This window comes from Notolepis coatsorum, assembly GCF_963971535.1.
Source record: "Notolepis coatsorum genome assembly, chromosome: 4".
NCBI lineage: Eukaryota > Metazoa > Chordata > Actinopteri > Aulopiformes > Paralepididae > Notolepis > Notolepis coatsorum.
The window spans coordinates 180,012,868-180,084,956 of NC_140168.1; the positions used below are offsets into that span (position 1 = coordinate 180,012,868).

General features: G+C 44.0%; 3 protein-coding genes across 6 annotated transcripts in view; 2 read left to right on the top strand and 1 right to left on the bottom strand.

Moving 5' to 3' along the window:
- Positions 1 to 9,542: 9,542 nt before the first annotated feature.
- On the bottom strand, positions 9,543 to 30,492 carry haus3 (HAUS augmin-like complex, subunit 3). 3 transcript variants are annotated; one of them, XM_084312694.1, is made up of 6 exons: positions 30,359 to 30,492; positions 26,625 to 27,688; positions 26,254 to 26,463; positions 15,621 to 15,856; positions 13,799 to 14,090; positions 9,543 to 9,948 (listed from the first exon to the last, which is right to left on the bottom strand). In XM_084312694.1, exons 1-6 carry the CDS (start codon positions 30,447 to 30,449, stop codon positions 9,721 to 9,723), a joined length of 2,121 nt encoding a protein of 706 aa, XP_084168820.1. In that variant the 5' UTR covers positions 30,450 to 30,492; the 3' UTR covers positions 9,543 to 9,720. The 3 variants fall into 3 exon arrangements, with proteins under 3 accessions (XP_084168820.1, XP_084168821.1, XP_084168819.1); XM_084312695.1 differs by having other exon boundaries at positions 13,847 to 14,090; positions 26,625 to 27,691; positions 30,359 to 30,453; XM_084312693.1 differs by having other exon boundaries at positions 26,625 to 27,691; positions 30,359 to 30,453.
- Positions 30,493 to 32,957: 2,465 nt separating this feature from the next.
- LOC311227346 (prostaglandin reductase 1-like) lies at positions 32,958 to 57,400 on the top strand. 2 transcript variants are annotated; one of them, XM_084312957.1, is made up of 9 exons: positions 32,958 to 33,067; positions 38,114 to 38,238; positions 39,288 to 39,333; positions 42,185 to 42,244; positions 49,071 to 49,238; positions 51,478 to 51,751; positions 54,683 to 54,788; positions 56,136 to 56,254; positions 56,905 to 57,400. In XM_084312957.1, the coding sequence occupies exons 1-9, from the start codon at positions 33,051 to 33,053 to the stop codon at positions 57,013 to 57,015; spliced, it is 1,026 nt and encodes a 341-aa protein (XP_084169083.1). In that variant the 5' UTR covers positions 32,958 to 33,050; the 3' UTR covers positions 57,016 to 57,400. The 2 variants fall into 2 exon arrangements, with proteins under 2 accessions (XP_084169083.1, XP_084169082.1); XM_084312956.1 differs by lacking the exon at positions 32,958 to 33,067 and adding an exon at positions 34,373 to 34,445.
- A 1,333-nt stretch (positions 57,401 to 58,733) lies between these two features.
- txnb (thioredoxin b) overlaps positions 58,734 to 72,089 on the top strand; it is a 14,976-nt gene continuing 1,620 nt past the window's right edge. The window contains exons 1-3 of the mRNA XM_084313484.1: positions 58,734 to 58,855; positions 65,946 to 66,050; positions 69,309 to 69,374. Of these exons, the coding sequence (XP_084169610.1) occupies positions 58,832 to 58,855; positions 65,946 to 66,050; positions 69,309 to 69,374 (195 nt within the window). The 5' untranslated portion in view covers positions 58,734 to 58,831. The remainder of the gene's footprint in view (positions 58,856 to 65,945; positions 66,051 to 69,308; positions 69,375 to 72,089) is intronic.

The following is a 72,089-nucleotide window of genomic DNA, read 5'->3' on the forward strand; positions in this document are numbered from 1 at the left end:
GGGGAACATAGGAAGGATAAGGTTTTCTCTTTGATCGTCACTTTGATCATCACACACACACACACACACACACATACACACACAATCAATGAACATGTGCTGTTGTGCTGTGTGAGAAAGTGTAAGCCCTCTGAGCACCTGTAGTTTGTTTGTGTGTGTGTGTGTGTGTGTGTGTGTGTGTGTGTGTGTGTGTGTGTGTGTGTGTGTGTGTGTGTGTGTGTGTGTGTGTGTGTGATCCCAGCAGTGTGTGAATATTAGGCCAAGGTCAGCCAATAACTGAGGTGTAATGTTTTAGTCATGATGCTACTCGCAAACATGGCCATGTGTGCGTGTGTGTGTCTGTATGCGTAGGTGTATGTGTGTCTGTGTGCGTACGTCGGGAGTGTGTGCGTGCCTTGACTCAGCATTGTTTCAGCGGAGCCTTGCTTTCTTCCTGTGTGCTGTAACGCAAGCGTGCTAACAACATCTCCTGTCAGCGCTACTCTCATCTCCTCCACCCTGCCGCTGATATAACACGCTGGCAGAAAGCCACGGATTACAGTCTCTAAGTGCTGCAGCGCCCTCTCGTGACGTCATACAGTATTACCCAAAGCATGTTACAGCACATTGGACATGTAGTGATATGAACGGCTGCATGTTTCTATAATGCTCCTCTAGTGCAAGGATCACTCAAAGCACTTCACAATAGGAAGGCCTGTCTACATTTTTCAGTATGGGTGACCCAAGTGGGAATCTAATTGAGCTAGCTAAGGAGGACCACAACAGGTACAATGAATGGATGATATGAGGGACAACTAGTTCAGCCCACGCTGGAGCAGTGCTGTCTGTTTGGCAGTGCTGGATTTGAGAATTACCATTCAGGTTCAACATTGTCATGGTATATTAGGCATCCAGATTCTGCTCTAGTACTGTTGGAAGCAGTGTTGTAGGACTCGAGTCCTGGACTGATTTTCAGGACTAGTGACTCGACTTGGACTTGAGCACTGATGACTCGGACTTGTGAATTGATAAATACAGTTATTTATTTATAAAAAGAAAATAGTAATAGGCCCTAATCATTTGGCATAAGATATTGATGGCTAGTGCATTTGTTTGGCTATTGTGTCACAAAGTAAATAAACTCCTCTTTGAAACGGTGACCACTGTGTCATTTATGTTTATGTAGACCTTTTTTTATTTGAACGTCAGCTCTTTGACTGCCAGTGGAGTGAACTCAACCTTGAAGACTTGGACTCTGACTCGGACTAGGGTAACGGGGACTCGACTCAGACTCTGGCTCTTCTTTGGTGACTTGGACTTGGACTCGGACTTGAGATTTAGTGACTCGACTACAACACTTGCTTTTGTAGTTAGATGGAGGCTACTTACTGAATTAAGTGCTCTGGCAGTTCTCTAATGGTGATCAACATCAAACTTACTCTGGTCATTTACCCACTGCTGGGGTTCTTAAATCTTTTTCAACCCCATGGGAGCCATTAGAAAAGCATTAGTGCATAAACTATTTATTTATATAGTTTAATAAATGTGCCACTTTGTTATTCTCCTCAGCAATTTTACCCCTGGAGTAGGGCTGGACGGTATGGTCTAACATTTATATCACGGTATAATTTGAAGCATAGACGGTATCTTATATCTTAAAAATGTCTATATAAATGCTTCTGAAGGGGTAAAACACTGGCAGCTATTACTGTACTCTTGTATTACTAGGACATATTTCACATAGTACAGACTGGAGTTTATTAAACTAATTCGCTTTTTGTATGTTTAATTAAATAATAAAACAATAATACAAAATTGAATTGTGAAAATCTATGAAATCTCATTTGAATAATGTATTTTCCAGCACCTCTATCTTCACCTGAATTCAGCACTGACCTACTGGTGTTTTATCCCATGGAGGTCTACAACCCAGCCCAACACTGTGTGCTGCGCTTACCTGTAGATCTACCTCCATTCTTTCTGTCTGCAGTCGTCATCCGTGGGTCTTCTCTCTCCTCTGAACGTCTGGCCCTCGGATATAGATCACAGTCCTCCTCTACCCGTCCCTGTCCCTCCCTCTGTTGGCGGACATCAGAGCTACTCTGTCCCGTCTTTATCCCTTCCTCAACCCTTGCCTTATTCTGTCCCTCCCTCTCTCTCTCCACTTCCAATCTTCCCTCCATCACATCCTCATCATCCACTTTGTCCTCATTGGCTCTCATCTGTTGGTTGGTGGTCACATCACCAAGGACTAGTTTTCTGTTGGTAGGATCTGTGTGTAGCAGTGGTGTGTCCATGTGGTGCTGGATCTCCCCTGGTTCTGCCCCCGGTTCCTCCGCTCTGTCCCGTGGCATCCCAGGTTCCTCCGCTCTGTCCCGTGGTATCCCCGGTACCTCCGCTCTGTCCCGTGGTATCCCCGGTTCCTCCGCTCTGTCCCGTGGCATCCCCGGTTCCTCCGCTCTGTCCCGTGGCATCCCCGGTTCCTCCGCTCTGTCCCGTGGCATCCCCAGTTCCTCCGCTCTGTCCCGTGGCATCCCCGGTTCCTCCGCTCTGTCCCGTGGTATCCCAGGTTCCTCCGCTCTGTCCCGTGGCATCCCCGGTTCCTCCGCTCTGTCCCGTGGCATCCCCGGTTCCTCCGCTCTGTCCCGTGGCATCCCCGGTTCCTCCGCTCTGTCCCGTGGCATCCCCGGTTCCTCAGCTCTGTCCCGTGGTATCCCCGGTTCCTCCGCTCTGTCCCGTGGTATCCCCGGTTCCTCCGCTCTGTCCCGTGGCATCCCCGGTTCCTCCGCTCTGTCCCGTGGTATCCCAGGTTCCTCCGCTCTGTCCCGTGGCATCCCAGGTTCCTCCGCTCTGTCCCGTGGCATCCCAGGTTCCTCCGCTCTGTCCCGTGGTATCCCCGGTTCCTCCGCTCTGTCCCGTGGCATCCCAGGTTCCTCCGCTCTGTCCCGTGGCATCCCCGGTTCCTCCGCTCTGTCCCGTGGCATCCCCGGTTCCTCCGCTCTGTCCCGTGGCATCCCAGGTTCCTCCGCTCTGTCCCGTGGCATCCCCGGTTCCTCCGCTCTGTCCCGTGGCATCCCCGGTTCCTCCGCTCTGTCCCGTGGCATCCCCGGTTCCTCCGCTCTGTCCCGTGGCATCCCAGGTTCCTCCGCTCTGTCCCGTGGCATCCCAGGTTCCTCCGCTCTGTCCCGTGGTATTTCAGGCTGACCGGCTGCCGCCACCCAGTCCTTCCTCTCCGCCGAGACCCGGCCGCTCTTCTGCGGGTAGACATCGTCACTCGGCTCCTCTACAGACGCTGGTTTGTACTCGTTGAACCCCTCCCTCTTGGACGCGTGCTCCTCGAGCCCAAAGTCGCTCCGCTCTCCTTGGCCGAGGTCGGCGACCCCCAACGTGGCGTCCATTTCGTCCGCTGGTGAGACGGGGAGCGGACTTCTCTCTGACCTCACGTCTCCATGGTTTCCTCCGCCTGGATCTCCTTCTGTCCCCCTGGATGATCTGTTTTCACTGTGGCCTGAGAGAAGACCTCGATCCCCAGTCTCTGGCCGCGTAACTCCGTTAGCTCCATTGTGTACGCCATGCCCTCTCTGCAGCTGCGTTGCATATCCCATCTCCTCTCTTGTCATGTCCCCTCGGTGAGGTAGTAGCAGACCTCCGGGACCAGAGCCCTGATAGACGCTGGCATCTCCCCCCATGGTGACTTCTTCAGCGAGGCTGCGTTGGTACAGCTGACCCCTGTTGTATGGAGCAACGGCATCTTCCAGCTCGTGACCCCGGCCGTCTCTCACATCAGGCCAGTCCTCACCCTGTCTGTCTGGCGCATGGTTATCTGGCGCCAGGCTAATGTTAGCCCGGGAAGGGGCTGGATCACAGCGGGCCCAAGCGGGTTCCTCTCCATGGGAACCAGGGTTCTCTGACAGGGTGAAGAACGTTTCATCTGGGCCTCTGTCCTCTGGAGAAAGTGTAAGGGTGAAATGTGCTTCGATTTCCTCAGGAGAGCTATGAGAGAGAACACAATGATGTGAGCAGGTTTGACAAGTCACTCATCTATCATTCATCAACAAGCGGTGAATTTGAATATATCAGAATATAGTCTGTAGTAATATCAGAATCAGTCTCTTGATTTTCCCTTGTCGATAATAAAGCTTGTTTTATGTGGTAAATTGACAATGACCTGCATGGTCATTGTTGCATTGATGAATATAATTTCTATGTAATATTTCTTGTTCTGCCACTAACCGTCTCCAGGGGGTGTGCTTGTGTTGAGCGTGTGAGCGGGGAGTCTGGAGGGACAGTGTGTATCCGTCTCTGGTGGTGGAGGGACCTGCCTCTGAGGAGAAGGCTGGGTTCTGGGAGAGGAGCGAGGCCTGGCTGGGCTGGTAGACGGGGTTGCGGGAGGATTCTCTCTGGGAGTAAGCTAAACTCTGAGAGCTCTCGCTCTGGGATGAGGAGTGGTTCCACTGGGAGGACGTGTAGGACTGGGGCCTGGACCAGGGTCTGAAGCATTAGGCATTATTGAATGAATGAATGAAAGAATGAATGATTTTTATTATTTATGCATAAGAAATTTTGAAAATTACCGAAAAGGTGTAGGCTGAAGCCGAGGCTTATAATTGCCTACCCTTTTTACATTACATTATTTACAAAAAAACATAATTCAGTACATAATTTAGCAAAAACAAAGGGTTACAAAAGTTTCATAGTTTTATATACAAAACGTATACACATTTATTTATTTGATTTGTATATCTTTTTTTTTGTCACGATTTTAATAGTTATGTTATAATAAAATATTATTTGGATGTTTTATATTTATGCATCACCTTATTATATTTGAATAATTCCTTAAATGTATGTATCGAACTACACATTTTTACGTCGTTGTCAGTTATTCCATAGTTTTACCCGTTTTATTGCCGTTATACGCTTGAATTAAGAACCAGTTTGATACTTGCATGTGGGAATCTATGCACTGTTGCTGAATTGTGATGTGATTGCAACTGTAACTGGCCCATGGTAGTGAACTACCACTACTTGTGGTAATGAACAAAGGTTAACGGGCACATCAACAAAAGAAGATGCTGATTTATTTTGCACATAATCTTGCACACATAAAAAACGTCTAAACAGTTTTGCACACATTCATTTAGTTTTAGTTATTGAGAGTAAATTAGTTTGAATATGGCCATCAGTGATGTCATTGGGGACATTCAATCATTGTGTTGTGTTAATTACAGCACCGTGAAAAATAGCAATACCTTGTCTGCTACCTTATCGTTTGATTGAGCTGTGATTAACACAAGGATTCGATGTCCCTGATGACATCACTGGTAACCTCAAACTCATTAATCTCAATAACTGTCAAACTAAATGAATATGCGCAAAACTTAAGAGTTTAGATGTGTGAGATTATGTGCAAAGTAAAGCAGCAATGCAAATATGCAAATATGCAACATAACAAATATGCAACATAACAAACAAACATCAAGTAGATACAGGTGCAGCTCAATAAATTAGAATATCGTGGAAAAGTCTATATATTTAGCTGTGCAAAAGGAGCCCCAACCAAGTACTGAGTGAACATACATGAACATACTTTTCAGAAGGCCGACATTTCTATATACAAAAGAAAATTACATCTATTTTTTTTTATTGGTGATACAGAATTTTGGGCGTTCATGAGCTTTAAGACAATCATCAAAATTAAAACAAATAAAGGCTTGAAATATTTCACTTTGTGTGTAATGAATGTATAATCTACGAGTTTCCCTTTTTTAATTGAATTACTGAAATAAAATAACTTTTCCACGATATTCTAATTTATCGAGCTGCACCTGTATATAGCCGTAGGCCGTTAAAAAAATAAATTTATATAAAAAAAATCATCAGAACATAGTATATTTTATTTATTAATTCATACATTACTAGACTTATAAAAAAAAAGTTGAAGTCCAAGGCAGCTCTAAAAAAATTAAAAGCCTTTATTTAATGGCTCACATTATTTAGATCATTTAAAAGAAACCAACATGTTTCGGCCTACATAGGGCATTCATCTATGTAGGCCGAAACATGTTGGTTTCTTTTAAATGATCTAAATAATGTGAGCCATTAAATAAAGTTTTTTTTTTTTTTTTTTTATCTTTTTCCCCCTCCATTTTCCTCCGATTTTCTCCCATCCCAATGTTAGTCGTTATGCCAATTCCCAATCCCCTTCCTGGTCGCTGCGCACTTACCCCCCACAGTCGGTCTGGGAGAGTGGAGGCTATCACGTGCTTCCTCCGACACACGTCCAGCCAATCAACCGCTTCTTTTCACCTGGCAGCGTGGATTCTCATTGAGAGGGCGTAGCGCGCCGTAGCATGTGGAAGGATCACACTATCCAACTCAAGTCCTATCCGCGCTTAGCAGGCGCCCCAACCGAGCTGTAGGAGTCGCTGCTTACAACGACCCGGACCCACCCCGCCAGCTTCTCCCACCCTCTAATACTGCCAATTGTATTAGTGTGAACGGCCAGCCAAGCTGGTGACAACCCCGGAGCTGTGAGCTGGATTCGAACAGGCGAATCTAGCCGCTCCGGGGTTTGGTGACGAACGCAATCTCCGTTACGCCACCTGACCGCCCTTAAATAAAGGCTTTTTAACATTTGTAGAGCTGCCTTGGACTTCAACTTTTTTTATAACTATAACGGATCCTACCCCGGATTTAATCCAGAGCACCTACTGAAACACAAAACCAAGAACGCTGTAGCCCTCTCCATATCTTCTTTTGGATAAAATTACTAGACTTATATTGAAAATGAACTTAGTTTAACAATACATTTTTTAATAATACCTTATTAATATTTGCCAAACTGTATGTTACCCTGTAAGGTTCCTCTAGCCATTTTTTTTATACATATATACAACTATATACCTACATATGCACATATATATACACATACATACACACATACTGCCAGTTATCAAACCCCTTCTTCATCTCTGTACCTCTGTAAAACCATTTGACTGTATTTTATTTTAAACTGTTTTGTTTTGACAGTAAAGCTGCAATAATTACTTTGACAGTATATTTCACATTTTCAAAACTTTGTATGACCACTTGCCATCACAAGGTCTCATTGAGCCATGGTGTCCTACTCAAACAACCCACCAGTCTGTTATATAATTTTATTTTATTTGTTGACCAATGCTTTAGCTCTACGACCTCTACCCATTACATAAACCTATGCATTTAAAAAGTTTTTTTTGCTTCCAGAAAATCTCTTAATTCCATCAATATTTTGCCATCAGAACAGTATGTTTGTATTAATGTTCTGTATTGGCCATTTTCACCTTTCGACCAGGAAAGGTTGCTCAAGAGAAAGCTGTATGTATTGTAGTTTAAATATAGTGGTCCGTGCACGAAAAGAATGATCTTTTCAGCAAATCTCAAGATTACAAGATTGTGCCAGTAAGGCAGTGTTATGTTTATACGTGATGTATTACAAACGATCAAGACAAGACAAGGCTTTTGTTTTGAGAGGAGGCAAGTTTATTTATAATGGCTCCTTGCTGTCCTCTAGTGGTCAGAAAATAATTATTGCAGCACTGTAGTGGAACATAAATAGTGCATCTCAACCCGGATATTTTAGCTCAGTGGGGCCAAGGCTACTTTACTTCCTTGTAAGTGTGGTGTGAAAACCCCTTCTATTATAAGCCTAATGAATCTGTAAGCTGCATCTTCCTGATCTGACTCACCGGTCTGTCATGTCTCTGTCTTCCTGAGTCCTGCTCCACCGGTCCGTCATGTTGTCTCTCCAATCTTCCTGAGTCCTGCTCCAGCTGCCCTGAGACTGGCCCCCCCTCTGGCTGGCATAGTAACTCTCCACTATCACACACAAGCAGGGTAACCATAAGCGCTCTACAAGATCATATTATCTGATAATATCACTACTACCTACCAAGGTATTGGAGCCAGAAGGGTGTAGGGTTTGACTCATTTTACAAGGGAGACAAAATAAAGATTCCCTTCTCATTAAAGCTACAATCCAGATGCAGAGTTTATTTGACACATCTAGGCAGGTCCTACCCACAGCCCATGTTACATTGCAGCACTTCGTGTCCAAAAGTCTGGGTACCCGTTATAGACCTTTTCATTTGAATTGACCCATCTCAAGCCCTGCCCTCTTTTCATGTTCCTCCAATCACGACTGTTTCGACCAAGGGAAACGGTAAAAGGTCTATATAGCATAGCATCAGACATTTTGAAAGTGAAAAAATAAATATCTTCAATAAACAAAGCTAGTAGTGGAGTAACAGTGTTTCAACAGAGCGCCACCATACTGCAGTCATGGATTGTGCATGTACAGTAGCATCCACTGTAATTTGATATTGATTTCTTCAGATCTCATCAAGAGCTTCTATATGATATATCGAACTCTTACAGTATTCAACTCTAAGCCCCACAGGGGTGAAAAGTAACTTAGTATTATTTCACTCAAGTACTGCACTAAAAGGAATACGCAAACTTTGGCGGAAATTTGCTTATTTGCCATCTACCCTGGAGTTAGACAAGCAGATACATACCCTTTTCTTCTCTGTGCATGCATTACTAGGCTACACTGGCACACCTACTTCCAGACAGTGAATGACGCTAAGCTAGGCTAGCGGTGCGGCTGTTCCCTAAGCCTAATGCATGCACAGAGAAGAAAAGGGTATGTATCTGCTTGTCTAACTCCAGAGCAAATAAGCGAATTAGTAATTACCCAAAAAGTTGCTGTGTTCCTTTAAGTACAATTTTGAGGTACTTGCACTTTGCTTGAGTACTACCATTTTCAGGAACTTTGTACTTTTACTCTACATTTCAAAGGAACCTTTGCATTACCATAATGGGGGCTTCAGTAGTGGAACAAGTACGGTTTCTTTACTTTGAATAAAAGTAGTGCTGTACTATCCTGCAATCCATCATTTGCACTAACTGCATGAGCATGACCCACATAAGGCGTTGCCAGGATTCATGTAATTAAAAATTATTTTGCCCAAGACGGCAGGAAATACCGCTCCTAGCCACGGTTTAATCCATCTGCCGAGTGCTTCAACAACACCCTCCTTCACGCAACCGTCTCCTGACTCACTCTGCCTGTAGTCGCTCCTGGGCGAGTGATGCACACTCTGGGCTCTGAGAGCTGCCAGAATCTTCTGGGCCGACTGAGACAGAGGGCCAGAGTACAGCCTGCTGCCGCTGCCGTCCCTCTCCATCTCCTCTCCCTCTGTCCTCTCCTCCGCTAAGCCTAACACTCCTCCTTTACCACTCTATCTACGGACGTGTCTCTCTCTCTCTCTCTCTTCGTCAGTCAGTACCCTGGACACAGAATACAGGAGAGAGTAGTGTTAGTGTTAGTTGCAAGTCCTCCGTCCATATAGAGATCAGACTGATGATTCTGACTTCTGAGCCGTCTCGGCTGGAGGTGTGCTCGTCAACAGGAAGCAGAGGTTTCCTCGTCTGTAATCATACATTATTAAGCCAACTTTAAAAAGGAAAGAAAACAAATATTATTTTATTCAAGACTTTAATATTTTAGGAGATAAAAGAATAAAGAAATAAGTGAATGGGATGAACACAGATCTTCTAGCCCAAGCATTGGGTTGTTATTAACAAACTAGTATCTCTCCCGGTGTGTCCCACTCCCATCGAAGGCTCCTCCTCTTCGTGTGATGTCACAGTGATGTCACGTGCGCTGCTCCCCGTCTCTGGCACAGATACGTTCCATTAGGACCGGCCTCCCTTGGCCGCCGCCTTGGCCTCCGCCTCCTCCACCGCCCGCTGCAGCATGCGGGGGTCCATGTGGAAGTAGACGTGCAGTTTCCTCTCCAAGCGGAGCAGGGAGCTGCGCTGCAGCTGGGAGCGCTTGGCCGTCACGTCCTCCATGATGTCTTGCAGCACGCCGTACAGGCTGTTCAGCTGGGCCTCTGCCTCCGCCAGCCTCACCGTCAGCTCCTGGGGACGAGAGAGGACGAGAGCGGGTGAGAGACGAAGGAGAGACGGGGCTTCAAATTCATCCTAGCTGCCGGCCAAATGCCGGTAAACTTTAGCCGTGGGGTAGTAAGTCTGTCAATTCTGGTTGCCACCATGGAGGGTAAACAACTTGTATTCATTTAGTCTTTTGTAAGTCTAGAGTGATTTGGGTGATTTAAAAATTAAACGTGTTGGGGCATGGCGCTCAAGTTAGCCCCTGGTCTCAAATTGTCTATAACTTCTTAACGGCCGTCAGAAATGCACTTGCACCAGTGTTTACTTACTTTTTGAGACATTGGAAGCAGAAAATAGTATACTTAGTAAAGTATACCATCCTTTTAAAAAAGGAGCCCTATTGTGAAAATGGCCTTTTCCTGCATGTTGCAGTTTTTTCCAGAATGAGGGGTTATACCAACACACTAGGGCTGCACGATTCTTGCTCAAATGTGAATCACGATTTTTCTCTCTAAGGATTGAGATCACTATTCTCTCCCACGATTCTTATTTTTCTTCATCATTTAAAAAAGTAAAGTAAAAAGTAAAGTACAATTATATATATTTTTAAATAGTCATAATTTAGAAATGAGATCCATAGGTCTATGAATCGAGATCGCTATTATATATACTATTATATACTGCAGGTATACTATATGTGTGTACTGTAATGTGTACTATATGCATGTACTATGTATGTAAATGAAAAAACTAAAAGAAAAGAAACGTAAGTCTTCAGGGGTAGGGCCCGACAAGCCTAGTGCTTCTCCCTAGCCCTTTTCGAACAATTGGACAATGCTGCAATAGCAGCTGGTAAAACTTTGACGATTTATGGAATGACCGTTGTTATGTGTCCAAAGCCCGAAATAAAAAATAACTGAACTGAGATCGCGATTTTTTTTCTTCGATTAATCGTGCAGCCCTACAACACACCACACACCAACACAGAGAAAAAGTTAAATATGTGCATTGTGTCTTTTCTGTAGTTCAGCTGCAACAAGAACCCTCCCTCTTGAAACAAGCCATTTAGAATTGCTAGCCACAATCACCGTAGTTAATAACATGCGTGTATTTGCGTGTGAAGAGATGTATGTGTACAAGATGACCGCTCACTCGTAAATCTCCTCTTTTCTACCCAAAGTTGAACCTAAAATATGTTTGACAACATCTTTAACAGTAAGTTACAGTATATGCTATTGCTGGATCTTGAGTCATATTTGATCTGCAACAATCCAAATTCCGTTAGACGGTAAAGTAAGGATGCCCCGATCGATCGGCCACCGATCGTTATCGGCCGATAATCAGTATAAATATGCGATCGGTGATAATGCTTTCTTTTCGCCGATCGTCAAAACCGATCTCACTCGCTGGGTTCTGTCTCAGACACCGGGTGGTGCGGCGTCTGCTCATCCCTCCAGCCACTCCCGCACGCATGTAAACACGGGTCTAGTCTAGTGGGACGGAAGGACGGCGTCTCCCTGAGCTAACGTTAGAAAATGACCCAGTCAACTATTCACTTTTAGTTTAATACATCATGAGGCATTGTCTAACGGAACAGTATCTAGCCGGCTAGCTACAGTACTGATAGCTCCTGATATCAACAAATGCTCCAGCAATAGTCTAGTAGAGACGTGTATGATACCCGTTAGCTCACGTTAGCGCAAGTTAGTTCACTGTTCAAAACGAAATGTCCCATTGAACTAAATAATTCACTGAGGCGTTGTATTAACGTTATATATCCGGCTAGCAGTAGCTACAGATAGCTCCTGATATCAATGTCTTATAACACTGATTTGACGTGTATTCGAGCTGAGGGCTTGCTGAGCACAGTAACGTTATACCAATAGGGACCAGCTGCAGCGCAGGAGAATCCTGGCCGTAGCTCGAGGCTACTCGAGTATAGGGCCAGCTGCAGCTCCGGAGAATCCTGGCCGTAGCTGGAGGCTACTAGAGTACACACAGACAGTGGAGCTTGTTGCGTGGTGGCGATGTCTCGCAGATAATACAAGTACAAGTCAAATTATATAATATATATATTTTATTAAAAGAAAATCATATAAAATAATTTTTTTTTTTTTTTTTAATCAAAAACGATCGGTATCGGCTGATATGGCTCACGACGATCGGTGATCGGTATCGGTGGCAAAAAACGTAATCGGGGCATCCCTACGGTAAAGGCTTGTGCATCACTGCTAGATGGTACATGAGCGGCACGCTCGTTACAGGCACAGAAACAGCCCGTCGAGAACAGGACTGAAACAGAGAGGTATAGAGGCTGCTAGAATGAGAAGAGGATTGAAACAGAGAGGTATAGATGCTGCTAGAATGAGAACAGGCCCGAAACAGAGAGGTATAGAGGCTGCTAGAATGAGAACAGGACCGAAACAGAGAGGTATAGAGGCTGCTAGAATGAGAACAGGACTGAAACAGAGGAATATAGAGGCTGCTAGCAGCTAGAATGACAACAGGACCAAAACAGAGAGGTATAGAGGCTGCTAGAATGAGAACAGGACTGAGACAGAGTGGTATAGCGGCTGCTAGAATGAGAACAGGACTGAAACAGAGTGGTATAGAGGCTACTAGAATGAGAACAGGACTGAAACTGAGGGGAAGAGGCTGCTAGAATGAGAACAGGACCGAAACAGAGAGGTATAGAGGCTGCTAGAATAAGAACAGGACTGAAACAGATGGGTATAGAGGCTGCTAGAATGAGAACAGGACTGAAACAGGGGTATAGAGGCTGCTAGAATGAGAACAGGACTGAAACAGAGGGGTATAGAAGCTGCTAGAATGAGAACAGGACTGAAACAGAGGGGTATAGAGGCTGCTAGAATGAGAACAGGACCGAAACAGAGAGGTATAGAGGCTGCTAGAATGAGAACAGGACTGAAACAGAGGGGTATAGAAGCTGCTAGAATGAGAACAGGACTGAAACAGAGGGGTATAGAGGCTGCTAGAATGAGAACAGGACTGAAACAGAGGGGTATAGAGGCTACAAGCATGAGAACAGGACTGAAACATGGGTATAGAGGCTACTAGAATGAGAACAGGACTGAAACAGAGGGGTATAGAGGCTGCTAGAATGAGAACAGGACTGAAACAGAGAGGTATAGAGGCTACTAGAATGAGAACAGGACTGAAACAGAGAGGTATAGAGGCTGCTAGAATGAGAACATGCCTGAAAAAGAGGTATAGAGGCTGCTAGAATGAGAACAGGACTGAAACAGAGGGGTATAGAGGCTACTAGAATGAGAACAGGACTGAAACACAGGGGTATAGAGGCTGTTAGATCAGAGTGTTTTCTTCAGCAAAAACTTCAAAGACATGTTTAGGAGACCTCAAAGACATAATTTAACTTGAAAAGGACTTTAAATCTGCAGGTAGAAAATATCAATTAAGAGTTGTTTTTTTAAGGAAGAGAATAGAATCAGTCAATCAGGGGGAGGGGATCCCTCACACCTTTCATAAGTGCCACCCTGCCCTGCAATTTATCCATTTCAAACCCTGCCCTAGGCTGTTGCTAAGCAACTACGGTTGTGATTGGAGGATCAAGAAAAGAGGGCGGGCCTTGAGATAGGTCAATTATACACAAACCTCTAGAGACCCATTTATCATGCAGTGCATTTAAACCAAACTACGGTCTGTTGTAAATTAAACTATAAATCACTGTGGAATAACATTTGAAAACTGTGCTCTAACAAACAGTGAAATAAACTGTGCTACCAGCTTCCCCCACCAAAAGTGTTATCAAAAAGTTTTACTGACTCACGGTATGCAATACATTTCAAACGCACCCTGGTACCACTATGGTGACTAAGAGGTAGAGAATGATACATACCTGTGCATTGGGCCAAAGCTCCTGGTCACTGTGAGCCATGGGACATACCTGTGGCTCTGAGACCAGCTGCTGGAGCTCCGTGTAAGCGGCCCTGTGAAGCGCATCGTAGTCGCCATGGAGACGAGCCACCGTGTATCCCTGTTGTCGCGCCGCGCCAGCCAGCGCTTCGCGGGTCGACTTGAGGTCACTCGCCAGGTCACAGGCGGCCTGATCCAAGTCTTCGTGTCTCCGGAAGGGTTCTTCCCGACCGCGGTGCGAGGCGCATTTGGACGTTTCTAGTATCTGGAGCAGTCTAAAGGGAGAAGAGGTCGTTTTGATGTTGTTTCATTTACATGGCTGTTCCGAGTCCAAATTAGACAACAACAAATCAATCCCTGGGATGAAAGAGGGTCATTGTCGGCAGCAAAACACAAGAACTCAAAACAGCAACACGTCAAGTCTTACAACTATGTATAAAAACAACAAAAATTAAGTAAGATTAAAAAGAAATAAAAAAAAAAGAACACTAAATAAAAAGTCTATTTTACATAATGTGTCCCTGCCCAGCGATTGTGGCCACATGTCTCCATTTCCATTTTCCAGATTTTTACAGATTGTGAAAGTACAGAATGTAAGCTTACAAATTATGTGTCATACGTTGAAATCGGAATGTTTGAAGATGATGGGCTCATTTGAATCTTGTAGAACAGTTTTTTTTCTGTTTGCTGCTGTGAAAATGCCTCTCGAAGAGAAGGCTAGAATTAACACCTTTGCCTGTTTCTGCTGGGCGTTAACAATAGCCCCCCAGCCACTCCCCTCACTGAATAGCATAACATATTGTAAGCCGTCAGTAAGTTCTGCCAGTCATGGCTGTGAAAATAGCTTAACCCTGTATATTTTGCAACAGAGGGCCTCACAGAGCAAAAGTTGGAAGAATAAAATAGAATATAATAGAAGTGTATGTGCATCTTATTAGGGTGCAGTGCAGGGTGCATGTATATATTGTGTGTGTGTGTGTGTTCAAGACTGGTCTCTGAGAATGTTAAAACTGACTTTCTAGTTCTTCTTTCCATGTTCACAGAAAGGTAAAGAAACAATATACGTTGTATTTTATGGCAATAACGTTTAGGTGTGTTCGACGACCTGTGCGATATATACACGAAAAACGTCAGAAAATGTGTATATGGTAGGACTTCCGCTGTCTGTGTAGTTTCTTCCTCTCACGTCTAATTCGCCCGGTTTTCTAAATCATTGCGGAATTGTAAGAGGTTATGATGCCGTTTAAATGCGGTGACAGTAACGTTATTTGAACGCTACGTTTCACTGTTCAACAGGGCTGTACCACACACAAACATTCTAAATAAACAACTAGTCAACAACTTACCCATAAAGACGCGACACAGACCATCCGACATTGACACGATTAACAAAGTCCAATACCTTGTTCATTAAATCCGATGGAAAGTTTATCAACAGAGGCCATTTGTGTGTTAAAGTATTGTGATTTGCTGTGATTTCACTTCCGCGACTTGCTGGCGATACTGCTGGGCACGGTCACATATTGACATGTTAACAAATTTGTACAGATTATTATTAATAAAGTTCTTGCCTATTCATTCATACATTATTTGATTTACATAAGCACACTGCCTTGACTTGAAACTGTGAAGGCTGATTTTAAATCAATATATAATATTCAAAGGGACAAGGAACAAGAGCAGTACAAGAAAGTACAATACTCACTACTATAATTAAATACACTATTAGTTGTTCTACTTGTCTGGGACCTACAGTAGTCTACCCCTAGTGAGCCAGAGGGAGACACAACCCAAAATCATCCTACCTGCTAAAGGCTTTGTCCTTGGTGCCGATGATAGCACCAGGGCCGGGACATTTGAGGGCCAGGTCAGGGTGAGCCAGAGTGTGAACCCTGAGGGCCGCTTCCTGGCCCTCCTCCGCCAGCCTGCGGCTCGTCATTCCCAGGTGCCTCTCCACCGCCTTCCACCGCCGGAGGTCCATCTCCGTGGCCACCAGCAGCAGCTCGAAGCCCGCCTTCTGACGAAGCAGGTGGTCACGCACCTGGGCGGTGGATGGACGGATAAATAAATAAATAGGGAAGATGGAGACGAGGATGGACAGTAAAATGAGAAAAGGATGACAGGCAGAACTGTGCAAGTAGTGATGAATTAAATGGGAAAATGCCTTTCAGGTTAAAAAGGGATTTTGTACATTTTATGTTATGAATTCATACATGTTATTCCTCTGGTCCATGCCGGTCCAAAGACATTAGTGAACATGAGAAACTAGACCGCTAAAACTCAAACCTGTGATGTCATCAAGTATAAAGTCTGGAGCGGCTCCATAGACCGATGACTTGGTAAAGATAGTATAGAATAGATGACACGGAGAGCACCCAGGGGAATGTTCGGAGTTCATACTGGTACATTTTCTGTTTCAGAACTGAGACACTACTGTAGAATACACCTTGTTTGGATATTTAAAAAGAAAAACTGTGGCTCCACAAAATCAGTCTCCCATTCATTGTCAATGGAGCAGCTCCTTTATACCTTTTGGGCCTTACCCATATAATCATGATCAATAGGGTCCCCTCATACTTGTCCAACTATTTTATGTGCTTTAGGGACACCCACACATACGTATGCAACCAGAGGCAGTTGACATTAAACTGTGCAAATTAAAGAGCTCAATGGGGGAAAATAACTTTCAGTACTCGGCAGCTAGTGAGTGGAATAAACTGCCAGTACCAGTATCCATAAAAAGTATAGAGTCAGAAAGAATCTTCAAACAGGCCCTGAAGAAATGGCTTAGTCACTCAGGATATGGAAAGATCAATGCGGGAGGTGCGCTGTTGACTTTGTGTTTGTTTGTTTTATTGTATTTTTTTTTTTATTCAAGTGTAGTGTTTGAAGATTGAATTTGTGCATGTCATATTTGTGCCTACTCGTCATCTTGTCTCCGCCCCCCCCCTCCCCCGCTCTCTGAGGACCACAATGGAAATAAACCGTAAGATTTTATTGTGCATCAATCCTCGACAGTTTTAAATTATATGTGATGACTGTACATTTTGTGTACCAGTATTGTATGTGATTTTAGATAGTCTAATTCAATCAATCAAACCTGATGACATCACAAGTTTGAATCTTACATCTCTGGTTTCTGGCTTTGGGAGAGAGGAGCTCATATTGACTGAACTGTCCTAGGACAAAACATTCAAGTTATTAATGTCAGTGGTGTTCCCCTTTAATCTCCTGCTAAAGGCATCGTTGGTACAAAAGTAAATGAAATGTAATCGACTTATCTCAAGAAAAAAAGGGCAAGATTTCAGATACATTTAGTCATTTAGCGGACGCTTTTATCCAAAGTGACTTATAAGTTCTGTACAACAAGTCAGCAGGAAGGGTACAACTCTGGCAGCTAAGGGTAAGTGACATTGTTCGTCAAACAGTGTTGAACTTGAGTGCTACATTCTTGAGAGTGCATGGTAGAATAGACATATTAGCATAGTAGGTAGTAATATAGTCACAGTAGACTGCTCAGTATTTTAACTGAAGAAGTGGACCAACAATGGACATTGAAAAGAGTCACTAATGCTGTAGGGAAAATGTGACTATATGTTTTGGTAATAAAATTACCAAGAGAGGGATTTTGGAAAGAGAAATTAACGGGTTGCGTCTTCATTCTGTGATACATTTCCTATGTTTTTTTCAGGAGACTGTATGACATTGAACACATTAGTTGTTACTGCGGTGCCCGACAGCCTTGGGACCCTTAACAAATACATTTCCTAAAGACACGCAATGATTTGGTGGAACCTGAAATATGGCAAATGTATTCTATTTTTAATATTTAAAAAAAGGAATTGGGTTAAATGATAACCCAGTATGTTATAAGAGAGCGAGGATTTAAATAATGTAAGTACAAATAATAATAATAATAATAATAGAAAAATAATTAAAAAAAAAAGATAATAACCGTCTTACTGTCCTATACTACCATGTCTCCTACTATACTAATATGTCTTATATGCACTCAATACTGCAGCACCCAAGTCTCAGCACTGTTTGATCATTGTTACTCAGCTGTAAGAGTTGTACCCTTCCTGCTGACTTGTCATACAGAACTTGGAAGTCGCGTTGGATAAAAGCATCAGCTAAATGACAAAATGTAAATGTAAAGGTAGTAGCAGAGGGCATACTAGTAAAAGAGAGTACAAAGGTTAGTAGTAGTTTTGTTTTTTTCCCAGATATTGATTGAAGAAGTGTGTTTTTAGTCAGTGGTGGAAAAATGGGTGTGTTTCGGCTCTCTTGACTGTGGTGGGAAGTTCATTCCACCATTGTGGAGTGAGGATCGAGAATAGCCTGCTTCTCTTTGATGACCCCCTAGGACAGGGGTGGCCAACCCGCGGCTCGCGAGCCGCATGCGGCTCTTTGCCCGTCAATGTGCGGCTCTTCCATCCATAAAAAAAAATAAAAAATAAAAATATTTTTTTTAATTTTTTTTTTGTTTTTTTTTGTTTTTTTATGTCACTCATTCCATAAGGACGTAGAATAAACATTTACAATTTTTTTTTAAATGGTCCATTTGCATGTTCTTGGTATCTGAATCTAGGGACATATATGGATCAGTGTCAGAAATAGTGTGTCTGTTACTAGGCTTGAGTAAATTGTAATGAACCAAAGGAGAATATCAATTCTATTTAAAAAAAATGATCTTTGACTGTAAATAACACCATGCTAAAATTGACCAGACCTGAAAAATCTAAGCAAATGAATAAAGGGAAGATGATTAAACAGAAGGTTTTGTAGATACAGTACTGAATTCTGCCATCTTTTTTATAATGTAAATTTCTCCACAATTTTTCATCATATTGCAACACCGTTTTTTGCAAGACGTTCACAGAAAGGTAGAGAAACTAACTGCGTTCTGTTTTATGGCAATAACGTTCAGGTTTGTGGGAGATAATCCCAAAAAATAAGAGAAATTAAAAAGTAAATCCAGAAGTCAGATGATTGACAGGGGCTGGTGTGAGCTGGGTAGGGTAGTTTTTCGAAATTTGAAAGCCCTGAGTCTCTTCCTTCAAAAGACTACACTCACTTTTGGATGTGCCACTTCCTCCTGTCAATATGCGCCGGTTTCCGACTCAATGCCCTGAGATTTCTATAATCTTATATTTCACTAATAACAGTTAAAATAATTGGTAAACAAACATAATGCTGAAAATATACACTTTTACTGTATATCTCTGGCTTAAGAGGTTAACCCTGTGAGGCCCAAATTAAAAAGAAATTAGCAACTTCAGAGGCCAGAGGGTGGGACATATAAACACATTTACTATCAAATAGCATTGTGAGGCTGAACAACAGGACCAATTGACTATACATGTGCTTAAAGGGGAACTATCTTATAAATGGCTTTTTTCAGTGTTTACCATTGTTTCTTAGCTATGTGGACTTATATTAATAGGATATATGTCTCTAATTCTCATATTGGCGAATTCTTCCAATTCTCCTCTCACAATATTCACCCTCACTGAACTGAGTCATCTGAAAATGTGCATATCTGTGATGTCAGAGATTTCTCAGCTGCATAATAATGTGGCAGTTGATGTGGCAGTTGGCACCAGGCCACACAGTGGTTGGAGCCCAGCCTCAAAACGGCTTAAGATCTTGAGGTAGAAAAATGCGGTTTTTAGTACTTGATTAGAAATACAAAACAATGCATTTTTTTTGAAAAAAACCTAGGTGTTCCATAGACTCACAGGAATTGTGTAAAAGTGCCCAAATAGTGAAAGAAATAGTAAAATAGTTCCCCTTTAACATTTTTTAAATAAACATAATTTTTTTAAATGGCTAAAAGTGATTTTGTAATTTTGCAACCGTGGGTCTCACAGGGTACTTTTAACCCTGTGAGGCCCAAATAAAAAAGACATTAGCAACTTCAGAGGCCAGAGGGTGAGACCTATAAACACATGAAGGGTGCCGTGACTGAAAAAAAAGTTGAGAAACGCTGGTATATGGTGTGGCTCTTTGTGGTACCACAGTCATTTTTTTGTGGCTCTTAGTCTCTGACTGGTTGGCCACCCCTGCCCTAGGACCTCGAATAGGAGTGGGTCTGAGGTGGCCACAAATGCAGAGCATACAGGTATTGGTTGCACGGTATGCCAGGTCAAGAAACTTGAATCGGATTTGTGCGGCAATGGGAAGCCAGTGCAGCTCTCTAAGAAGTAGGTCAATAAGATAAGTAGAGATGAATCACAGATACCAAACTTTAAGTATCAGCCGAGCCAATAGAGTTTTACTGAACAGTATATTCTTAGCAGAGTTGCCGTTCTTGGGCTCCCATACTGCTGCAGTGCTAGCAACTGCATTCGACTGATATAGTTAACCCAAACAAGAGAGGATTATATCTTCTGTTGCAATCTGACATTGTTGGAGCTGTGATGCGACATGCGTTTTATGTGAAGAAGACGTTATCGTTCGTGTTGCACCTGAGGCACCAGTGTTTCCCGCCAGGATGAAGGCTGGTAGAAGCCTCGTCTCGGGCTCCAAGCACACTGGCCAGGCCCCAGGATGAAGGCTGCTACAAGCCTCGTTTCTGGCTCCAAGCACACTCTGGCCAGGATGAAGGCTGCTACAAGCCTCGTCTCTGGCTTTTCCTTACCTTCGCGTGGGGTATGTCAGGGAGTGCTTGCATTCTTTCATTTATTTGCATTTATTTAAAATTAGTTGGACCTTATGGTGTTCTTGTTCTGTTCTTGACTTAATGTTATGTTTTCTTCTTGACTTGTTTAAAGAAGACATGTACGGCCCATGGGGACATTAACGTGTGTTGTCGGGCCTTATAAATAAATTTGATTTGATTTGATTTGAATCCAAGCACACTGGCCAGGCCCCAGGATGAAGGCTGCTACAAGCCTCGTCTCGGGCTCCAAGCACACTCTGGCCAGGATGAAGGCTGCTACAAGCCTCATCTCGGGCTCCAAGCACACTGGCCAGGCCCCAGGATGAAGGCTGCTACAAGCCTCGTCTCGGGCTCCAAGCACACTGGCCAGGCCCCAGGATGAAGGCTGCTACAAGCCTCGTTTCTGGCTCCAAGCACACTCTGGCCAGGATGAAGGCTGCTACAAGCCTCATCTCGGGCTCCAAGCACACTGGCCAGGCCCCAGGATGAAGGCTGCTACAAGCCTCGTCTCGGGCTCCAAGCACACTCTGGCCAGGATGAAGGCTGCTACAAGCCTCATCTCAGGCTCCAAGCACACTCTGGCCAGGATGAAGGCTGCTACAAGCCTCGTCTCGGGCTCCAAGCATATTAGCAAGATAGGTACTAGTATAAGAATAGTAGCAGCAGGGCGGCTGGGTGGCGCAGCGGACATTGCGCTCATCACCAACGCAAGAGACACCGGTATCGAATACGGCTGTCGGCGTTGCCTCCGGCTTGGGCCGGCCGTCATACTAACTCAATTGGCAGAGTTAGCGGTGGGAAGTCGATGGGTGGTAATCTGCACGTTGTAAACAGCGACTCCTACAGGTCGGTTGGGGCGCCTGCACAGCAGAGACAGGAAAATGGCGGGGGCAGTGTGAGCCTCCTACACGTTACTCCTCGCCAAATGAGAGTCCGCGCTGGCAGGTGAAAAGATGCGACTGGCTGCCTGCACATGTATCGGAGGGATTGTGACGGGCTTCTATCCTTCCTACAACCGGCCAGTGGGGGGCACATGCGAGCAATGTCCAAGACAGGGGAGGGGAGAATTGGCACGGCTAAATTGGGATGGGAGAAAAAAATTTAAAAAGGAGGAGAAAAAGTGAATAAAAAAAATAAAGAATAGTAGCAGCATAGTATTAGGGTACTATACTAACGAGCTAGCTGGCTGGGCCACTCTACACATTGAAACATATTTTCTTCATATAGGGCTAATAGGGATTGCTTGAATAGAAAACAGAATATCAGAGGGATTTAAGAACGGTTTAGAGAATGTGATGTAACCTTAGGATAAATCATGAGTGGCAGCTAGCATCGGCCTGGTAGCTAGTTAGTTAACATTATAATCTAACCTGTTGTTGCTTGCTGGTTTGGTCTGGTGTGCTCCGACAGAGAGAGAGAGAGAGAGAGAGAGAGAGAGAGAGATTTGACTGTGACTGATGTAATTTGACATTGCACCATGTCCTTCCATTGAGCTACCTTTCGATTTGAGTAGTGTCTAGCACCAAAGCTCTGACAATGCCACGTTACAAGCCAACGTTAGCAAAATGGCTTATTTACTTGAGCATCACAGCTAGGGATGGGTACCTTTCACATTTGAACCGATACCGGTACCGGTACCTGTGAATCGATACCGGTACCCAACGGCACCTTTTTCGGTACTTTAGTCTCAAGAAATTTAATTTACCTACCTCAGTCGTAAAAAAAAATCCAAACTTCAAATAACTACAATTTCGACAGTTTTCGGCTTGTCATTGCTCCGACTGCTTTGTTGTTGAATCAAGTCAAATCCTAGGTAAGCATATATTGTGCGTGTGAACGTTGACATGAAAAGAAAAAAGAAAAAAGTAAAAAGTAAAAAGTAAAAAAATAAAAAATAAAAAATGTTTTTATTTTTTTTTCGGTTTCTCACTTGATTCGATACTCGGTAGTACCGACGTGTTTCGGTTCGGTACCTCAAAAGTACCGAATTCGGTACCCATCCCTAATCACAGCCCAGCCTGCCATCACCTGTCACTCGTGAATATTATGATATCCACCATATATTATGATTATATCCATAAAAACAATGTTATTTAAGGGCGGCTACATGGCGTAGTGGGCAAGGCGCTCGCCACAAATTTGCTTTCAGTTTAACTGGTCGTTCATACTAATACACATTGGTCGTATTAGGGGGTGGGAAACTGATGGGTGGGGATCGGGCGTTGTGGACAGCGACTCCTACAGGTCGGTTGGTGCGCCTGCGCAGTAGAATCAGGAAGTGTCGGGGGCAGCGTGAGCCTCCCATGCGTTACTCCTCGCCACTGAGAGATCGAGCTGCGCAGGTGAAAAGATGCGACTGCTGTTACCTCAAGTACCGGAGGGGACTTGTGCTATGTATGACTTAGTCCACATTGCAGCCGGCTTGTGGGAGGCAAGAAACAGCGTTCGTGACAGGGGAGGGTTGAATTGGATGATACGAAATTGGGATGGGAGAAAATATAGAAAATGGGAGAAAAAGTGGATAAAAAAAAAGAAATGTTATTTACATTTTATCAAATTAATATTGTTACAATTAATACGTTACGGCTGGACTTTTGAGATCAGCCGATACCGCTGAAAATCATGATCAGGGCCCTAATCAGTATGTTTTAACCTGGTATCAGCCAGACAAGACCATTTTTTATTGTCCATTACATCGCATGAAAAATTGCACTTGGCACTAAAGCTACATCAACAACATATCTCAATAACTTATAATATACCATCTACTTTTGTACTAACAAATGCCTTGAGAACAGGAGATAAACATTGATGTCATTATTCTCTACTTGCAGTTACTGTTGTTTGCCTTTGTAGCAGTCTGAAATTATTGTATATTATTCAGGACTGCTGACTGGTGTTTTATATTCCCTTTGTACACAAAGACATCATTGATATTCCCACGAGCAATGATATGAGTTTCTCTTCCTTCTATCGACTGAAGTATGGACTATACACAGTATCGCTGGACCATGATCAACATCCTTCCCTGTGTGACTAGTAGGCGGGACCAGCAGGGGGCGGTGTCTGACAGAGAGTGTTGGAGAGAGATGGAACGTGATATATGGGAGCGGAAGACGGAAAGAGAACCTCTTTGGCAGTGAACTTGACCACGAACAGTCGCAACGGACGGGGGCTCTGGAGAGCCCTGTTGCAGAAGTTATGCCAGAGGGCCCCGTGAGATAGCAACGGGTGATAGGAGGTACTTGCTAGTGGACACGATATCCTAGCAGTACCAGCGATAGTGTGTGAACAATTAGTGCAGAGCCAGGCACTAACAATCGGGTTATAATAGTTACTGTGTGCGGTATAAGTAACGTGCGGCTAACCAAGTATCAAAGTCCTTAACAATCGAGTTATAGTAGCTACTGTGTGCGGTATAGAGTGCGAGCCCCGAGGCGAGCGTGGGCCAACAACCGGTCTGCTCCGGCTGACTTCAACCAGATCTGCACCCGGCTGCCTGCAATCAGTCTGCTCCGGCTGACTTCAATCAGACCTGCACCCGGCTGCCTGCAGCTTACGGGAGTTCGTCCCGTCCAGCAGGGGTCGTCATCGCTCAGCACATGCTCTCAGCCGGCGCTGCCTCTCTGCCCAGCTCCGCCTGCTAACATCCTCACCGAGAGCGTTCGACGCCATCTTGCCTCCCGGACAACAGTGGCGTGGCGAGGCGGCCATTTCGGATGAGTACAAATGAGCATTGATGCTCCCGAGTTATTATACAGTATACAGTGTGGTGCAGCCTGCGGGCGAAAGTAACGTTGCTACTACCATTCCATAGGGGTACCCCAAACAATATATGCCGGCATTAAGATAGGACTTTACTGGTATTTTGTGGGCCCACTCTTTTGTTTTCTGATTATTTCTTTTGAGTGTGATACCGTGTTGGTGTAATAATATTTTCCCATTCAGTGAACCCTGTTATTCCTCCTCTATGTCCTCCCTTCTTTCCCCATAGTACGGAGTAGAGCAGTATATGTAAACCCTTAGGGAAGGTATTGATATTGTGTCTAGCCCAGACGTGGGCCGCACTTAGTCTGGGTACAACGAGAGCACTTGGTGCCTAGGGCGTAATCATCTAATGATCAGACTGTAATTATTGTGTAGCAATAACCATGGTGCAATAATCACCAGACGTAGCTATGGTGTAACTAGGCCAATGATATAATAACACTCAGACTGAACAGGGGGACGGTGTGTGTGTCTTTTATTGAGCCTAATTCTAACCCTTTGATGCGGGTAACATATCTATTATTAACCCCTTCCTATTCAACCTTCCCTTTTCCACTGTAAGGTTTCTGGTGTTAATGAGGGAGGGTACTGCTTGCGGGGGGAACCAAGTTATTTATTTACCCTTCGGTCATTAGGTGTGGGGGGGTGCTAAGGGGACAATTGGGGAGAGTGAGGGCGTGTTGGGGAGTACTGCTGACTGCCCAAGAGAGAGGGAGGAAGACCAGAGTACCGGACTAGGTTTGTAAATCCTGGGCCTCATACACCCCACTGCCAGCCTCCAGTTGACGCTCCTGACCCCAAAGACGGAGGTGCAGCTAGCCCGAGTTCTACTGTGTCTCGCTACCTAGTAGGCCTGCCACGATAACACATTTTGCTGGGCGATTAATTGCCCCCGAAAATATCGCGATAAGCGATATTATTGCGACCGGTTAGAGAATTTTTTTTGAGAAATTTATTTCCCAAAACTTTTATTTTGAAGCCCACCGCTCCGTCTTTTCCGGTGTTTGACTTTTATTTTGAAGCCCACCGACCGGACCGGAAGTATTGTTGTTATTATCCTAAGCAGAAACTATGAGCCGACAACATGTCTCGTACTCTCGTCCGGTTCTGTTTTTAAGCTAATGATAAAACAAATTGTTGGTGAACAACTACCTTTCGGTTAGTTTTAACGTTAGCTACTAACGTTAGATGCAGCTACTACAGGCAATCAACGATGAGGAGGAAGCGTCAAAGCAGTAATAGAATAGCTGTGGTGCGTAAGCACTGCAGCACGACTCGAAACTACCGGAGTGTTATAATAAATTAATTCATGTTTAACTTGTCCCCGTGTCCAGTCCTTTGACTAGCCCCACCCGTTCATTGTAAACAATGATGCATGTAATTGTATTAACGTTATTCTGTGTTGTACTTGTAGCTATGCTATACGTTGTATTTCGTTTGTTAGATATTTAGCTAATGTTGTTAGCATGGAATGAGAATCAAAGCTCTATCTTTCATCTTTATTTAGCAGTCCAGTTTCTCCGGGCAGTAGCGAGTAACTACTTGGGTCTAAAAATAGCTAACGTTACACTACAAATAATGCTACTTGGTTAAAAGGAGCAACACTATTGAGAAATGTCTATGTGGCGTTGCCCCACGGAGCTCCCGTGCTGTACTCTAGTAACGTCAGCGGCCCGCCTCCCAACACGGACAGTGACTGAAGGGGCACTGGTTCCGCCTCATTAAAACAAACGCGCAAATAGCAATTAATCGCGCCCGTCAAAATCATTGCATTCATTTTAATTATCGCAGCAATTAATCGATTTATTGCTTATCGCGGCAGGCCTACTACCTAGTGACCGTGCACCACAGTTCCCACGAAGCAGGGATAATCCACCCTGCTACACCTTCATAGGGCAACATATACCGTGGGGTCTATGCTGAAGACAAAAAGAGCAAGCAGAAGACAACTACAAAATGTGACGGTTTGCATTTCTCAGGAACGCCGTCGCTGAACGCCGACTAACCTGGTCCTGTCTGGAGGTGTAGTCGTTCCGTCTGTCCAGCTGCAGGGCCAGGTCCCCCCTCACCATGGGCACGTTGAGCATGCTGGCAGCCTCTCGGAGGGTGTCGGGCACGGGGCCTTGGAGCAGGGCCTCCAGCTCGGCCTCCACGGTCTGCAGCTCACGCCTGGACACCATCTCACGCACTTGGAGAGAATGAGAGGTGGAGATACTCTGGAGTGATGAAGGAGAAAGGAATGGGGTTGAGATTGTTCATAATTGCAGAGAGAAAATGCACAAAAGCTATCGTATTTGCATAAAGCAATTAGACAGCAGTAGTGTCTTTTCTAGGTGAATATAAATAGTAATATCAACCTAATTCTATTATGCTTCACCTTGGCATGTGAACTCTTGTCAGAGAGCCAGTCTAGTCCAGCCTTGAGACTCCCCTCCTCTGCCTTGGCCTTCAGCAGCTGGTGTGCGGCCACAATATAGGCCCACTGCATCCTGGCCATCTTTGTCCTCCTCCGCTCCACAGCTCTCTCCTCCACCTCCCCTTTCCCCCTCTTGCCTTCCTCCTCCTCCTCTTCTTCTTCATGCCCCTCTCCACAGGAGCTGAGGTCCAGGAGCTGGAAGCGTTCAGAGTGGGAGGTCTCAACGATGTCAGAGATTCCCTGGAAGAATTTCCTCTGGGCGAAGGTGGCCAAGGTTTTGGTGTTTAGCTCTTCTTGAAACAGGTAGGGTTCGAGGGACAGCTGCGAGAGGAGGACCGGGGCTCTTCTGGACCCAGAGGGGTTCAATGGGGCCAGAGCCCCCCCCTTACCCCCGTCCTGAAACTTGTCCTCTGGCTCAGTTGGGAGGTAAGACCCCAGCCTCTGCACCTCGTCCGATAGGGTCTGTAATGCCACGTTAGTGCCGGCGTTCTCCGCTCCGATGGCAGCGGTGGTGTCCTTCAGCTTGGAGGCAACGCTCTCCTGCTGCGTGGCGAGTCGCAGTGTGGTTTCGGCGCGGGCGGTGGCCAGAACCTGCAACTTGTTGCAACGCCGTTGTTTAAGCTTCTTCTCCTTCTGCAGCGCCTGGAGCTCGGCCTCCAGCTCCCCCAAGCTCACGTCCGCTGCGTACAACAAAGACGACAAAGAAGAGGGAGGCCCGAGGATGTTCGCAGAGCTCCCGTCTGCCGGTCCGGCGGTCTTGAGGACCTCGCCCAGGGCAGCCTCGTCCAGGATGGGTCTGCCAGACTCCCTGAGCCTCTGAAAGGCACGTACCTCCTCCGGCGCGAGGACGTTGCTCCGGTTGAGGGTGCGACAGACGAAACGGGTGAAGTGAAGGTTCTCTGGGGCGCAGTCGAACAGCCAGTCAAACTCTGAGCCCTTCAGCGATGATGCGCCAGGGTAACCGAGGCGACCGAGTGCCTCCACAAACTGGGCCCCGTCTAACATGGTGGTTGAAGAGCTGCTAGCTACTGTGTCAGGTAGTGGCACAGCAGTATAGTGAGTGTGGGTGATTAGGTGGAGGAAATGCATGTCGAGGGTGAGAATTGACATAGAAATCAAAGGTTAACCACGATCTATAAACAGCAAACCAAGGCAAAGTAACGTTACATGCTCCCTGACCTCTCAAAAGGTACATGCAGGAATCTGTGGGGAAAGTTATACATTCAGGAAAACTTAGTTTTACAAATGTTAATTCTGAAAAAAGTTGCATTTATTGATAATAATTACAATTTAATATGCTGAGGTTATGTGGCGTCACACCCAAGTCAAGCAATTGAATAAACCATCAGCTACATCAGCTAGTATCATATCACTGTCTAAATTACCCAGTATGGTTGTCAATATCCCAATGTACCCAACCCCCCCCACCCAAGGGGTCTGCATCCCCTTAACAATTGTGTGTATTGAGCTGTACTGTATTGTACCCATTCTGCAATCTGTTAATAAAGTTTTCAATCAATCAATCAAACTGTCTAGTGACTTCATAGGCGAGTTTAGCCCCTTTCGTGACTTCGTCACTTATTTATACAGGGCGATCATCCAGGAATCAAACAACCAAGCGTGATCGCGGGGCTCGGGGTGGGTCAAAAATATATCAGATCTGAATTTCAAAGATACCCAGCGTACAATATGGGTTTAACACAGCTTCACGATGGGTTCTGGAAGCTCGGAGTTGCTCATAAACATTTTAAATCATTTTTATAAAACGAGTGTACTCACAGAGCGAACCTTGGCAAAATGGCTGGTGCGTCCGGCAATCACTGCGCTCCCTATCGGTCCCTGTTGGTCATTACCTATAGGCCATTACAGGGTAGAATCTGCTGAGCGCGTCTCCTGTGTATTGTTGTAATGTTTTTTGAGAGTGTTTTTGAAAGTGGGTAGTGATTCACATTCCTTTACAGCTTTGGGTAGGGCGTTCCACATTGATGTGGCATAATTGCGAAACGTGTTTAATCCCTTGTTTGAGCCGAATCTGGGTTTAACATGATTTGTGGAGCTCCCTCTGGTGTTGTGATCGTGGTATTCACTGACCTTTGGGAAGTATTTTGACATGTACATGGGTACCTTGGTCGCGTAGTGTATCTTGTAGACCAGGCCCATTGCAAGTTGCTGTACTCTGTAGTCTACTCTAAGCCATCCTAGGTTGTCAAAGTGGGCAGGGGTGAGGTGGGTTCTAGGAGTCAGGTCAAGCAGTAGTCTGACCAGCTTGTTCTGAGATGTTTGTAATTTGTTTTTTAGTGCCTTTGAGGTGCTTTGGTACCATGAGGTGCAAGCATAGTCGTAGTACCTTGGTTGTTTGATTCCTGGATGATCGCCCCGTATAAATAAGTGACTGCGGTCACAAAAGCCCCAGGCTTGCAAACCGAAAGTCACGAAAGGGGCTAAGGCGAGTTAGAAGAACACAAACATAACGCTGATTGATTGATTGAAAAGTTTATTAACAGATTGCAGAATGGGTACAGTACAGTACAGCTCAATACATACAATTGTTAAGGGGATGCAGACCAGAGAAAGACTTTCGTCTTGTTTACATCAGGGTCCCCCATTTTCAATTCATCATAACATATATGACATACATGACATACAGATAGACAGTACTGCTACATCTATACATTTATGACATATCAGATTTGCAAATACAGTACTGTTTGTGATACAAAAGTGTCCAGAAAAGGAGTGTATATACATTTGGCGTAGAAACTGTACATTGGAGGAGGTTGGTTGGGTGGGTTGGGTGAGGGCTGTACATTGGAGGAGGTTGGTTGGGTGGGGTGGGGTTGGGTGGGTTGGGTGAGGGCTGTACATTGGAGGTGGGGGGGGGGTTGGGGGTAGGGGACACACACACATTGTACACTGTACATTGGAATATTGACAAAGCCTTACTTGGTCATTTACTGTACAACTAGGTTAGGACATTTGTAGGGGCCAGTTTCGAATTGCAGTCTCACGTAGGTGTTTTTTGAGAGTGTTTTTGAAGGTGGGTAGTGATTCACATTCCTTTACAGCTTTAGGCAGGGCGTTCCACATTGATGTGGCATAATTGCGAAACGTGTTTAGTCCCTTGTTTGAGCCGAATCTGGGTTTTACATGATTTGTGGAGCTCCCTCTGGTGTTGTGATCGTGGTATTCACTGACCTTTGGGAAGTATTTTGACATGTACATGGGTACCTTGGTCGCGTAGTGTATCTTGTAGACCAGGCCCATTGCAAGTTGCTGTACTCTGTCGTCTACTCTAAGCCATCCTAGGTTGTCAAAGTGGGCAGGGGTGAGGTGGGTTCTAGGAGTCAGGTCAAGTAGTAGTCTGACTAGCTTGTTTTGAGATGTTTGTAATTTAACTTAACTGACGTTAAGTTACATGTAATTTAAGCATTTTTCCTCCACGAAAGCTTCCATTTAGCTAACTTACACGACCAGCCGGGGACATGCAACCTCAGTCATTGCCGTTGGCTAGCAAAAAAAACTTGGTTTTGTTAGTATGTTAGATGGTATGTTAGCTTGGTTGACGTTAGCACAGCCACAAAGCTAACGCCATGGAGCGTTGCTGGCGAATTTAAACGTCAACCGACGAGACATAATAAATATATTATTTCTGCGAAACGTATCCTATCGGCAGTTTTTGTTATGATAATACTTACCAACAAATACGAGCTGTTGAACAACTTCTTGCCAACTTCTCACTCGTTTCTTTCGCCCTCCTCGACGTGAGTTCGATGCGCGCGCTAACATCCAAACGAACGCACGGGACGGACGGGCGACAACATTGCGTGTGACGTCTCTGACAGTAGGCGGGCTCAACTTTCTCTCGGCCAATCAAATATAACAATAGAACCCACTCTCACCGCGTGATTTTTTCCCCATAGCCTATGTGTGCGAAGACGCTCTCTGATTGGCTAGCCGCGTAGCTCTCTGATTGGTTTGGCGCCGAAGGGTCTCTTCCGCCTTGTACATAATAATATATTCTCTGCTTCAAAGTGGTTATGCTTTGGCCCTCTTTCGAAGTGGGTTATGCTTAGAGTTAGGGTTAGGTTTAGGGATAGGGTTAAGGCCTCTGCATGCTACAGAAACTTCAGAGCAACTGTAACACAACATCGGCGCGATTTCAGCGCGGTTGTTTTAGAGGGTCTTGTAGACTGTGTTGCTTGGACGTTGTGTACATGTCCCCCAAATCTAACCTAAACAACCGTTGCGTTGATATTGCGTAGCAGTGATTGGTTGGTTAGCGAATGGGGGCGGGGCTGTCATAGAATAACATCCTCCATTGTTGTTGCCAGCGTTGATGCTAAATAATTAGCGTCACATAGCTCGCCTTTTTCTGAAAACCCAAGCACATATTGTTCCATAGCATACGCCTTCAGTTGATCATGACAAATCCTCTCTTACCTTGACGATTAAAAAGCCTCCATAATTTAGTAAATAAAGCTGTAGCCAGCCAGCTAGCATTGGGTCTATTCAAAATGCTATCCACATTAGCTACATAGCTAACCAAGTAAATACAATGCCAATGGTATCCGTCCTGAGGTGTGAATGAATGAATGAATGAATGAAAACTTTATTAACAGATTGCAGAATGGGTACAGTGCAGTACAGCTCAATACATACAATTGTTAAGGGGATGCAGACCAGAGAAAGACTTTCGTCTTGTTTCCACCAGGGTCCCCCATTTCCAATTCATCGTAACATATATGACATACATGACATACAGATAGACAGTACTGCTACATCTATACATTTATGACATACCAGATTTGCAATTACAGTACTGTATTTGTGATACAAAAAGAGTCCAGAAAGAAAAGAGTATATACATTAGGCGTAGAAACTGTACATTGGATTGGGTAGGTGGGGGTGGGACTGTACATTGGAGGTGGTTGGGGGGGGGGGTAGGAGTGGGGGGGGGGGGGGTGTTGGCGGGGGTTGTGTTCGGACATTTACAGGGGCCAGTTTCGAGTTGCAGTCTCCCTTAGGTGTTTTTTGAGAGTGTTTTTGAAAGTGGGTAGTGATTCACATTCCTTTACAGCTTTGGGTAGGGCGTTCCACATTGATGTGGCATAATTGCGAAACGTGTTTAGTCCCTTGTTTGAGCCGAATCTGGGTTTAACATGATTTGTGGAGCTCCCTCTGGTGTTGTGATCGTGGTATTCACTGACCTTTGGGAAGTATTTAGTCATGTACATGGGTACCTTGGTCGTGTAGTGTATCTTGTAGACCAGGCCCATTGCAAGTTGCTGTACTCTGTCGTCTACTCTAAGCCATCCTAGGTTGTCAAAGTGGGCAGGGGTGAGGTGGGTTCTAGGAGTAAGGTCAAGCAGTAGTCTGACCAGTTTGTTTTGAGATGTTTGTAATTTTGTTTTTAGCGCCTTTGAGGTGCTTTGGTACCATGAGGTGCAAGCATAGTCGTAGTACCCTTGAATGAGTGCTCCTGCTAGAGTCTTCAGGGTATTCTTGTTTACCAGTGAGGAGATCCGGTACAAGAAACGAGTTCGTTGGTTGACTTTTTTTATTACATTGGATGCCATTTTGTCACAGGAAAGATTTGCCTCTAGGATGGAACCCAGGTAGGTAATATCTTCTTTCCTTGTGACAATATTGTCACCCACTGTAACTGAGAAGCCGTCGGTCTTGCTGAGTTTGTTATTTGAACCGAAGAGAATGGACTCTGTTTTGCCCATGTGTAATGATAGTTTGTTATCAGGTAACGTTAAATACAACGTTTGCTAGTGGAAATGACTGGACACACACAGGGACAAGTTAAACATCAATCAATTAATTTATTCCAATAGGTAGTTTGAGCTGCATGTGAGCCGAGGTCCTCTCCATTGGAAACTAATGATGTTACGGTAACGTTAGCTCGAAAAGCACAGAAAGTTAAGCTGCTAGCAACAGACACTATAACACTTCCGGTCGGGGGTTTTCAAAATAAAAGAGCGACGTCTAAAATCACCGGAAATACGTTTATTTTGTACATTATCTAACGTTAACACGAACCTAAACTAACTTTAGTTAAACTAACTTTGCGCGTCGATGTTGCAGAAGCATAAAGGCAGAGTGTCTAAAACACCGTTGCTTTGTCGATGTTGTGTTGCAGTTGCTTTGAAGTTTCTGTAGCATGCAGAGGCCTTTAGGAGGAAGAGAGGCTAAACCAATCAGAGAGGGTCTTCGCTGGACGCGGCTAGCCAATCAGAGAGCGTCTTCGCACACATAGGCAACGGAAATAAATCACACGCCCTCCTCACCACCTCCCTCCACACACTTCTCTCTTTTTTCCATTTCGCACCCACGCTTTGCCGTCTTCTTTGTGATTTTCTTCAAAGTTGTATAATTTTATTTATGGAGAACAGCAACGGGTAAGTCACCTGGGAAGTCACCGTGAAGATGGTTGCGCAAATGCGTAGTACGCAAACTTTTGCTAAAGGGTTGGATTATGCTTTTAGTTTTGGATAACGGCGCACCCGCCTTCTAGTTCTGTCTCCGGCTTCTATGTTATTATCACTCATGATTGTTCTGTTCACACAAAAGGGGGTTCACTGGCGGGCTTGGTTGTCAAGGGGCTTCAGCCTACATATTTTTTTTAAACTCAATTTTTATTTACATTTTGATTCACCATCATACAAAATGTTTTAATGTTAACTTTTAAGCGATCTGTGTTTGCTAGTATTGCTTGGCGTGTACACTGCATTTGCTGCATGCCCGTTCTGGGGAGGAGACAGGAGATAATAATAACAGTGGTTCAATTATAATAACACATTGAACCACTGTTATAAATCAATCATAAACAGGGTTGTGCAGAAACAAGATTCCCTACAAACAGATTGTTGGATTGTCATTCAATATCAGATGAATGAATGAATGAATGAATGAAAACTTTATTTAACAGATTGCAGAATGGGTACAATACAGTACGGCTCAATACATACAATTGTTAAGGGGATGCAGACCTGAGAAAGACGTTTGTCTTGTTTCCATCAGGGTCCCCCATTTTCAATTCATATAGACATATATGACATACATGACATACAGATAGTCAGTACTGCTACATCTATACATTTATGACATACCAGATTTGCAAATACAGTACTGTTTGTGATACAGAATGACTCGTTGCCTTGGGTTTGTTTATTTGTCTTTGGTGTGTGTGTGTGCGTGTGTGTGTGTGTGCGTGTGTGTGTGAGACATATGCGTTGAAATATGACTATTATGTTGGAATCCGAGCGCGATTTGAAGCGGTCTAGGCAGCAGCGTGAACTTCCGTGAAGAATTTCCATAGCCGCATTTCGTGGAGACGCTCTCTGATTGGCCGACGCCAGTATTTTTTTCCATGGCAGAATTTCACAGAGACGATCTCTGATTGGCCGAATCCAATTTCTAATGTTCCAATTCTAGCTTCTAGCTTGGTTCCTAGGTTGGTCCTAGGTTGGTCGGTGGAGATAGTTGTGTTGTTGTGAGATGCATGCAGCTGTTTGTCTTAGACGAGCGTGCCGTGACTGCAAGTTCTTTAGACTGTTAAGCTTAGGCACTCTTTCAAAGTTGGTTAAGGTTAGAGTTTGTCTTAGAGCATGGCGATAGAACGCCAGGTAGTTTGCAGTCTGTTCGAGCGGAAATGGACAAAGGAATGTACTTGTTGAGTGTTGTGCTAACGAGCTCAGCTAACACTTGGCTAACAAGCTATATGGCGGATTATACACGTTTATCAAGCTCTCCTGCCCTGGACGTTTCAACTAAACAGTGAGTCTCTCTCTCTCTCTCTCTCTCTCTCTCTCTCTCTCTCTCTCTCTCTCTCTCTCTCTCTCTCTCTCTCTCTCTCTCTCTGTGCTTAACGTTAACGTTTGTAAATAGTTTTTTTAGGAGCAGTACTACTGCTGGCCATTCATGAAGCGAGACATTGCTGATTGTTTATTTATTTTATAACACAAGACTATGACTACCAACTGCCTAGCCAGCCGTGTATCAATCTTGGATGCAATAATAACGTTACTTACCACACTGACTATGTCGATGGCTCATTGATTTAACTACTGCAGCTCTCTCGGATTGAAAATACGTGGATTATGGCTTGTTCAATATCGTCTATGTTTGAATGAATGAATGAATGAGAACTTTATTAACAGATTGCAGAATGGGTACAATACAGTACGGCTCAATACACACAATTGTTAAGGGGATGCAGACCAGAGAAAGACGTTTGTCTTGTTTACATCAGGGTCCCAGCTTTTCGATTCATATCGATAGTTTAATAGCTAGCCTTGGCTCGTTTAACAATATGCAAAATATGTGTACAGCCCTGTACTCATACTGAAGTTATTCTTGGTATATAATAGGTCTGATTGTGTAACGAATCGATTCCACGTCGCGCTGTGTGTGAGAGAGAGAAGGAGAGAGGGAGAGATCTGCCTGTGTTTGTAGACGGGCGAGTTTTGTTTCTAACTTTTCTATTTATATATTGTGTTTCAAGTTGTGAATTAGAGTCTAGACTATACTTTATTTGACTGGTTGTGTGTTGTTGTAGTAACAGCTGAGCGACTCGTTCATAAGAGCCGATTCATTGCCGTGAGCGTGAGTCGAATCGCTCACGTCTTGCCATGAGTGTTGCGTGGTACTGTACTGTACATGTTTGCATTTTGCAAAATGTTTGGTATAGCGCCCCTAGTGGCGAAGTACCCACCGGCCGCCACTGGTGTGAGTGCGTGTGTGTGTGTGTATATTTGCATATCTGTCACAAATGCAGTACTATATACTTGTATGTATGTCCCTATGCCATAAATGTCATGATGTCATAGGGCTGGGCGATATAACGATAACGATAAATATAAATCGTTTTTTTTTTTTTTTTCTTTTTTACTTTTTTTTTTTTTTACCTGCAACAGGGCAGTTTTAAAACCAGAGACAGTGGACAGACTTGTCTTTCTTGCCTGCAACTTAAAGTAATGGCTTTGCTTGTCCAAATGACAATACTGACCAAATTCAGATTTCTTTTTCTCTTGTCCATTTATTTTGTTTGCTTTCTAATTTAAAATACATTTTGAAACTGTCTGTACACAGTAGGCTATGTGTGCTAGCAGAACTAGACTCCAGTCACGAGTCACAGTGCACATGTGCGGTGGTTTGTCCACCAAAAAAGCGCCAAAAGATCGAAAATAAACTAGCAGAGCCAGAACTGTTCAACTCCTCTGGAGCCACAGCCAGCAAAGAAGCCGGTTTACTTTAGCTTTTAAACCAGCTGCAGCCTGAGAACTGGAGTGAGGGGATGTAACACTAAAGATGGCGGCAATGACAAAGAATTGCTGCAAAATAAACATACATCTGTTGTTAAATTTTTTATTTTTTTATATACTTATAACAATTCGATAATTATCGATATCGAAAAATAAAATAAAATTATCATATCGTTATCGCGATATGATTTTTTTCCATATCGCCCAGCCCTATGATGTCATGTATGTTCTGTATGTCATAAATGTCACTATGAATTGAAAATGGAGGACCCTGATGTAAACAAGACAAACGTCTTTCTCTGGTCTGTATCCCCACATTGAATGCCCATCACGAGATTTCTCGGATTATCAGCCCGCGGGTTGAATGCCCATCACGAGAATTCTCTGATTTTTTTTATTAGCGATCTGAATTCATATTTCATCAACCGAGTCTACCGTTGGTAATCCCGCCCCGCCAGGCGCTCAGATGTGAAAAAAGCGCCCCCTATCGTCTCCCAGATGGTAATGCACCATTTTGGATTGGACTCGATGAAAATGGATGAGAAAAAAAAACTCCGGAATCCACATTTTACTTCTCACGCATGTAACCGGAGCCGATCAGATTCATTCTGGACCCTCAGCACAGCGTGTAATATGTGTTTTACAGTATACGCGTGGGATCAATAAAAGGATAGATTTTTGGAATGGCGATCAGGAATTGGAATAATTGTGAGGATTGGTCCGATTCCGCACGCGTCAAGGTACCAATTACCTTCGCGCACCTGAAGTGAGTTCTAATCAGCTCGGTGGAGCCCTTATATTATCTGGTGTTCCTAACGTTCTGTGTCGGGTCGTTTTGGATTACCACTGGTTGCTGCTTGTTTCCTCCCGTGTTGTACCTCGTCTGTTTTTCTCCAGGACGTCTATGGAAGTCGCCGCTGTTGCTTTTCTCTGCCATCCGTTGGATCTGTGCCTCGTTGCCAGCTTTGCGCAATTGCGCCTGGGTGAGTTTTGGAACATACTTTTTTTGGATACTCTGTTTTTCCTCGCATCTTCCTGACTCGGGACCTTTCTGTTTTTTGTGTGTTTGGGTAACACTGAAGATGTGCCGTTTTTGTTTGTACTGGACTCAGCTAAACTTGTGTGTTCGGTAAACACTGAAGATTTGTCACTTATACTGGACTCAGCTAAGGAGGACTGGACTGCCTTGTATTCCGTTCGCTTGTTTGTTGACAATTCTCTCTCTCTCTGTTCCTCCCCGAGTGGATCTTCAAGTAGCTGCAGAGCCGCAGAGTCAGAGGCGCAACGCCACAGTGCCGTCTCTGCTCTGAGACGAGCTGCAGAGCCGCAGACAACTCTGCCAAGAACATTTCCCACTTGTGCTTTTTGTTGTTTTTGCTATTCTCTGTTATTGGAAATAAATACGCCCTGGGTTTTGGCTAACTCTGAACTACCTGTCTGTGCCATGCTGTTGGGGTTGGTAACAAACCATAACAATAATCAATTTGGATACCATCTGATCTCAGGTAAGGAATCTATTTTAACAGTCTTAGGATAATCAGACCTGTTTTCACGGAGATATAAGCTTTTCCCCTATAATGTGATATGGCTGTTTGACTTTAAGATCGATCAGGAACTGAGAGAATCGATTTTCAGCGTGCGGCACCAGCGTGCACACGTACACATATACTATCGATAATCTAGCGTTTATTTGAAAACGATTCATAAATAGGCCGAAAAATGACAACGTACTAGAATATTACAGTACAGGGTGATTATCATGGAATCTTTTATTTTTCCGTGAAAACGAGGGCTTTTCAAAATGCTATCTATAGGTGGGGGTGGGGGGGTTTGGACATTTACGGTGGCCAGTTTCGAATTGCAGCCTCCCGTAGGTGCTCTTTAAGAGCGGTTTTGAATGTGGGTAGGGATTCACATTCCTTTACAGCTTTGGGTAGGGCGTTCCACATTGAAGTGGCATAATTGCGAAACGTGTTTAGTCCCTTGTTGTTTGAGTGTGTGTGTGTGTGATGATAACATGTAATATGTATAGCCTAACTATAGTTAGCCTGTGCATTCCAGAGTATAAATGCATTATGTAGAACACAAGCCGGTTTGGAAAGATTGGTATGCTGTCAATGGAAACATGCTAATTACAGTGAAGGCCTCGTAAAGATGATTTGATGCGTCTTCTTCTCACAGCTGTCCAAAACAAAGAACAATGGTTCAAGCTAAGACGTGGATTCTAACCAAGCACTTCGAGGCCTTCCCAAAAAACAGCAACTTTGGGCTGAGGCTGGAGCAGCTACCTGAGCCTAAAGATGGAGGTGAGGCATAGACAATAACATAGAATTATACAGGATGTAGAGGGTGTCTGTCTAAATATTATACAGGATGTAGAGGGTGTCTGTCTAAATATTATACAGGATGTAGAGAGGTGTGTCTAAATATACAGGATGTAGAGAGGTGTGTCTAAATATACAGGATGTAGAGAGGTGTGTCTAAATATACAGGATGTAGAGAGGTGTGTCTAAATATACAGGATGTAGAGAGGTGTCTGTCTGAATATTATACAGGATGTAGAGAGGTCTGTCTAAATATTATACAGGATGTAGAGGGTGTCTGTCTAAATATTATACAGGATGTAGAGGGTGTCTGTCTAAATATTATACAGGATGTAGAGAGGTCTGTCTAAATATACAGGATGTAGAGAGGTGTCTGTCTGAATATTATACAGGATTATAGGGAGGTGTAGTGGTTACGGCATTGTTGTTTCCGGCCGGTCCACCTCGCTTGAAATTGCAATGTATTTGACAATGGACACATTTCTAAATCGTCTCGTTTAAAACAAATAAAGCATGAACATTGGCATGGTGTACCTTTCTGTGTGTATTCATCCACAATCTATAGCTCAACATGAAACAATTAGCAATTAATCGTAAAATAATTATGTATAATTGTATTTCAACCAAAAATGCTTAAACAATAATGTTAGTGATAGAAGGGAACTTATTTTGTGCAAAAATGGGAAGCTTGCCAATGTTCATGAGGCAGAATTATTACAATAGCCGATAATACATTTTCCCAATGATAAATCCCTAATACGGGTGGACCGTGCGGGAAACTAAAATGACGTCAGACTACACTTCCCTATACAGGAGAGAGAGAAGGGAGAGAGGGAGGGAGAGAGAGAAAGAGTCCCTAGATCTATTTAGGGTTTCCTAATGTGAAACAAATGGGAATTCCTGGGCTCCAGCTCAATGGGTAAGTTGGTTACCATGTTGCTCTTGCTCAGTCTCCATCATACCTGTATGGTACCACCGTACCAGCTCATCTCTATGTATCAGCTCATAATATGTTGTTTCTTCTGTTTCAGAGGTGCTTCTGGAGGCTCTGTTTCTCAGCGTGGATCCCTACATGAGGTAGGTGGAGAGTAGATGATACTAAAGTACTGTATATTTGTATATCTTGTATGTCATAAATGTCATGATGAATTGAAAATGGGGGACCCTGATGTAAACAAGACAAAAGTCTTTCTCTGGTCTGCATCCCCTTAACAATTATGTGTATTGAGCCGTACTGTATTGTACCCATTCTGCAATCTGTTAATACAATTTTCAATCAATCAATCAATCAAAGTCATTCAGCTGTTTGTTACGCATCAGCAATTGTAAGAGGATAGTTTGGATTTTTGGGCATTAATTTGTATGAAATACTTGCCAGTAGTGTAGTCGAAGCAAAGCTATTACTTACCGGAAAAACAAACAGGGTCACGAAAACCAAAAAGGTTTGAATCCACACCGGATGCTGGCAAAGGGTCACCTACCTCCAAAACAAAAACCACTGTCCTCCACCATTTTGAAACAGCTGATAGGCCACGTTACCCGTGAAACAGCTCCAGTGTGTAGTAATGCACCAGCTTTTTCCCCCCAAGGAAAAGTGATGGCAGAATCCTAAGTGCTGGAGGACGATGAATCTGTGTTAGAAATAGGTAACCCTGGGGCGCACCACGTTAGTGCATCACACACCTACGCGGCCGTCCCGGGTTCGCTTCCCGCTCCCGGTGACATTTGTCGCATGTCTTCCCCGCCTCTTCTCCCGTTCATCCTCTCCTCATCTGTCGGTCATGTCTGACCATAAAAAGCAATAAATGCAAAATAAAAAAATCAATTTTTTTTTTAAAAATAGGTACAATTACAAACATCTCAAAACAAACTGGTCAGACTACTGCTTGACCTTACTCCTAGAACCCACCTCACCCCTGCCCACTTTGACAAACTAGGATGGCTTAGAGTAGATGACAGAGTACAGCAACTTGCAATGGGCCTGGTCTACAAGATACACTACACGACCAAGGTACCCATGTACATGTCAAAATACTTCCCAAAGGTCAGTGAATACCACGATCACAACACCAGAGGGAGCTCCACAAATCATGTTAAACCCAGATTCGGCTCAAACAAGGGACTAAACACGTTTCGCAATTATGCCACATCAATGTGGAACGCCCTACCCACAGCTGTAAAGGAATGTGAATCACTACCCACCTTCAAAAACACTCTCAAAGAACACCTACGGGAGACTGCAATTCGAAACTGGCCCCTGTAAATGTCCTAACCCAACCCCCTCCAATGTACAGTAAATGACCAAGTATGGTCTTGTCAATATTCCAATGCACAGTTTTGCTTGTACAGTTGTACAGTGTCCCCCACCCACCCCTCCTACCCAACCCCCCCCACCCCACCCACCCAACCACCTCCAATGTACAGTCCCCCCCACCTACCCAACCTCCTCCAATGTACAGTTTCTACGTCAAATGTATATTCTCTTTTCTGGACTCTTTTTGTATCACAAACAGTACTGTATTTGCAAATCTGGTATGTCATAAATGTATAGATGTAGCAGTACTGTCTATCTGTATGTCGTGTGTGTCATATATGTTATGATGAATTGAAAATGGGGGACCCTGATGTAAACAAGACGAAAGTCTTTCTCTGCATCCCCTTAACAATTGTATGTATTGAGCTGTACTGTACTGTACCCATTCTGCAATCTGTTAATAAAGTTTTCAATCAATCAATCAATCAATCAACCCTTTTGCCTGCATGTTGTGGTGTGGTTTAGAACCTTTTGGTTTCAAGACCCCGTTTGCGTTGTGGTTCGCACGGAACCCGTCCTGACCACGGAACTTGGTAAGTTGTTAGGGTGCCGTCTATTTGGAGCAGAACACAAGGCACAGGAGAATGAGGCAGTTCAGGGTATTTAATGATACACCCGACCCGGCAGATGACAAGGCAAGTAGTGAGGGAATACAGGGTGAGGTATATCCATGAGCTCCCAGGCATAGTCCAGGCTACACACAGAAGAACAGGGGTTAGAACGAGGCAGGTACAGAGGTCACGACATACATACATACAATGATACATACAATGATACATACATACATACATACATACATACATACATACATACATACATACATACATACATACATACATACATACATACATACATACATATATATATATATATATACATATAGTATGGAAGGTTCAGATAGAGTCCTAGTACCAAGACAGATGAAACAGCACTCTGACCAGGAGGCCTGAATACTTTCGACAACAAATGTTTGTTTCCGCGTCTCTGATTGGCCCGCGCGTTTTTGGTCATGTGACATGTGTGCCAATCGTGGGACCGCAAGTTTCTATACTGGTTAAGCTTAGGCGCTCTTTCGAAGTTGGTTATGGTTAGAGTTTGTCTTAGAGCATGGCGATAGAACGCCAGGTAGTTTGCAGGCTGTTAGACCCGGAAATAGGCGCAGAACTTGCTGTCCCACGATTGGCGCACATGTCACATGACCTGGCCAATCAGAGCGCAAAACTCGAACGCGGAAACAAACATTTGTTGTCGAAAGTATTCACGCGACCAGGAGTGGCAGGGGTGGCAGGCCTCTTATCCTGGCTCAGTGATGATGAGATGAGTCTCAGGTGTGTAGACCGGCCCAGGTAGACAGAGTGATGATGAGGTGGAAACAGGAAGAAGCCCATATAAGGGCGTGGAGACCTGCTGCCAGACAGGGGAGAGGAAGGCCCTGGCTGTGGCTCTAACATAAGTAAGCTAATAGCTTTGCGTCCACTACACTAACTGGCAATACTTTCATACCCAAAAAAACAGAAACTATCCCTTTAATCAACTAAATCTAATCTAAAACTGTATGAAACGCAATTTCTTGGAAACAAGGCTTGAAAATCATTGCAATATGTTTCTCCCTAGACCGTTCAGTGCAGTTCGCATGAAGGAAGGAGATGTGATGATCGGAACGCAAGTGGCCAAGTGCGGAACACACACACACACACACACACACACACACACACACACACACACACACACACAGAAATGCTTTTCATCTGCCAACGATGCAACTTGCTTGTCTGACATCCCACCTGCTAGTTATTAACAAAGCCTTTGTTCCTCAGTGATTCAGGGTGGAAAGGGCACTTGGTAATTGTGTTTGGCTGAGTGTTCCGCAGTGTTTCAGTCTGTTTTCACGAGAAGACTCCGTTAATAAACACATTCATGACAAATGATTCCTGATCCCTGACGTAACTTTCCCAGAAGCCTTAGAAATCTGCCATCTGGTTTGACGTCGTGTAGTTTTACAGACTGTACATGGAACATGACACCAAATGACATTCCGTCTGTATAGTCCGCCTGTACTGTATCTAGTTCTTGTAGCTTGCCAATACAAGCTACAATACAACAATTAATTTCCCTTTTTGTTTTGACCCTGTGTCTTGTATTTCAAATCAAATAAAATGTATTTGTATAGCCCGAGATCACATGGAAATGCCCCCATGGGCTGTACAAGTCTAGTTGTACAAGTCAAGAAGAAACATCACAAAAGATCAAAAACAAAAACCACCATAAAATCCAAATATGCAACACTCCCAGACTTTCCAACGAATGCAGTATTAATAGCTAGCATCTTACAGTAGTTACCTTGTAAAGCAGCCCAGTGGCTAACCTAGGGGGCAACAGTGGCTCGTCTGGTAATCGGAAGGTTCCATGTTCGATTCCGGCTCCTCCCAGGCAGGGTGTTGAAGTGTCCTTGAGCAAGACACTGAACCCCTAACTGCTCCCGATGAGCAGGTCGGCACCCTGCACGGTCGCCTCCGCCGTGAATGTGTGAGTGAATGTGAGGCATAAGTTGTGAAGCGCTTTGGATAAAAAGCACTATATAAATGCAGTCCATAACCAGCTTGTCGATCCTATCGCATGCATTGAACTGTAACTGGAATGGAATGGTAGTGGGGGACAGAGTGACATCATACATGCACTGGGTCTGCTCAACCCCAGACTGTAAAAATAGTTTGTTTGTTTATTGTTTGTTTATTTTGGATCCCCATTAGTCTTCACCAAGTATACCATTAAAAACATCCACCACACAAATATCTAAAAAACATTACATAAAACTTTATAAAAAAATCATAATATCTGCAGTACTATTCGAAATCCTAGGTCCTGAAATCCTATCTACAGAACCGATAGTGGACAAACGCTACAGAATTGGATCTGAAAACTACAATAAAAACAACAAGGATAGAGTGATAATTGCTAGTCTACGGGAAACTGCAACAAGAGACACGATTATCAGGGAATCACGCAAGAGATGGGGAAAACTGATGTACAAAGGAAAAAGAGTGTGGTTTTATGAAGATATGTGCAAGGAAGCCATAACTCTGCGGGCCCACTACAAGGTTGTAGTAAACCAGCTATTTGAGAAAGGTCTCCACCCCATCCTACGGTACTCTGCGAATCTTTCAATAGTTGAAGGAGAAGGAAAGAGATTCATGCTACGTTCGCTTAAGGCGGCAGAAGAATACATGAAGAAGATAAAAAGTGGATGACAAGATTCATCTTTCACGGATAACTCTACAATTGCATGGACATCAAAAAACGACAACATACAAACTTTTGACAACATTGAGAAATAAGTAATTTGATATAAAACGCTAAACACCATATAAATATAGATTCACGGTAATATGCAGATCTTGATTTGATACCGACCATTTTGGAACATTCTAGATTTGTATACTCTATTTTTCTTACTTGAAGGCTATGAGTCATAACGGAATATTCTGGAATACACTGGATCGTTATTGTTTTAGGGCACGAGGAATGTTCTGGAACATTAAAGCATCAAACTGCAAGTAACGAGCGGCTGACAGCACTATGGAATACAATACCTTTTTCAATGATGGCCCCGTGAAATAACAATGATATGAGTCTTGGTCATGAAATAGACGTGAAGAACAACAACCACCATAACAGATTAATGATCACGCATGACGGTGGACGATCTGCATACAAGTATTTAAAATCTCCTTGTTGTTTAGATGTGTAAACACACAAAGGTATTTAAAAAAAATAAGTAGATATTCCCGGATTAGATGGGTTTTCGATATCTAATTCTAAACATCACTATTTCTTATTCTTTATTTCGTTATTCTGAAATGTTCTAACCAATAAATGTTAATAGAAGGTTTAAAAAAAAGAGGTTTAAATGAGTATACCAATCGAGGTATAATTTTCATTCTGTTATAATTACATTAAGGGGAGAGAAGCTTGGTCACAGGTGACATTCTATTAAATTAGAATTAAAGCATAGATCCTATGGTATACATAGGAAAGGTTAGGATAAATTGCTCATTCTGGGCAGACCGGAGGTACAGGAAAGAAAGAGGTTGTACGCGAAGGAGGTATCAAATAGGTACTGTACCTTGTACGACTCTGTAAGGGAGGGGGCTTCAGGTTTTTTTTTGTATATATGTATGTTTTTATGCTCGGCTCTCAACAGGACCTCAACAGTGGGATATAAATCCATTGTGAATTCGCACTCCAGAAATATTACCAACAAATACAAATCAATATTATGTATAGATTATGGCTAGTTTGAATATAATGATCTGGAACACTGGGGGAATAAATAATCAACATAAACGCAAAAGCGTGCTCCCATTGATGAAAAACAAACAGGTTGATGTGGCTCTCTTAAGCGAAACACACATTTTAGTGGGAGACAAAGCTACGTTAGCGGACAACACATACCATAACATTAGTCACTCTTCCTTTGGAACGAGAACCCGTGGAGTTGCTATAGTCGTGAAACGGAAATTGAATATTGAATTGAAGGGAGTATGGTCTGATGCAGATGGTCAGATAACCATAGCTAAGATTATACACAAGAATAGGAAAATAGCGTTGGTAGCGGTATATGCCCCAAAGCTATACGAAAATAATTTCTACACTGCACTCACTAGGGAAATGTTAAACCTTCCAGAATACTCATTTATAATTGGTGCGGATTTTAATGCCATCTGGGACCGTGGGTTGGATAAATCTTATCCCATCTTTTCCAACGAACAAAAAAACTCATCTAATGCGTTAAAGGATTGGGCAAAGAATACAGGTGTAAATGATCTATGGCGATCACTCAACCCCACGACCCGGAAGTACTCTTGTCGATCAGCAAGACATAAAACACTCTCCAGAATAGATTATGTTTTCGCAACACCGAGACTATTTGATAACTATGAAGTGGAGATGGTACCCAATGCATTATCAGATCATTGTTATTTACTCCTAAAAGGATCATTTGGTGTACTATCATCCCGAGCCCCAAGATGGCGCTTTAACACAACACTGCTGAATAACAAGGAATTCATTACACAACTCAAAGAAGCTCTTTCAGTATTCCTATCAGAGAATGTGAACTCTGTGCCGGACCCTAGAATATTATGGATGTCGGTAAAGGGAATGATCAAGGATTTCACGGATAGCTTTTCATCCAAAATATGCAAGAATCGATGCTCAAAACTGGCGGAATTAGAAACGCTCTACTCTACATTATTTACTTCTTTACAATATAACGACTCGGCTCGACTGGAATCTCAAGTTAATTTACTAAAAATAGAGATTAACGCCATTTACAGACAACAATCTGAAGTACAAATACGTAGCACAAGACAACAGCATTACTCTCAAGGTTCCAAACCAAGTCACCTACTAGCTACGCGATTAAGAGTTAACGCAAAATTTGCAGATATAACCTCCATTAAAGCACAACAAGGACTTGTAACAGACACCAAAGAAATAAACACGACATTCAAAGAATTCTACTCCAACTTGTATAAATCAGAAACGACCTTCGATCAAAACAAAATGGACACATATCTTAATCAAATTAACCTCCCCAAACTTTCAGAGGATGATGCTAAACAGTTAGAAACACCAATCACACTAGAGGAACTCAGGAAGGCCATATCCGAAATGCAAAGTGGTAGGGCTCCTGGAAGAGACGGTATCCCACCAGAAATGTACCTTTCATGTTGGGACATAATTGGACCCCTATTACTTAATATGATTTTATACTCAGTCAAGGAGGGGAACTTTCATAAGAACGACAATATTGCACTCATAACAGTCCTCCTTAAAAAAGACAAAGACCCCACCGAGTGCGGTAGTTATAGACGCGTAAGCCTCCTCGGAACCGATATCAAACTGTTCTCTAAGGTATTAGCCATCAGACTTCAAAAGCATATGACGTCTTTAGTTCATCCGGATCAAACTGGCTTCATAAGAAACCGTTTGATCACTGACAACATAAGACGATTACTATACGTACTAGATGCCAGCAAGGACGACACCACACCCAAGGCGATGCTGTCCCTGGATGCAATGAAAGCTTTTGATAGGCTGGAATGGTCGTATCTATGGGCAGTATTAGAAAGGATGGGGTTAGGAAAAGGATTCATTGATATTATTAAAGTATTATACAAAGACCCATTGGCCATGATTACAACAGGTATAATCACCTCCGGAATATTTCCAGTATCACGATCTTCTAGACAGGGTTGCCCTCTTAGTCCCGGACTATTCGATTTATCACTAGAACCTTTAGCACAATATATAAGACAATCCCAAATCATAGAACCAATCGTAATCAAGGGCACACAACACAAAATTAGTCTATATGCGGACGACGTAATACTGTTCATGCAAAACCCTAACACCGCAATGCCTTATCTTCTCAAGTTGATTAAGGACTTTGGCGACCTATCGGGATTTAAAATAAACTGGCCAAAGTCGGCTTTCCTTCCACTGAACGCCCCTGCAAAGAATACAAGTCTTCCAGAAGAAATACCAATGGTTAAACACTTTAGATGCTTGGGAGTTGAAGTATTCCCTACCATAAGCCAAACGGTGAAACACAATTACATAGAAATCCAAAATAAAATAAAATGCGACCTTGACAGGTGGTCAAAACTTAAAAACTCAGTACAGGCACGGGTTTCAATAGTTAAGATGGATGTCTTACCTAGAATCAACTTCATCAGCTCAATGCTTCCGTTACCCCCTCCAGATGGTTACTGGAAAAAATTACACTCTTCCGCATATAAATTTATTTGGAATAACAAACCACCACGTATAAAAAGATCCACCGCACAGAGAAACGACGGAGGGATGGCAATCCCAAATTTGTTCCACTATTTTAAGGCATACACTTTAAGACCACTGACAACCTGGTTTGAACACCAAGCATCAGTATCCTGGAGAAATTTAGAAGTAAATATAGTAGCACCACAGAGACTGCAGGACATAGTATACACCAAAATATCAATTAAGCAATGCGAACTGAAATTTGGCCCCATAATTACACATGCGATCCGGATATGGCGTGAAACACAAAAAAAAAATTCTAATCCACATAAATGGCATAATCATACTCCCTTATTCAATAACAATGCACTCCTGATTAGAAAACGACCTATAAGATTCCCTAGATGGGAAAAGCAAGACATACATACATTAGGAGATGTTTTCAACAAACAGGGTATTTGTAGCTATGATGAAATAGAAAAAAAGTTTAATCTCACCGGTTCCACATATCTTTTTTACGCACAATTATTGTTATGTTTGAAGACTCACGGTGTTCCATTAAGGATACCAATTGCACACCACAGATACCACAAATGTTTCTATGAAAGAGAGACATCGAGAGGTTTTGTATCAGATTTTTATCATCAATTACTAACGGCTTCATATGAAACCCTCCACCTAGACTCTGTTTGGAGGAGGGATATACCAGACCTAGAAAAAGATTTTGATTGGCAAGAAGCCTGGGCAAATGTTCGACTTGCATCAAGGAACCCGGACCATCAACAAATCAATCTTAACTATATTCATAGGACATACTTGACTCCTATAAGACTGAACAGAATGGGTCTTAAACAAGACTCCAAATGCTCCTTATGTACAAATGGGGACAAGGGGACATTTATGCACATGTATTGGGACTGCCCACCAGTTAAGATATTCTGGGAAGAAGTGACCCAGCAATTATCAAATCTCTTAATTCTGAATATACCTGTACACCCCTCTATATTACTGCTGAATGATGTTTTTGAATATGCAGTACCTATACAACAAAATAGATTGGTTTTATCTGGTATTACAGTGGCTAAAAAACTGATAGCATCACGATGGTTTCAACTGGAAAAAATTTGCCGAAAGGTCTGGATTCTTACATATCTCGATGTGATTTATCTAGAAATATCTACAGCAAGAATTTTGGGTCTCAATGAATCCAAATTGACAATGTGGTTAGAAGTGGTGGAGAGAATAAAAGCTAGCATTTAATGGTAGTGTCTGGTTAGGAGCGAAGGATAATGGACGGATTATCCATGGGGGGGTCCAGGGCGGGGGGTGCGAGCAAGAGCATATGTGTGTAGGGGAATAGATAGCAGGTATTAGGGGTATATCTTGTATAAGACATTTATCCAAACGATGAGTTAACTGATGTACACTGTTTTACAATGCTTGTATATCTAATCGTGTGTTGTCATGTTTGTTTATGTGTTTGTTTAAAAAAATAAAAATAAAAAAAATAACAAAAATCATAATATCCTTAACATCCACAGTAGTATAAGATACAATAGTACACATATTGCAAAATACACCATTACAAAGTGCATATTATAAAATACAAAATTACATATCCCAAAATTCAAATCAGTTTATTATTTTCCTTGATGCACTTCTTAAATCTGTATTTACTTGATGTTTGTTTGTTTTTCTGTTGCTTTGCTCTCTACAGAGTGATCCAAAGCAAAAATGCAGCGTTCCCGGTGGGCAGCCATGTGGTCGGCCGGGGTGGCTGGAGGACTCACACAGTCTGCGACGGGACAGACCTGACCCCCGTCATGGCTGACTGGCCTAAAGACGTCCCCATGTCCCTCGCCCTGGGTACCATTGGCATGCCAGGGTAAGGTGGATCAGAATCTAATTGACTCCACACTCTGATCTGGGAACAGTTTTGCAAACTTCAAACTGCAACTGAAACCTACACACCTGACCTGAGAACACGCTGATAACCTGGAACGGAACGCAAGCAAGATGTTTGCTGGTATTCATTTTTTCTTTTTATCCACTTTTTCTCCCATTTTTTTTCTATATTTTCTCCCATCCCAATTTCGTATCATCCAATTCAACCCTCCCCTGTCACGAACGCTGTTTCTTGCCTCCCACAAGCCGGCTGCAATGTGGACTAAGTCATACATAGCACAAGTCCCCTCCGATACTTGAGGTAACAGCAGTCGCATCTTTTCACCTGCGCAGCTCGATCTCTCAGTGGCGAGGAGTAACGCGTGGGAGGCTCACGCTGCCCCCGACACTTCCTGATTCTACTGCGCAGGCGCACCAACCGACCTGTAGGAGTCGCTGTCCACAACGCCCGATCCCCACCCATCAGTTTCCCACCCCCTAATACGGCCAATGTGTATTAGTACGGACGACCAGCTAAACTGAAAGCAAATGTGGAGCGCTGGGCTCGAACAGGCGAGCCCAGCGTCTCCAGATTTCGTGGCGAGCGCCTTGCCCACTACGCCACGTAGCCGCCCCACTGGTATTCATTTGTAAAGTTAGACGGATCATGGCTGAGTCATAAATACCTCAGACGAAGAACCACATAACTCTTGTTTTACGTTTTCAAAGGGACCATGTTTTCAAACTTTATTATCTAATGATGGTAAATGAGTGTTGTGTTCATTCATAGTTAAAGACAGTCGAGGTTGAGTACTTTATTATCTAAAGATGGTAAGTTACAGTGTTGTGTTCACTCATAGTTAAAGACTGTAGAGGTTGAGTACTTTATTATCTAAAGATGGTAAGTTAGTGTTGTGTTCATTCATAGTTAAAGACTGTAGAGGTTGAGTACTTTATTATCTAAAGATGGTAAGTTAGAGTGTTGTGTTCATTCATAGTTAAAGACAGCAGAGGTTGAGTACTTTATTATCTAAAGATGGTAAGTTAGAGTGTTGTGTTCATTCATAGTTAAAGACTGTAGAGGTTGAGTACTTTATTATCTAAAGATGGTAAGTTAGTGTTGTGTTCATTCATAGTTAAAGACTGTAGAGGTTGAGTACTTTATTAACTAAAGATGGTAAGTTAGAGTGTTGTGTTCATTCATAGTTAAAGACAGTAGAGGTTGAGTACTTTATTATCTAAAGATGGTAAGTTAGAATGTTGTGTTCATTCATATTTAAAGACTGTAGAGGTTCAGTACTTTATTATTATATAAAGATGGTAAGTTAGAGTGTTGTGTTCATTCATAGTTAAAGACAGTAGAGGTTGAGTACTTTATTATCTAAAGATGGTAAGTTAGAATGTTGTGTTCATTCATAGTTAAAGACTGTAGAGGTTCAGTACTGTATTATTATATAAAGATGGTAAGTTAGAGTGTTGTGTTCACTCATAGTTAAAGACAGCAGAGGTTGAGTACTCCCTTGTGATATATCACATTCACACTCCAAGTGATTTGGAGTGACTTTACAACTGCAAATGCATGGGCTGTCCAAAAAAACTGTTATATGGTTCTTCAAAATTTCAAAAGTTATTTATTTTTAAATCAACCGTAAGACCATAAGCCCTCCTTTCACAAACCATGCATTTGTGCCCAAGATTAGGTCACCGTTCTTGTGATCACCGCGGTCTCGCTATCAATCAATCAATCAATCAATCAATCAATCAATCAATCAATCAATCAATCAATCAGACCAAAACAACATCTATGTGCTGTGCGGCACGAAGAGAAACCACCTTAAAACCTTTTTTGGCCTCATGGGGTGTTGGGCTTGTATAGACGTTTGAGGAATCAGCTAGCGTAGGGAGGCGATAGTGGCTCAGGAGGTAGAGCAGTCGTCTGGTAATCCGGAGGTTCCTGGTTCGATTCCCACTCCTCCCGGGCAGCGTGTCGGAAGTGTCCTTGAGCAAGACACTTAACACCCTAATTGCTCCTGATGAGCAGGTCGGCAACTTGCATGGTCGCTTCCGCCGTCGGTGTGTGAATGTGTGGAACAAATTGTAAAGCGCTTTGGATAAAAGCTGCTATATAAATGCAGCCATTTAACATTTACTCCATTGTGAGCTAAACATGTATTTATCTGCCTTGGAAGGTTTCTGACTCTCTCTCTCTCTGTCTCTCTCTACTCCCCTGTTTGCCGCAGGCTGACGGCTCTGTATGGGATAGAAGAGGTCTTGGGGCTCCGGGAGGGGGAGACTCTCCTGGTGAACGCCGCGGCCGGGGCGGTGGGCTCCGTGGTGGGTCAGATCGCCAAGATCAAGGGGTGTAAGGTGGTCGGCTCCACTGGGACCGACGCCAAGGTGACCTGGCTCAAGGAGCTGGGCTTCGATGAGGCCTTCAACTACAAAACCATCGGTTCCCTGGAGGAGACGCTGAAGGAGGCCTCCCCGGAAGGATACCACTGCTACTTTGAGAATGTAAGCAATCAGTCATCACGACGTTCCATGGCGTTTCAGTGTACAATAGGAGTTTTAATTAAATTATTATTTCCTATTGATACTACTCATAATAGAAAATACAGCAAATAACGTGTTAATTGTAAGCCTTCTTCGTTGTGGTAATAATATTTAAATAAAATGTGCCTAATTTTAGATTAGATTAGATTCAAATTTATTGTCATCATAGAGCACAAGTACAGTACAAGTTTGGCATCCAACCAGAGTGCAAATGTAGCAGTAAAGTGCAATAGTAATATATAATGTACAGGTGATTAAACTGGGTATAAAATATATGGATTAGTACTACAGAGTATAGTGCTAATCAGATGTATGTACAGAGTTGTAGTATTAATATGTACAGTGATGCAGGTATAGGGGGGGGGGGGGGGTCTGCTGCTGATGGAGACTCAGTGTTCAGGGTAACAGAGCATGAGGTGAGGCGGACCTTTAAAAAAGTGAATATCAGGAAGGCAGCAGGACCGGACGGCATCCCCGGCTGCGTCCTAAAAGTCTGTGCCGACCAACTGGCCCCGGTATTCACTGACATATTTAACCTGTCCTTAGAACAGGCTGTCATCCCCACCTGCCTGAAGAAGTCCACTATTATCCCTGTACCCAAAAAATTCAAGCCTGCTTGCCTCAACGACTACCGCCCTGTAGCTCTCACCTTCATAGCCATGAAGTGCTTTGAGAAGCTAGTAAAGGGCTACATCTGCTCCTCCCTCCCCATCAACATGGACCCCCTGCAATTTGCATACTGCCCCAACAGGTCCACGGAGGACGCCATAGCCCATGTGCTGCACACAGCAGCATCACACCTGGACAAGAGGAAGGGGAACTATGTGAGAATGCTATTCATCGACTACAGCTCGGCATTCAATACCATAGTCCCCTCTAAACTCATAGCCAAGCTCAGGGACCTGGGCTTGAACTATGACCTCTGCCAGTGGGGCTTGGACTTCCTGACGGGCAGACCCCAGGTGGTGAGAGCAGGCAACTGCACCTCCTCATCCATCACCCTCAACATAGGGGCCCCCCAGGGCTGTGTGTTCTGAGTCCCCTCCTCTACTCCCTGTACACACACGACTGTGTGGCTCAGCGGAGTAGCAACACAATCATCAAATTTGCTGACGACACAGTGGTGGTGGGCCTGATCTCTGCCAACGACGAGAGGGCCTACCTGGAAGAGGTCAAGGTCCTGGCGGGATGGTGCCAGGAAAACAGCCTCTCCCTGAACGTCAGCAAAACAAAGGAGATGATTGTGGACATCAGCATCGACGGGGCACCGGTTGAGAGAGTGAACAGCTTTAAGTACCTCGGAGCCTACATATCCGAGGACTTGACATGGACCACACACATTGACAGTGTTGTGAAGAAGGCACGACAACGCCTCTACTTCCTCAGGCGCCTAAGGAAGTTCCAAGTCAGTCAGAAGATCCTTAAGAACTTATACTCATGTACAATAGAGAGCATCCTGACTGGCAACATCACCTCCTGGTTTGGGAATAGCACTGCACAAGACCGAAGCAGACTACAAAGAGTGACACGTTCAGCCGAACGCACAATTGGAGGGGGGCTCCCCACCCTCCAGAACATTTACAACAAGCGGTGCAGGGGCAAGGCTAAGAGAATCATTAAAGACTCCAGTCACCCGAACAACTGCCTCTTTGAACTGCTGCGGTCAGGCAAGCGATACCGGAGTCTCAAGGCGAGCACAGAAAGACTCAGAAGAAGCTTCTATCCCCAGGCCATCAGGCTGCTAAACGAACAATGAACACTACACAACAACCATCAAACGCACATAGCACACACATCCACACGCACACACTCACTTTAAACAAACACACTGTAGCACCCACTCCCCACACTTTATAGCACACACTCACTTTAAACAAACACACTGTAGCACCCACTCCCCACACTTTATATTTATTGATGAAGGATTGCACTACAACTCGTACACCTTACTGTAAATTGTACCTAAATTGTACCTCATCCCATTTCTGTTTTGCACTATATAGTATTGTACATTAGTACACTGCATAGTATTGTATATTACATGGTAACTCAGTTACGTCTATTATGCATCGAACATTGTACATATGTCTATACTGAACACTGTGACCTCATTTCCTACTTCTAATTTACATGCTATACTATGTTATTTGATACTATCTTGTCTAGCACAGTCTCTGGAGCGTAACAGTAAGAAGCATTTTGTATGAAAGTATTCTGTACTTCAGTATGACAACTATTAAAGAAACTTGAAACTTGAACTTGAAGACACTACAGTAGTAGTCCTACTGGCCGGCAGTGTAACTAGGGATATGTAGATATATGTAAAAAAGATTATATGCAGGTATGTACAGACAGATGTGGATAGATGGTGAGAATATATAAATATATATATATATATATATATATATATATATATATATACGGTATATACAGCATTATTGTACATGCTATCATACAGAGTTATATGGGTTATATGCAGGTGTATAAGTAGGTATATAGAAGGATTGTATGCAGGTATATTCAGAAAAAAAAATATATATGCAGTAAATATAAATATATATACAGTCTATACAGCACTATTGTACATGCTATACAGAATTATACGGTTAGACTATAGTATGAGGTAGGTAGTTATAATTACCATGATTACAATGTAGAGCAGTTGTCGACGATGTAAGCAGTAGGTAGGTACACATTTCAGCCTATTCACATTCGAATAGTGGTGTACAACAGTTTGGTCGTTCTCTTGACAGAAGCATGTATTCATTGATGATGAATTGTGAATTGATATCTGGAGCACAATGATTTGTATTTTTAGGAGAGCACTCTGGCTTAGGACATGTTTAACTGGTATATTTGGTTGGGTACAGCTAACGTGTTTGTTGTCATCAGGTGGGAGGTGCTTTCTCAAGTGTAGCCTTGCCGCAGATGAAAGATTTAGGAAGAATAGCTGTGTGCGGAGGCATCTCGTTGTACAACGACGTCAAACCACAGCAAGGTGTGTGTATTCCCCTCTTCTGTCATGACACGTAGCGCAGTTCACTCACTGAAACTCCAACAAATCCACCTCTCTCTCATTCGGCTTTGGTATACAGACCTGGAAAATAAATCCCACATACAGTATGACATGACATTAATACATTTATGCATTATTGCAATGCTGAATCCTACTTTGAAACGGATCCCCTTGGTGAAATTCAGATTGTATGCAATTGTATGAAACCGAATTCAATCAATATCTGAAAAAATAATTACAAAAAATACACTAACCTTAGGCGGCTGGGTGGCACAGCGGACATTGCGCTCGTCACCAACGCAAGAGACACCGGGTTCGACTCCGGCTGTCGGCGTTGCCTCCGGCTTGGGCCAGCCGTCATACTAACTCAATTGGCAGAGTTAGCGGGTGGAAGTCGATGGGTGGTAATCTGGACGTTGTGGACAGCGACTCCTACAGGTTAGTTGGGGATGCCTGCACAGCAGACAGAGGAAATGGCGGGGGTAGTGTGAGCCTCCCACACGTTACACCTTGCCAATGAGAGTCCGCGCTGGCAGGTGAAAAGATGTGACAGGCTGCCTCTTCGTGTATCGGAGGGGACACGTGATGCAAGGCTTCTATCTACACACTATGTCACTATGGTGACATTATCATTGTCTGTCACTAGATGGCGCCATTGCATCATATTACAGATTCTCCTGGATTAGACTGGATGGAATAATTTTGTCCGTGAGCATAGGTCCATCTTGACAGCATAATTTATATCCCTGAATTAACACAGCGGTTAATACTTAATGAAGTATAATAAAAGTTCTATAACTTATGTTTTTGTTCTACATGTTAAAATAAGTGAACGTAGCTCTACGTTCCGACAGCCATCACTGATAGTGGTATAGTGGTGATATAGTGTCTGGTCAGTAGCATGGGGTCTCCCAGCTCTGCAATAAATGGAAAAATTATTTCTCTGGTATCCTATTTTCACTTTATCCAATCAGGAGAGAACTCTCACTGCAAGAATTATCTGACAAAAAAATAAGAAATATAACCTACAGATAAGTATAATAATAAAGCAAATTTGGCTTGGTATGATTTCTTGAAATAAGTAAAAAAATATCTAGGGTTCTCTCTCCTGAATGGATAAAGTGGGAACGGGATGCCAGAATATTTATGTTCCGTTTACTACAGAGAGGAGGGACTGGGAGACTCATGTTACTGACCAGACACCCTATACCAGTGATGGCTGTTGGAATGTAGAGCTATTTAACACTTGTTTTTAACAAAGAAATTCCACTTCCAGCATCTTTAAGCCAATCAGTCCACCCCGTCTTAATCTCTCCACGGCTCCTGCAGGCCCGTACCCCCACCTGACTATGATCTTCAAACAGCTGAAGATGGAGGGTTTCCTGCAGAGCAGGTGGGAGCACAAGCACCCCGAGTCCCTCAAGAGGCTGATGGCCTGGACCAGAGAGGTTCGTATCCACCCGTCTAACGGATTCAATAAACACATTTCCACAAAAAGAATAATAAATACAAATGTCAAATGCCTTTCGGGGGCCAAATGGGTCCCAGAGTGAACCTCGATGTGGTGCCGATTATTATCAGATGTGTGATTCTGACAGAGCCTATTTAGATTTGTATACATAGGTGATATTAGTCATTATTTTGACGAGCTGAAACTAAGGAACTGATGCTCGTTAGACATTCAGTTATCAATGTTGAATAGTTTGTTGTTGTTGTTGACACCCATTCACCATTGCTACTCTTTTATGAATCTGTTCTGTACTGTAAACGCTGTGTCTATTTATGTTGTTTTCTCTGTCTCTCTCTCCCTATCTCTCTCTCTTTCTCTCCCTCTCTCTATCCCTCTCTCCCTCTGCTCTCTCCATATCTCTCTCTCCCTCTCTCTCTCTCCCTCTCCCTCTGCTCTCTCCATATCTCTCTCTCCCTCTCTCTCTCCCTCTGCTCTCTCCATATCTCTCTCTCTCCCTCTGCTCTCTCCATATCTCTCTCTCTCCCTCTCTCTCTCTCTCTCTCTCTCTCGCTCTGCTCTCTCTCTCTCCCTCTCTCCCTCTGCTCTCTCCATATCTCTCTCTCTCTCTCCCTCTCTCTCTCTCTCCAGGGCAAACTGCAGAGCAGGGAGCACGTCACAGAAGGCTTTGAGAACATGCCAGCAGCCTTCATGGGCATGCTGCAGGGAGAGAACCTCGGAAAGGCCATCGTGAAAGTCTGAGCCGGAGCGAGAACGATCCTGACTTATCTTAAACCCCGCCCTCTTTTCATGATCCTCCAGTCACAACGGTTGCTTCAAGCAACAGTTGTGATTGGAGGATCAAGAAAAGAGGGCGGGTTTGAGATATTATGATCAGATACTGTCCAGGGATGGTGAAGAAGCACATAGTAGCACATAGCCGATACTGGACACACATCCTCTCCTTCACACATGTAGCCTGTGAAGAACCGTCTTAGAGAGCAGTGACTATCTACCATGGCATAGATTCTATTAATCATCCAGTGCCCAATGCATTCTGAGATAGTTTTATTTCAGAATGTGCTCCTCGAGTCAAATGTTTACTTAGTGTTTCTCTGTGCCTAATAAAGCTTTTTCTTGCCTTTTTTATTTTAGTATTTTTTTGCATAGTGTCATTCAAGCTAAACCACTGTGACTGAATCAGTATGCTGGGTTCAACACATTGGCCTAGAGAAAAACTGGTAAATAACAATGTGGATTTCATAATGTAGACTAGCCACGTCCATGCTAGATCTAGTGTCATTAATTAAGCCCTGCACTTATGAGAGCGGAGGGAAAGACGGAAGCCCTTTGATGTGGATCCTCTTCATCTCACGCTGAGAGGAGCCTGGTGTAATAGACTGTTAGCCTCCTATTGGATTTTTTTTTATTTTTTTTTTTTAAATAATAGCGTGTATTTTTAGACACTGATTTGAATTTCATAAGGCTTTCGGTGGTAATGAGAGGCTTGTTTCCATTGTTGGGGAAACACGCTGCTAGTCTGTTTTATGAAACGCGTCTCGGTGAGGGAGGCACCACCTAGCGCGTTTGAAGGGCTCGAAATATTAGGATTCCGTTCGTATTCATGCTGACCAGTCGTTAATATTTAGAGTGATCAAAAGTAAACATTCAACCTTATTTTATGGACCTGTTACATTTGCAAAAGTGTGTTCCAATTAAAGGGGCATTTCACCTGTAACACAGCTCAACTCTTTGTCGTCATCATCAGTGTAGTTTATTTTCCTAGATTAATTCAATTAGCTATCATTTTTTGTTATCCCTCCATGAATCCTCAGGCTTTCCTCTTTTCTTTTGTTTTAATCTATATAATTTCCCTGATCTGTAATCACATGATGAGGTTAAATTCACACAACACGAAATGTCGTGCAAACCAACATCAACATGAATGTGTGCATCATGGCTGTTTACAGCTTCAAGAAGGTGTGAGATTGTGCTCAAAAGAAAAGTGAAGTACACCTTTTGTAAACGTGACAAGACACGTTCGGCGCCCAGTAACATACGTTGTTTCTATTGGACGCTCGCCTTGTTATTCATCACTGATACGCCCCTTACTGTAAACCAGAAATGTGTCAAGTCATTGTGACTGGAAAGGAAATTATAGTAAAAATACACTAACCGTCATATTTGTAGGGAATTATAAAACAATATCCATAAAACAAATAGCAGTCATACATTCTGTTCTGATATGTATGGGCTTCCTCTCTCCTCTGTCATATAGTGATATTATATGTTCATCTTTACAGCTATTGTTTACCAAGACAGTTTACAAATGACCTATTACTTAGGAAATTCGCAGTATGTGGTGTGAGTTTGGAGAAATGGTCTGTTTCAATATGACTATGCTGCTGATTCATAGAAACATGCGTCGCCTCTGTTTACGGTGGTTTCCGGGGCGGGTCTAACGGGCGGTGAAATAAAAACCCCGGAGGCACGTCAGTCATCTGAGAGAGAGAGAGAGGACCAACTCCCGACCCCGTGTTTCACTCATGTGTTAATTATACCAACCCATTACATCACCATGGTCCGCGAAATCGAGGATTTGGTAAGTCGTATGTTTTGTCTTTAAATTGGTTAATTTATAGTCGTCGTTATTGTCCCATCATATTTTCTACTTTATATTATGCTCAGTCTGTATAGTTGCCGGGTTTTATAGTCATGGACATGGTCTGTAATAACAGTGACATGATGTTGCTGTTATATTAGGCCACCCGTCTAAACAACCCTTCAGACCCAGCGTTAACTTCCTAGAAGTTAGTTTGCTAGACATTCGTTAACTTGTGCCATCATCACCTCCCCAGTCATCATCACTATCCATTGAAAATGGGGGACCCTGATGTAAACAAGACAATTACGTCTTTCTCTGGTCTGCATCCCCTTAACAATTGTGTGTATTGAGCTGTACTGTACTGTACCCATTCTGCAATCTGTTAAATAACGTTTTCATTCATTCAGTCATCAACAGTGTTGTGCTAGTTACTGAAAAATAGTAACTCAGTTACTTTACTAGTTACTTCATTTCAAAGTAACTTCGTTATTGTACTAGTTACTTACACCCAAAAGTAATGAGTTACTGTGAAAAGTAACTATTTAGTTATTTAAAAAAAAAAAAAATTGCTCAAGTCCCATGCCCCATATACTCAAAATCGGTTGATCAACTTGACAGTTTCCATTCACATCACCGAACTCTGCTAAGCAATGTGGTCTAGAGCGTTTCATTATATATTCCCTCCCCGCTGTATGTATATTTCTCTCCCACCCACCCACCCCCTCCTAATGTACAGTCCCCTCCCCATCATATGTATATACTCTGTCAGGATCTAGATCTAGGGGTAACAGTACTGTATATTTGAATACCGCTTATGTCACAAATGTATCAGTACTAAATACCTATATGTCCCTATGCCATAAATGTCATGTATGTTGTGTATGTCATAAATGTCTATATGAATTGAAAATGGGGGACCCTGATGGAAACAAGACAAACGTCTTTCTCAGGTCTGCATCCCCTTAACAATTGTATGTATTGAGCCGTACTGTATTGTACCCATTCTGCAATCTGTTAAATAAAGTTTTCATTCATTCATTCATTCATCCATTAATTAATTCATTCATAACCATCTTGCAGCGTTGTTTAAGATATCAATCAAAGCATTGCAACGTTAGAATAGTTAGGATATCAATTGTGCATGAAAGGACTATATTTATATTGTTTGATTAGTATTATGAGATTCCCTGGCAGATTTCGTACAGTCAAAATCCGTTGATCTTGAGTTTCAGTGAACACATTGCACTCACCGTCACCAGTCTGCGGTGGTCGAGATGTAACGTTAGTCCAGTTGACTCCAGCAGCCCTTCAAACATGTTCTTTATCTCGTTTCCATGTTGTATATTAATTATCTCTCCAAGTAGTTGCTAAATGGTTTGTTAGTTCGTTATTATTACTGCGTTCTTATTATGTAGATTCATAGCGAGCGTCCTCTTGTTGTTTACTGTAGAGAGCGTCTATTTCTTTCAGAACGTCAGTATCAGAAGTGCGAAAACCAGAATGAGGCTACGGAAAGAAATAATAATAATAATAATACTTCGTTTTATATAGCGCCTTTCAGTCTACAGTAAACGAAACAAACGCAGGCGAAATAAGGACGCTCGCTATGAATCTACATAAAAAGAACGCAGTAACGAACTAACAAACCATTCAGTAACGTAAGTAGCGTTACTGAATTTCAAAAGTAATGCGTTAGAGTACTAGTTGCGGCAAAAAGTAACTTCGTTTCTGTAACGCGTTACTTTGTAACGCGTTAGTCCCAACACTGGTCATCAATCATGATGCACGGAGATGTGGACGGTAGTAGCAGGAGGGCTGTGCTAATTAGCAAACGTGAAGTGAAAAGCTGAAATACTAACTACCAGTTATATATCGTATTTGCTTCGCGTCCCGCTCTGAGCCTTACGAGATATCCCTTATCTCCTATGATACCTATTGTATCTCCCACGAACAAAAACACATGCACCCCACCTGTATGGGGCCCCGCCCCCATGGTGGCACCGCCCATATAGCCGTGACTCTGGTCACCAAACACCCTTCCTCTATTTTCGTCCCAGCGTAATGGATGCGTGCACCATACGATAACTAGCAGGATGAATCGAGGTTCAGCTGTACAAGACTGGCTGTCGGGCCAGCTTGTACTCAGGTAGGCCCTGTGTCTTCAGGCATGGGTATTAGTGTTAGTAATGCTGGTTTGTTTTGTTACACAACCATGTTGTGTGTTGGCGCCGGGGGCAGGATGGTTTGGTGAACGTTCACTGCAGGGAACGGTTTCCAAGCTGTCTTGGGCGTGCTACTAAAACATCTAATGCTATGCTACATGCTATCGCTAATGCCGCATGCTATTACTACTGCTAATTGCTACGCTGTTCTAATGTCTCCGCCGTGAGATGTTGTCACTCTCCCTCCTCTTGCCCGGTTCATCAATGAAGGTCAGTCGGTAGCTGTTGTGAGTTTTTTTGCTGAGTCCTATTTACCTTTTTTCGGGTAAATGGGTTGACAACAGGGTAGGCCGTGGCTAGGTTGCCTAGCCAGGTATGTTACCTTGTGTTCCGGCGGGGTTTGTTGAACGGTGTTCCCATCTGGGTTGGCGTCGGGTAGTGGGGCTATGGGTCCAGCCGACATGGTAAACATGTTGCGTGTCTGTGCGCAGGCAATTGTTGTTCTGGGTCCCACATCGCCTCGCGCTAGGCTGCAGTAGTATAAGGGCAGGGCCGCCTGGGAGAAATGTGAGGCCCTGTGCGTATTTAGACGCGAGGCCCCCCACCCCCTGAGGCGGCCCTGTGTAGTGGGCTATTGTTTCGTTTAGTCACTCTGCTATGAGAAGGTCTGTCTTGCTACAGTTTTATCTCCTCTCAACCATTCATACTGACTGTCAATCGGTATACTGGGGGAGTAGTGCGGGGGGGGGCTTTGTTTACCTTTTTTGGTAAATGGGCTAAACTAGGGCTGGTGTCCTGTTGTGAATATTTTGAATGAAGGCGGGACTAGTTCGCTCTGGTCCGTCTCCCCTTAACTTTGTGTGTATGGGTTTGCTCATTCTACAGTATTTTGTGGTTTAGCTCTTTTATTCATTTAACCCTTTCATGGTGCACACCACAGTGGAGGTTGCTGTTTGCAATCACCACTGGTGCTCCGTGTTAACATCAGTCCTTTGTTTTTGACATATTGAAACAATGCCCCGCCCGGCCGACACCATGGGTGGGTCGGCCTGGCGAGTGGCTGGTGGGCTGTTAAGGCTTGTACCGCCACGGTATGGAATTGGCAACGATTAGAACTGTGTTCGAATTGCTGTTTTTTTCTATTAAAAAAATGGTGTCTGGTGGAGGGGCCTTGAGGGCCAGCCGACGTCGACACATCGCGCGAGGTTGTTGACGTTATTAAGCTTTGACCCAGCCGCAAGCTATAACCGCTCAGGGTTCCCCTCTCCGCAGGGGATTTTGGTCTTCTGCTGGAGCGTGGGCGGTATTGTCCTAGGCCCTACACCGCCTCACACCGCGCAGCCAGAAGAAGAGAGAGCACGGCCTCGTCAGCGGCGATGACGGGGCCCTCGACAGGCGGCCATGTTTTTCCCCCGCCAGAGGTATCCTGGGCGTTGATTCGACAGGTGTCCACAAGGCCGACAGCCTTGGCGGCTGAGGGATCGGCCATGTGGGATGGGTTCGGCTTGAACAAACAAGCCGTCACCGTCCTGCCGCGAGCAGCCCGCTCTCCGATCACTCCCTTCCCCAACACCAGCGGAAGAAGTGGGCTCTGATTGTTTCCTTTGGCTGCGGGCCGCGTGCCTTCGTTGATGCGCGGGCGGCCCCCCTTTTCGCTTCTCATGGGGACAGGGGCTGACACCCAGTTTATGGCTGAGCCTGGGTCTGTCCGTGAGAATGTTGTGCTGTCAAGCGGCTCCCACACCTTGAACTGTGTTGGTTGAGCCTGGTGTTACGTCTGTCAACTTAAGTGTTGTCAGCAGGGGGGCTCGAAACCTTTTGAGGCACACAGTGCGGGCTTCCCCGGCCTCGCCTTCGCCAGGCCAGGTATCATGTTGGTGCCTCCCACTCCTGAAATATTGGCAAGTGGTCGCAGCTCACATGATTTGGGGTGGTAGTAATATCACTGCAGGGCTACGGTGTGTAGGAACCCATGGGGGCCTTACACCTTGCATGTCCGGCTGCAGAACAACTCCTTCAGCATGTTCTGGAGGGGTGTTCAGTGGGGGGGCTTTTTTCATCGGAAGCCCCCCGTATCAGACCGGCCCTTTCTGTCGGGGTTCCCCCTTGGGTGCGATTGCCTCGTGGGTGGTGTCAGGGTCAGGTGTTCCGACACGGAACGCGCTCCTCGCACGGTTCCAGGTTTGGCTACGCACAGCGGGGGGACCGGGCCAACTATCTACAGTTCCTGGCGGACCTGCGCCACGTGACGGCGGGTGCGTTGGGAGTGTCGTCACATATGACTACGGCAGTACCATATGTCGAGGTGGATGGAGAGAACGCTGAGGCGGGGACTTGTGTTTACACAACCCCACCCGTTTTCAGGTTTGGTACAGACCCTATTGTCAGGGTCTCCAGCAGTGACAGCTCTGGTCAACGAGATCCAATCTCTGTGGACGAAGCAAGCCATCGTCGTGGCGTTCTCCTCCCGGTGTTCTCTGCCCGAGAAGGAGGGAGGGAGGGGTGTAAGACCCAGGCTGGACCTGTCCCATGCGTCGGGGCACACTCCACTCGTGGGGTGGCTGCTTCTGCCGCTCTCCTGGGTGGGGCCTCGGTGGGGGACATCTGTGCTGCAGCTTCATGGTCCTCCCCGGGCCCCTTTGTAAGGTTTTACCTCATGGACATGACCGGGGGTTCTGTCTCCCAGGCGGTTCTGGGTTTTACATGATTTGTGGAGCTCCCTCTGGTGTTGTGATCGTGGTATTCACTGACCTTTGGGAAGTATTTTGACATGTACATGGGTACCTTGGTCGCGTAGTGTATCTTGTAGACCAGGCCCATTGCAAGTTGCTGTACTCTGTCGTCTACTCTAAGCCATCCTAGGTTGTCAAAGTGGGCAGGGGTGAGGTGGGTTCTAGGAGTCAGGTCAAGTAGTAGTCTGACTAGCTTGTTTTGAGATGTTTGTAATTTTGTTTTTAGCGCCTTTGAGGTGCTTTGGTACCATGAGGTGCAAGCATAGTCGTAGTACCCCTGAATGAGTGCTCCTGCCAGAGTCTTCAGGGTATTCTTGTTTACCAGAGAGGAGATCCGGTACAAGAATCGCGTTCGTTGGTTGACTTTTTTTATTACATTGGATGCCATTTTGTCACAGGAAAGATTAGCCTCTAGGATGGAATCCAGGTAGGTAATTTCATCTTTCCTTGTGATAATATTGTCACCCACTGTAACCGAGAAGCCGTCGGTCTTGCTGAGTTTGTTATTTGAACCGAAGAGAATGGACTCTGTTTTGCCCATGTGTAATGATAGTTTGTTGTCGGCGAGCCATATGCAGATTTTGCCTAGTTCCGAGCTGAGGGCTTTTTCAACCCGCACCCCTTGATGTGGGCTTACGGGTCCTCAGGGGGTACATTTGTCGGGCCTCGCGTCCGCTCTTCCCCATTATCTCATAAGGCTCAGAGCGGGACGCGAAGCAAATACGATATATAACGATAGGTTATGTAGATAACCTAGTTATATTAGTATTGGCTGAGCGTCCCGCTCTGCGCGGCCCTGAGTTCCCTCTTGAGGGATCTTTTCCTGGGACGGGTTTTGGCGAGGAAGGGTGTTTGGTGACCAGAGTCACGGCTATATGGGCGGTGCCACCATGGGGGCGGGGCCCCATACAGGTGGGGTGCATGTGTTTTTGTTCGTGGGAGATACAATAGGTATCATAGGAGATAAGGGATATCTCATAAGGCTCAGAACGGGACGCTCAGCCAATACTAATATCTACATAACCTAACTCTTACGGTAACAATTGTGTTGCCTGCTGCTGTAACCTCACTTGAGTTGAACGAATGCCGCGAATCCACAGGCCCAGCAGTGACCAGCAGCACAGACGGACCATCTAGCGTTAGTTGGTTCCAAAGAGGCTGAAACACTTTTGACAGTTCATCTCCGGTTAGCTACGTACGTTACATGCTTGTTTTCTGTATGCAACTAGCTTAATAATAGCAGGCAGGTCCTAACACGCTTCAATGATGCTGTTGGGTGAGGAGGATAATGTGATGCTACACTGTGCATGGTTTATTTGATGATGGATAATGAAGATTTATTTGTGTGAGACCATTATGCTAATCAACCAATTTATTCCCAGTAAATGGTTAAATGGGCTGCTGCTTTTATCCAAAGAGCTTTACAACTTATGCCATTCAGACATTCACATGGCGGAGGCAACCATGCAAGGTTCCAACCTGCTCATCGGGAGCAGAAAGCGTTAAGTGTCTTGCTCAAGGACACATTGCCGGGAGGAGCCGTACTCGAACCGGGAACCTTCCGATTATCAGACGACCGCTCTACCTCCTGAGCGACTGTCGCCCCCAAAAGCAATCTGTTACACACACACACACACAAACAACCAGTTTGCACCACATAGTAAGAATTGACTATCTAAGTGCATTATATCAAAGGTGGGCCCAACAGGGATTAGATGAGATCACAATGTCATAGGCCTGTTTTTTTTTTTTTTTTTTTTTTTTTTTTAATAAATCTTTTTCCTCCGATTTTCTCCCATCCCAATGTTAGTTGTTATGCCAATTCCCAATCCCCTTCCTGGTCGCTGCGCACTTACCCCCCACAGTCGGTCTGGGAGAGTGGAGGCTATCACGTGCTTCCTCCGACACACGTCCAGCCAATCAACCGCTTCTTTTCACCTGGCAGGGCGGACTCTCACTGAGAGGGTGTAACGTGTGGAAGGATCACACTACCCCCCTTAGATCCTATCCGCGCTGAGCAGGCGCCCCGACCAAACTGTAGGAGTCGCTGTTAACAACGACCCGGACCCACCCCGCCAGCTTTCCCACCCTCTAATACTGCCAATTGTATTAGTGTGAACGGCCAGCCAAGCTGGTGACAACGCCGGAGCTGTGAGTCATAGGCCTGTTCTAAACTATTTGTGTGTCCTGTAGGATGCCTTCAAGGCTGTCCTGGTTGAAGCTGGGGACAAGCTGGTGGTGGTGGACTTCACAGCCACGTGGTGCGGACCCTGTAAACAGATTGCCCCCAAGTATCAGGTGAGTACAGTAGCTGATCTAGTGATGTTGGCTGTCTAGAAACCCAGCAGGATATAATGCAAATTTGACTGGAGTCGAGCTCTTGTGATGTCTCTTGGGTTGAGAGATCTGGGCTGCATTTTGAGATCCGCTAGAAATTGTCCTATTTTCCGTAAAAAAAACAATTCCTTGTATCTCACTGTATGACTGCATTTTCTTATGGATACAACGAGACCCTGTAAGTCGGTGACTTCATCAACAACGATTTCTCCCTGTTGCCAGCGAGGCAGTTTTGGGATACAGTGCGAAGCGTAGCCTTCCGTGGCTCTGACGTGTCCAGCTAGCATGTATGCTTTTACCAACCCAGTTGTGTTTCCGGGTTCCCGTTTTGCGCTCTGATTGGCCACTGACCTACACGCCTACGCCCCCTTCGCTATCCCCTTTGGGGCGTGAGATATGAAGACGGATTTAACTGGGTATAGGAAGGCGCTACCGCACGAGCCGCAAATTGCGACAACAACTCAATAATAAACACTCGAAACAGCTATTACCAGACAATTACAACAGCAGTGGTGCCTGCTTCAAATGTCACGTATTATAGGCTATAAGCCCGTGTAGATCTATTCGGAATAATAAACATATACGCCCCTCTAGCAAAACATGGCGCAATGTGATCCTATCTCCGATAGAGCGGCTGGTCGCAGAGACGCGAGTTGAACGAACACATCGGGAGGAGAATGAATGAATGAATCAACCTGATGTAAACAAGACAAGTCTTTCTCTGGTCTGCATCCCCTTAACAATTGTGTGCATTGAGCCGTACTGTATTGTACCCATTCTGCAATCTGTTAAAATAAAGTTTTCATTCATTCATTCTCCTCCTGATGTGTTCGTTCAACTCTCGTCTCTGCGACCAGCCGCTCTATCGGAGTTAGGATCACATTGTGTCATGTTTTGCTAGAGGGTGTATATGTTTTGTGTGTATTGAGCCGTACTGTATTGTACCCATTCTGCAATCTGTTAAATAAAGTTCATTCTCCTCCCGATGTGTTCGTTCAACTCGCGTCTCTGCGACCAGCCGCTCTATCGGAGATAGGATCACATTGTGTCATGTTTTGCTAGAGGGGCATATATGTTTATTATTCCGAATAGATCTACACGGGCTTATAACCTATTATACGTGACATTTGAAGCAGGCACCACTGCTGTTGTAATTGTCTGGTAATAGCTGTTTCGAGTGTTTATTATTGGGTTTTTGTCGCAATTTGCGGCTCGTATGGTAGCGCCTTCCTATACCCAGTTAAATCTGTCTTCATATCCCACGCCCCAAAGGGGATAGCGAGGGGGGGGCGTACGCGTGTAGGTCAGTGGCCAATCAGAGCGCAAAACGGGAACCCGGAAACACAACTGGGTTGGTAAAAGCATACATGCGTCCAGCTAGGGGTCCGTTAGCCACTACCACACCCTATCCATTATACAGTATAATGCAAGAATGCCATCAGCCTAGCCGAGGCTCGTGTCTGCAGGTTGCATCAGGCCTCCGGCCAAGAGGGAGGTGTGTCTCGAGAGAAACTGAAGGAGCGGTTTGTTGCCCTGGTAACCTATTGGCAAACCGGTCTCGCCTCAATTTAACACAAAGCAGAAATGCAAACGATAGCTTGCTTTTGATCAAAACAATGGCCAACAATTTGATCAAAAGAATAGACAAACCACTGAAAACCGTGTGTATCACAAATCTTCTTTGAATCTCAAACATTCAAAAAGTACTTGATACTAGGGCTGTCAAACGAATATTCTAGTCTGTAAATATTTTAATTGTGTACAAAAAAAAAAGAATAAATTATATTAGATTGTAAAAATGTATATTATAAAAAATGCATCTATCCTTTAAATGTAGGTCTCAGCTGGGTCATTGCACTGTTACTTGACAGAGTAGACGCAACATCAGTTGCTAAGCCGCTATTCTGTAACTGATGGAAGAAAAAAGGTTTCAGAGTGTGGGCTTTGATTTCAAGCCTGCTGATCAGGCTGCCGTTAGTTTATTCAAAGCATCAGGAGCAGCAGAATAGGCTAATGTTTACATAGGTTGTTAACACTTTGGGCGCCAGCCACTTTAGCCATCTTTGTACTCTGTGTGCCACTGCTGTAAAATATAGGGATTTTCACTGTGCGTCAGTGTTTGCAGGGCTATCTATATTCTATATTATAGCTATGGAGACAATACTATGGCTCATTTGACGTTAACTATCCATCGTTAACTATCCATCGTTCAACATGTGAAAAATAATAAAAATTTTCATGTATACGTTTGCTTGTTATACCGTGGTGAATATTGTATAGTTTCAGAGTGATCCTGGCTAATTCCTGGTAACTGTGTTATGGAGCAATATGTGAATTTAGCTAAAAACGTTTGTGTTGCTCGCCTGGACGCGTCTATGCTTTTACCAACCCGTTCGTGTTTCCGGGTCCCCTTTTTGCGCTCTGATTGGCCAGGTCATGTGACATGTGCGCCAATCGTGGGACGGCAAGTTCTGCGCCTATTCCCGGGTCGAACAGCCTGCAAACTACCTAACGCCTAGTTTATCACTGGTTAAGCTTAGGCGACTCTTTCGCAGTTGGTTAAGGTTAGATTTTGGAATCGGGGCAGGCGTTCTATCGCCATGCTCTAAGACAAACTCTAACCTTAACCAACTTCGAAAGAGCGCCTAAGCTTAACCAGTGTAGAAACTTGCGGTCCCACGATTGGGCGTACATGTCACATGACCTGGCCAGGCCAATCAGAGACGCAGAAACACAAACGCGTTGGTAAAAGCAATCGGGCCGCCTGGACACGCTACTATTTCCAATTCAAAGGTATATAATGGGTATTGTTTCATCGTGAAAGGGGGGGGGTCGTTTTCTGATGCTTTGATCGTTGGCAACGGAGTATGTTACATGATCGTTGCGATCGATGTGAAATCATTGTTGGATCAAAGTAGGATTGATGTCATATAGTCCTTGCCTTTACTAGGAGGTATCTCAAAAAGAATATTCCAATTGTCTGATCGCGATTTCCAGTATTGATGTCCATCTGGTCCCGGACATAATTTGGCACAATTTATGGATCGAGTCTGCTACAGTAGATGCGTTTCAAGTTGCTTGGGTGAAGCGTTGGACTTGCCTGGACCAAAATTATCTGCCCGGAGGAAATTGGATGTGACCCACAGTGTGTGTTGGTTTGAATCAGACCGGTCCATGTATCACTAGCTCTTCCATGCTGACTGCTCTACTCTTTCACAGGAGATGTCGTTAAAGCCAGAGAACAAGAACGTGATCTTCCTGAAGGTGGATGTGGACGAGGCCCAGGTGAGTGTGTGTGTGCTCACAAGTGAATGACTGAGGACTAGGATTGTAATGATGGACACTTTTCTTCTGCACATTGGATCGATCTGAATAATTGATTATACAATGAGCTGATTATTCACTGAAGGGCTTCATGATGAGACTCACATTTGGAACTTGATTTGTCTCATTCAGACTTTCAGACCTCAACGTTTAGCTTGACTGTGTTTTACTGGAAAGGATAGATGAGATACTCTCATAAGTGCAAACTGATTAGCCTTTAAACCAAACTTAAGTGTACTGTATTCAATCGGTCATTCATTCCATCTTTATTTCAACTCTAAATAAATAAAATATACAATAAGTGCAATCATAATAAAAATGTGTACAACAATTACAGATTATGGTGGAATGATGATGAAGACTTTATTTCAGACTCAAGGTCCATATTACACATATATACAATAACAAAAGAAACGAGGCCAACAACATGGTTGGTGATCAAGGATCTAAACTGACCAAACGCTACCAGAGTTTTAGAGTTTGTATGATGTTCCACGTGTCAGGATCACAGAAACTGAAAGCAGATTTAAGTTCAGTACAAACTCTTATGTGCTTTAAGTGTAAAGCAACAGAGGGAAGCAAGATAAATTGGGCAATCTCCTTACAATTACAGTGAACAACACTGCTCACGTCTAATAATAGCTGTAAATTACACGCCTCGGGAAGTAGATCAGTGGTCCGTGTTCGGTAATCAGAAGGTTCCCAGTTCGATTCCAGTTCCTGGCTGTGTGGGTGAAGTGTCCTTGAGCAAGACACTGAACCCCTAACTTGAGTGGGGGGAAGAATAGAAACTGCACTCCATTTACAGAGTAAATTCAAAATAGAGTCTGGAGATGTGCGCATCGTACTACTCGACACTTGCCGGTTGTTTTAATGGCCTTGTTTCTTCAGTGGATGGAGTTTCTTACCCGGTGTGTTTTTAATGCTCTTAGCAATGCGGGGTATTTATGAAATCCAGTTCAACGGTCCATGTGGCCTCGGTAAGACCACTATTCACTCATGTGACCAGAACACTGCACGTTCATTCACTCATGTGACCAGAACACAGCACGTTCATTCATGCTTTATTTATTTAAGTCAACATCGAGGGGGTGTAGACTTTAACCCGTTCACTACCACTACAGAAGGTTAACCTTTCACTACCATTACAGATGTTTAACAGTCTGTAGTGTGGTAGTGAAAGGGTTCATTTGTTCCCATGACCCTCCATGTTATTGACTTGTATTGGTGTGTGTGGCATAGAACAGACAGAATGAACGTCTCCGTGACCAATGGATGAGAAGAGGATGTAGCCCTCGAGCAGCCGTCATGTGGATATATATTTTTTTTTGTATCCACTTTTTCTCCCATTTTCTATATTTTCTCCCATCCCAATTTCGTATCATCCAATTCAACCCTCCCCTGTCACGAACGCTGTTTCTTGCCTCCCACAAGCCGGCTGCAATGTGGACTAAGTCATACATAGCACAAGTCCCCTCCGGTACTTGAGGTAACGGCAGTCGCATCTTTTCACCTGCGCAGCTCGATCTCTCAGTGGCGAGGAGTAACGCGTGGGAGGCTCACGCTGCCCCCGACACTTCCTGATTCTACTGCGCAGGCGCACCAACCGACCTGTAGGAGTCGCTCTCCACAACGCCCGATCCCCACCCATCAGTTTCCCACCCTCTAATACTGCCAATTGTATTAGTACGGACGACCAGCCAAACTGAAAACAATGTGGAACGCTGGATTCGAACACGCGAATCCAGCGTCTCCACATTGGTGGCGAGTGCCTTGCCCACTACACCACCTAGCCGCCCCCCGTCATGTGGATATATGAAGTTAACTTATCTCAAGGCCCGCCCTCTTTTCTTGATCCTCCAATCACAACTGTCTCTTCCCAATGAATAGTGGTGGCAGTTTGTGAGGTAAAAATAATGTACCCACTGCCCACATCTAGGCAACCTCAGGTTGATACGCAACCAGGAAATAAAAATAATTTTAAAAAGACACATTTCTTATGGTTGGGACGGTTGGGTCGTGGGTGGGTATGTGTGCGTATCATATTTGTGCAATCTTCTATGTATACTATGTAATAGTTTCTATACCGGGGGAGTCGAGATGGCAACACCTTTGCAGGCTGGTAACACCTTTGCAGGCTCCGGTTAAACATTCTTTGTTTAGTAATAATAATGCATTCTATTTATAAGGCGCCTTTCAAGGCACTCAAGGTCGCCGTACAACAATTTAAAAACAGTTAAATTCACAATCCATTCAAATATAAAATCAGATCAGACATACGCCTGCCTAAACAGGTGGGTTTTGAGGTGGGTTTTAAATGGGATGATGGAGTCAATGTTCCTGATGTCGGGGGGGAGGGAGTTCCAGAGGCGAGGGGCAGAGCAGCTGAAGGCTCTTGACCCCATGGTGGACAGACGGGCTGGGGGGACGGTCAGGTTGATGGAGGAGGCAGACCTGAGGGACCGGGTGGGAATGTTGATGTGAAGGAGGTCGGACAGGTATGGAGGGGCGAGTGTGAATGGCCTTGAATGTATGGAGGAGGATTTTGTAGTCTATGCTGTGTTTAATGGGAAGCCAGTGTAGTTGGCGTAGGACGGGGGTGATGTGACTGATGACAGGGGTTCTGGTGATTATACGGGCAGCAGCGTTCTGGACCAGTTGGAGCTTATGGAGGAG

Bases quoted from the DNA above. Each gene is read 5' to 3' on its own strand.
- haus3 (XM_084312693.1), bottom strand. From the start codon at position 30,449: ATGTTAGCGCGCGCATCGAACTCACGTCGAGGAGGGCGAAAGAAACGA. The intron at 27,692-30,358 runs GTAAGTATTATC...TACCTGACACAG, and splicing joins TCAACAGCTCGTATTTGTTG to TAGCTAGCAGCTCTTCAACC. The intron at 15,857-26,253 runs GTTAGTCGGCGT...TCCACCGCCCAG, and splicing joins ACACCTCCAGACAGGACCAG to GTGCGTGACCACCTGCTTCG.
- LOC311227346 (XM_084312956.1), top strand. From the start codon at position 34,390: ATGGCGGATTATACACGTTTATCAAGCTCTCCTGCCCTGGACGTTTCA. The intron at 38,239-39,287 runs GTGAGGCATAGA...CTTCTGTTTCAG, and splicing joins ACCTGAGCCTAAAGATGGAG to AGGTGCTTCTGGAGGCTCTG. The intron at 51,752-54,682 runs GTAAGCAATCAG...TGTTGTCATCAG, and splicing joins ACCACTGCTACTTTGAGAAT to GTGGGAGGTGCTTTCTCAAG.